We start from the raw sequence: 72,089 nt of genomic DNA, 5'->3' as shown, positions 1-72,089 counted from the left end.
CCCGACCGACAGACTGACTGACCGACCGACCGACCGACCGCAAGCCTGATCATTCGCTTCCTGAATGCATTCCAATTCCTTCACAGGCGTATAAGCAATTTTTACAGTAGTTAAGCAGAGGTGGAACTGCTTCACATAATCTCGCTTAGACCGTCTCCACTGTCGGCCCAGTGACAAATCATGTTAAATCCCGGGCTGAGCTCAAGCACAAAGTGGAATAAGCTTTTTTTTTTTTTTTTTTTTTTTTGTGGCAACAAACATCCGAGTACAGACAGACAGCGCAAACACTCCAGCGATCGGTGTTATCCATCCTTTCAGCGCAGTAGAACATCGTCTACCCAGCAAAGTCACAGCTTGTGGTACTCGATGTTTAATTTTGTGTGTTTTCCCTGGACTCACTGTGCCTTTTTTCAAGTGTAACCAGACTATAATTCAGAGCTGAAACAACATGTCCTGACAGCATTTTACAGTCACGCTGCACCGGACTTGATCAGTGATGTTGGCCTGTGATCTGAAGCTATCAGGGGTCGTGTCTGGTGGGAGGCCTCAGGGTGTCAGCAGGTCAGTTAACCATTGACCAAGTTGGGCTCCTTTCTCTCCTGTGTTACTAACTTAACCATTGGTCTCCATGACTAACTTGACACTAACTTGACTCTAAGGAGCAGCTTTAATTGTTTAACCTTAAGCTGACCATGACAAAGTAGCTCTTTCAAACTCGTCAACAGGCTTATATCCACCACAAATAACAATGTTGCAGAGAGATAAAGCATCCAGGTCCAAAACACACTCCCACACACACACACCACATGAAACACTGAGACAGGACACTGTAAAGATTAACACATGTGCCTCTACACCTGGTGCTGAGTGAAGTACTTTCAAAATAAAGTTAAAAATGTGTAAACATGTGCCTGCTTTTTGGATTTGTATTGAATTTATTGTTCATGTAATGCATCTCAGAGGATCATCCATCCATTCTTGCAGATTTGGTTAAAATAAGCTACATTTCACTGCAACTTGCAATATATATATTTTTTTTTCCCTATTTGTCACTCTTTTAGATAATCACTTCAACATTTCTTTCTTGGAAATTGAAATGAATAACATTTCCATCATCATTATCCAATGGGGTGTCCCAAAATAACAGTCCAACTCCCAAAAATATCCAGTTTATAATGATATAAAAAGTTGAACATTCTTACTTTATAGCCAATTTGACTGATTATTATTTGACCAATTATCAAAAACATTTTTCCATTCCCCAGTTGGTGAAACCATTCTGTAACTCGATTAAGACTAATGAGATTGATTCTATTTCTAACTTTTAACCTGGTGTGTTTGTGTTATTAATGTCATGTCCGCCCACAAACTTTGTTTTGGTCACTGCTGTGACTGACTTTTGACGTTGCTCTGTCTTGAGGCCCTCAGTGGACCGTTGCACGCATCCCATCCCCAGCCTCGGGCCGCCTCCCCCCCACCTCCCACCTCCCACCTCCCCTCCCTTGAACCCCATCCTGTTTGAGCTTCATCAAAGCAAAAGTAGCTCAAGGATTGCTAATGCTTCAGATGGTAGCACTAGTCCTAACAACCCCGAGGTTGAGGAATTCTTTGCAGCAGGCTAAGGTCATTTTTTTTCCTCCTTCATTCTCTCCCCCCTTCTCTCCCTCACTTTCTCTCTCCATCTAACCCCCTCTCTCCCCCAAAATGCTTTTCTCTATTAATCAGAGCTCACAGCTCAAACTGGTCTTCAACTTCCTCCCCAATCCTCACTAAGCCTGTCATTTCTGGCTATTATTTACTTTAATGGGCTTTGGCTGATCCCTGGCGAAGCCTTGGATCTGAGAATAATGCGGCTGAGGGTAGCAGGCCCAGACGCAAGCGCGGGGCTGCCTGTAGATTAGCTATGGCAGATGGGCTTTACAGGGGCTTCCTGTGAGCAGGAGTGTTGATTGAGAGGGCATAATGAGAGAGGTGGTGTCCTCACAATGGACCCAGCCACCTCGCTGCACCTCTTGCGTCCAAACAACCCCCCATTCTCCGAGCCCCTCGGCGCGCTCTCCCTCTCCCTCTCCCTCTCCCTCTCCCTCTCTCTCTTGCGTTCTCTCTCTCTCCCTCCCTCCCTCATCCTCCCGCCCTCTCTCTCTCTCTCTCTCTCTCTCTCTCTCTCTCTCTGCCTCTCCTCTGTGTGGAAGTCGGGAGTGCAGAAACAAGCACAAAAGCAACTGTAAATAACCATGAATGTTAATCCAGCATTAATTGGTTCCCTCTTAAACTGGGTGTGCACTTTCACAGGCTGGGCTCCTCTGCGGGTCATTAAAGGCATAGACCCCTTCTCATTGTTTACTTAATGAGCTTCTTCTATATTTCAAGAGACAGACTAATAAAATTGACCATGGCTACAGTATCAAGATGACCTCACTTCATCCTGTTTTATCAGAGAGACAAAGTGAAAAACCTGTGCTATGATAATATGTCTGCTTTCTCAAAGCAACCAAACATTTCTGCAAAAAAAAAAAAAACACCAAACAAAAAACCAAAGCTCCTTAACCCCCCTATGTTTCTACTTTTGACACTTTCTCTGAACTTCCAAAAATGTGGATAAAACCGTCATTGTTGTCATGACTCGCTCTCCGGCGTTGCCCCCCAAACCTGCTCCTCTATAAACCGTGCTGTTGACACTGGGCCCTGGGCCACACTGGGGCAAACACTCTGCAAATGAAGTGTGGAAAACCCCGCAGTAGTCCCAGGGTCAAGTTTGTGTACAAGAGTTAAAATTTTTGTGCGTCCGACTCTCTCTGTCTCCAGCTCTGGAAGTTTCCACACAAGGGCCACTACACAATCCACAGACTCCAATTATCCCCTTCCTCTGAGCGCCTTAAGCAAGTTTTTCTAAACTCCTTTCACTACGCTCTTGTCAAGCAATGAAAGAAAAACTAACCACCATGTCAAGAGAACTCAGCTGCCTAGCAACAGGGCCACAGTTTAATTCTGATTTGCTTCAGGTTTTGAGTAATGGGAATTGACAATGTTAAGCCAGTCACAAGTGTTGTTTGTCACCTCTGAAATGCAAACAAAAATGCATTGTTTTTCCAAAGTATTGAGCATGATTGATGTTTAGAGACCACAATGGTATCATTCATTTCTCCCCTGTGTTTTTGCCAGGATTGATGTCATATCTTTTCATGGCAAGTTAAAGGTTTTGAAGGAGCATGAAAATGCACAGCTTTTCATCTCGCAGCAGACAGCAGCGCGGCGCATGCATTCCTATAACTGGTGAAGTTTAATGATTCTATTCAGCCTCTGTTCATCTCACCCAGAAATAATTTAATAAGAAACTTTGGCCTTTAGAAGTCTCTGTGTCCCGTCACAATAGTCAGAGGACGGACAAAAGACAATCTGAATACAACAAAGAGAAAGTCCTGAATATGAAAGCCTTTGATACCCTTCATTTATTTGTTCTGTGACTTTTTTTTCTTTTCTTTTCTTTTTCTTTTTTGCTGGATTTGTTTTTCATGACAGACTTTCATGATAAAATATTTTGATTAACACTTGATTATGTGAGTGTCGCTGATTTTTACATGTTTAGTTTGGATTAGAGTAAAAAAAAAAAAAAGTTTAGGATTTTAAATCTTTCTGAAGTATCTTTTAATTTGTATTTTTTCCTACACAGTAGAATGTACATTTTGCATGTGCATTTGTTATTTTGTCATATATAACTGTTGAGCACCTATGTGACTTTAGACAGTTTCTTAGAGATGACTACATGTAACATATCGTGAATCGTAAAATGTTGCAATGCATCAAAACGAAAACATGATACATATTCATTATAATAACATTATTATAACAAAACATTTATATATCATCACATTTTAAATCATGTCTCTTTAACACTTATTTAAATTTATTGGTTATTTCAAAGCCGTAAATGCAGTTTTAAACAACAACACATCAGCATCATCTCTTCCATAATTTACACCAGTCTGTATAGTCGTCTATGTCCTACATTGAAGCTTTTCTTCTTCTTTTTTTTCAGAACTGTGCTTGATTGTATGATTTGGAAGCTGGTAATTTCTTCTGCTCCAAGGAGCATTTTTCAAAGGCGCAAATGACACAATAAGAAAGCCATCCATCACAAAGGAAAATTAGTGTAGAAATAAATGGCAGTCTTTGCCTCACTCCTCTGTGTCCCATGTGAAGCTCGGATGAATATTGAGGCAGACAGCAGAGAATAGTCAACAATAACCTCAGTGACATCAAAGGCCCAGACAGTGGTACTGGGGAAGCCCACAGAGGGCCAAAGACAAAATAAACAGTGGCTATGTCAAAGCCCACATTTCTCCACCTAGAACTCCCCCTTCAGACGTGTTACTGTTGCAGGTCTTCACACTGAGACCTGCGTCCATGCTGTTGTGTTTATACTGCTGTCTGCAACGGATTGTAAAGCTTAATCTTTGCTGCAAATAATTTCCTCCCACCCGGGGTTAACACTGGCCTCATTGATAATGAAATATCTTATCCTTTACCACACAAATAGAAAAGACGTAATTTTCTTAATTGTGAAAAACCCCACTGTTCACTTTGTGTGTGTGCCTCGTGTTGCCTTTTTCAAAGCACGTTTTTCAATATATGGAAAGTGTAATCTCTGGCGTTTAGGTCCTCCTTTATATATGCAGCTCATTTCATGTGGTACCAAGCAACAATGAAACGTGTGTAATATCAGCGCAGAAGCCATGCATATGTCGCATGTAATTTCCCAAGCTTACATCACAACCGCCTATACATTCCTATTCAAGTTGGATGTTATCTTTCCATATTTAACACGAAGCTGCTTTGCTCAGACGTACAGAATTTTGTTAAAAGGCCTTGTAATGATCAGTGATATCATTTAACACAAGAGTTAAAAGAAAACGTAGCGAGATGATGAAATATTTCACGTCCATCGAGATGTACATGTAGATCCATACGCCAGAGTCGTAACACATTAAGAGAAATCTCTGCTGCATCTTGTTGTGGTGTAGCTCATTTATAATCATCAACATGCTGAAATAATCAAGAACTACACCACCACAACAAATAGTGCTTGGTGTGAAAAACATATCTGATGTCTCTCAGGTTCTGACATTGTCTGAAATGTCTTCCTGCATTCATAACAAATGGCTTTTAGCACTCATGCCATCTGTCCTTAATGAGTCCATTTTCTCTCCAAGCCATTTCCATACTGTATTGTGCATTGCCTTACATGCATTTGCATAATTGTTCAAAGATTTTGCGCCAAAATAGATATCCATGCTGGGAGTGAGTGTGAGAGGATGAAGCCGGGGGAAGAAAAGAAAGGGAGAGAAAGAAGGCAGAGTGAAGATGTTTGTGAAATAATGTGCAGAGAAAATCCATTTTTTTCCCCTCTAAAGCCCCACAGTAACCTAATCAGGAGTTGCTTTATCTGCTAATCCACATTTAAACTTTAACCTGTAGGGGGGCTCTTTGTGTTAGTTAATGTAAGCATAAAAGCAGAGGCCGGCCTGAATGACTAATCAGATCCATCATACATTGTACGACTAAATAGCTTTTCCAAAAGGAAATCAGAATTAGCGTGACTTCCATCTAAGGAGAAGCAGGGTAAACTTTAAATGAAACAATGGCCATATAACAAAATGGTGGAGTGGAATAAATTAGTGTTCAAAAGGCAACTTCTTAATCAGCTCAGCTGTCTAAGCCAGACAGAAACGGGGATGTAGGGTCATTTGGTAAATGAAGGCATGGAAGGGCAAACCTCAAGATGCAGATAGGCAGCTGCTAATGGAGCCAAGTTGGAAGCGAAATGGAAGGACAGGCATATAAACAGGAACAAATGCTGGCAATTTAATAAAAAGTAATTTGAAGGGAATCTTTCACAGGCGCACGGGACACGCCGCGGCTAAGATGATAAATGACAGCCATGACAGATGACATATTAGGCTTTTAATATTTCAGTGTACAAAGAGAATTAGAAGTTTGAGCTCAAAGCAGGACGTAAATGAGATCATCCAACAACAATGGTTAATTCATGGCAGTATTTTACACGTATCAGCTGCTCAGGCTGACTTCCCTGTGGAACAGACACGCCAGCTGAACTGAAAGGAGATGTTCAGAGATGTGTTTTTGTGGAAAGAAAATGTAAAAAAAAAAATCTCTTTTCTATCAGAATGAGCTTGTAACTGGTAAGAAAAACAAACACGGACACATATATATACATATATGTAAAAGCATTTGTTTAATGTCTCTCAATCAACATAAACTATGAATATTCATTAAGGATGTGAAACAATGCATTATTTACCATGACATAAATACTCCTCATTGGCTTTCTGAAGTCAATTACCTGTCCCAACTGCTACATGCTAAATGGTGCAATACACGTGAGAGATCTAGAGAAATGGTGATTTTTTTTTTCATTTTCTATTCACAGCATTACACATTTGTTGTCTGAGTTCATGTTTACTCCCGTGGGACTAGCACTTAAATTTGTTTTCCTTCAGTCTTACATTAGATCATGTCAAGACACTGACGCCTCATCTGTAGTGCAGTGACATATGGAGCCCCAGACATAATGTACATAATATTCAAATAGATCTACTGCTGCTAAAAGACTATTGTACCTAAATCAATACAACTTAGGCAGTTTTTTTTTAATTGTGTTATTCTTTTGGAACAGATTGTATTGTACTGTTTATATCTGTGTTAAAACTGCGCTGGTAATGCTCTCCAATTACAATAATTTTTGTGCTCTTATCCACCATTAACACTAAAATGCCACTTTTGGATTCAAAGCAGAGAGAAAGGGAATTTAAAAAAAAAAGAAGAAGAAAGAATAGCATGTCACTTTCCTCTTATCAATGTATCAAACTATATAATTTTCTCTCCATTAGAGACTGGGACATGCTTCTGTATCAGCATTATCATATCACAGTAAGGCATGCCGTCAGCCGATTTCATGATGCATTTGATTTCCACCCGCCCCACCCCCCACCCCCTCATCCTTTGCTCTATCTGTCCCTCCTAAAAAAAACACACACACAAAAAAAACTATCACCTGAATCATGTCAATGATGAAGCTCGAGATTCACCTCACGTAAAACCCTGTAAAATTTCAACAATGTTGCCTCTTACAAGCTCTCACACAGTGAAGGTTTTACACACTTGTCAATTTAACAAACTTAGTAGACTTTACATGGGGAAGGAGCTTCAGTGTTACTGTATTGCAGCAGTGGGACATTGTAAAAAGGGAGTAATTTGGATTTTAAAAAAATAAAAAGTTGTAAAGGTAAATTTTAAAAAATGTACTATAAGGAAACACAAAATCCTATCCTTGTCACACAGAGCCTACAATATGTATATATTTTGGACAATGCAAACACGAGCGTAGGCAATTAGCTCACTGTATGAGAGAGGCTGAAAGCTGGGGGTTGTGCTCGTGGTGATTATCATTTTCATTTTAATAAGAGGTAGCTGCTCCCATGGTACAGTATGTACTGTATGTGTATAGTCTATTTATGAAGCACCAGTGCCCCAAGGATGCTAAGTAAGACCAGGCCACTGGAAGATTGTGCTGTGGTCTCTGTTCAGGAAACTATGCATTCAAGGTCTGAGCACATGAAGGAGCTACGTGTCCTCTGCTTCACTTGTGCTGTTATTGTCTTGTTTCTGCCATGGTCCCAAAGCTCTTCTGAAGGATCTAACTCCATCTAGTGGCCCTGTGGGCTCTCTTCAGCACACCAGCCACTCTGAACCACACTCAGCCTACAGTATATAGCACATGCTACCTCACCTTGTAAACAAATTCAAAAATACATATAACCTCACAGAGCTGGAGCATCCTTCCAGTCTAGAGCCCTTTGCATCTTTGTGACATCTTTACTTTATATTTTCACCTTTTTTTTGTCCCCATAGATACAGTATAAGTAGGGCCACTGTGGTTGTTCTTCTCCAGGACCAGTCTGCCAGGGGCTGGGGGGTAATAAAACAATTTTTCGGAGCCAACACTCAGAGCCTAATAATAAAAGAAGCCATCTCAAGGGACATGTAATCTTTGCACATCCACTAAAGCTCATTATAACCATAATACCACAATAAAGTTGTCTCTGTCATATTAATGTTACCCACTTTTTTTTTTTTTTTCAGAATTCTAATGAAGTTGTCCAGTCCATTTTCATTTAGCAGATTACGATATGTAAAGAAACAATAAGCGAGGCCAAGGCTTTGCGACTGTAATCACACAATTTACTACCGCTCTCAGGTCTTATATGACAGGCCAATTTCCACACTTATTAAGCCTCTGACACACTTGAAATAATCGTATTAGCGTTTTTTTGTGAAATTAGCCCAATTTCTGGGAGACATTCTTGAATCGACGTAATAGACTCTTATACATAACTTGTGATGTCTCTATTGCTGCTCAGCACCAGGCAGGGGGTGGAAAGGCCGGTCCTTAGTCAGAGCTATCAGTCAAACCTCACTCTCAGCTTGGCCGGCTCTGTACCGCCAAGTTCCTTTTTTTAAATTTCTAATCAAGGATGTGGTGCTAAATGATTTAATTTAGCCAGGAAAGAGAGATATGGAATATTTTAACACCTCTAGCAACTCCCCGTGGTGAAGGTCAGAGGCATGTCTGAGACCTTCACTCACTGCTACGCCGGAGAACAACTTTCCCACTTGTTTTTCACCCGCAATGTTTAACATGTCTGGCATATAGCCTTGGTGTCATTGGTAAACATTGCAAAAGTAGCGAGCACGAAAGTTGCGGTGTCATAATTCACCACCGCAAAATGAGGCCGCTCACTGGGAGCGGTGGAAAGAAGAAACACACGAGGCACTCTGCTCATCGCCCCCCTCCAGTGAGGAATGCACACACTGCAAACCGGTTTCTAGTTGGGGTACGCCACATCCTGGTACTTTTATCTTTAACCCCTGACCCCTGGCACATCTGGAAACGTAGTTGGACGCAAACATGAGGAAGTTATCTTTTCTCTTTGCTCGGAGTGGTTATGGAAGAGAGAAGCTTTCAAGTTTTTCTGCAACACTGTTGACATAGCTTTTTCCTCAAAGCGACAATGTTTAATGGCTGCTCTAGCTATGAACTCTGGGATATTGACCGTTTTTAGCGGTATAATAAGGCGAGCATGGGACTCCGAGGTGGTGAGAAAACACTATTGTTCTTTTTGGCTGTGTGGCTTCAAGACTTGGAAGCAGATAAACATCTCAGCTGGAGCTAGACGTCTTTGATATTTGAGGATGATGAGCTGGACACCGGGCTGGAGCCAACGCAAACATGCCCAAGCAGGATATTCTGAAGTAACACATAGAGACACCTTCTCTTTGGATCAACTGTTTCCAATCAGCTTCTTTAGTCTTTTATTACGGCGCCTCAACTGTGTTTTGCTACAAGGTAGAACATCCTGGTCTTTCTTGCTGGGCATCCAAGTGTCTGGTGTTTTTACACACAGGCTTGTTTGTGCACCTTCTATATACAGCAGTACGTATTGTCATTCCTGTGGAAGATCATCTCCTTGTTGTGTTTGAACTTATTGGGCCTCTTTGACAGCGTGTGTCAGCCTGAGGGCGTCTCAGGATATGAAAACTAATCTTTCCCTCTGCTAACCTTCTTGGAGCATCACAACAGCAATCAAGAGGAGTACAATTAGAAAATTGAAAGCAGGTATTTATTAAGCATTAAGCTACTGTACCGAGAGGACGCGTTGGAAACGTCCACCTCCTCATCCTGCCTCCGTATGAGAAATTATTTGTGCATGGGCGCCTCGTTTGGGACTTGTCGGTGGTGAGGTTATGATTTGATGATGGAGGTGTTTGAGCAGAGATGGGTAACCTCTGCAGGTTTTACGACCTCTTTTATGTCAGTGTTGGAGGGGGGTGGGAGGGCTTCAGGGCCGTAATCCTGGCCGTTTAGTAGCACTGACATTTACTTTAGCACCGGTTATACGCCAGCGCCTTCTGCTCCTGGTCCAGCCGTTTTCTCCACAGCTGCTTTTTTTTGTTTTATTATTTTTTTATTCCATTTAAACGACTATTTCAGAGATAACCCAGGTGATACAGTCGGAGAGACTGGGGAGAAGTAAGAGGATGAGTGCCGACAGAAGCGGCGGATGGGGAATCTCTTCCCCCTCCCCTCCACTTTGTCGGTCCAGTGTCTGTCTCAGAGGAAATCTGTGAATGTTGAAACCCCCACAGAATTATTTCACTCTGATCCTTCACTTCCTCAAGGGAGCGTCGGTTTAGATCTTCTTGTCTGCTCTGCTTTCACGGGCATGAACATTCACATATTGTTAACATTACTTTTTCATGCTTTTTTTCCCTTTTTTTTTAAATTATCTAATTGTCCACAACTTTGAACATGACACTGAGGAACATGTGTGACATTTAAATTATCAGTGTCTGTGGCAAAAAAAAAAAAAACTTTGAAAACAAAAACACAATTTCATGCAGAAATAAATAAATGTATTTAATGAGATATGAAATGCTTATAAATGTCTTCTCAATCCACGGTTAATTGCAGCTTGTCACCCTAAAGCATTCTGTGATATATGACACACACACAGCAAAGAGTTTTTTGTTTTCAGTGTGCGACTTTTATATCACGTCTCTCGCTTTGCACTGTGTTTTCAAATGTGTACACAGTGTCACTATTGCCTGTTCAGTAATTGAAATATGCATAATCACATTAATCATCAGAGGTTTAATAGGTAGGCTTACATCATTCAGCGTGACAGACACAAAATCGTGCCCAGTGTTGTAGTTTTGCAGAAAATCAAAGTGAGCAACAACATAAAAGCTTTTCATCCTTGAGAAAAAGTCTGCGAGCTCCAAGTAAGGCAATCGCCGCCACCATTTACATCAAAATCCCCCAATAAAGTCAGTGTGCTGTAAAAACAGGCCATATTTTTACATCTGTGGCCCTTGCTGAGCGAGGCTGCACAGGGAAGACCATTTCACACATCTTACTACCCTGTGGTTTCCTGGCTTACAGTCTCAGAGTCCGTGTTCTCCACATTTTCCTGCGTGCTCTGCCTCGTTAACTCTTACTCAGACCCCGATAGTGGGGGAAGACATCTCGCTCCGATGTTCTCGATTGTTATCCATCCAACTTTGTTTCTCAATTTGCTTTTTCAGAAAGAAAGAGAAGTTACAGAGGCCAAAGTTGTTTTTATCAGCTTGTATCTCTTTTGTGATATCAAGGCAATGACATTGAAGTATAAAAGAACATTTTTTGTGTGTGTTTTTTTTTTTTTTTTTTGACATAATTTTATTTGGGCAAGGGGGTTAATCAGGACAGAAATGCAAAAAAGCAAAACAACACGTTGTGATAATATGAAAAATTACTTGAAACTGGCGTCTTATTTATACGTCAATTGGTGCAATCAGGCTGGAGATCTTGCACACAAAGGGGAAAAAAAAGAAATGACTTCTGTCTCAGAGCTAATTTGAAAAGCATTTGATTACTAAAGTGTCTTATAAAAGACTGCACCGAATGCCAAAGTCTGACCTCCGTCTTTCTGTAGATGAGAGACAATCCCGGAAAGAGCGAGGCGACTGATGGACGGAAAACGATATTGAATGTGGCGGAAATATTAAAAAACAAAAAGATGAGAGAAGTGCTGACTTCACAGCGACACTTTCCCTTTCACATTAGACTTGTGTGTTCTATCAGTGGGAACACATCAGTAGTCATCAGAGGCCAGTTTACGAGGCCAGACAAGAAATCCAGAGGCAACAGATTAGAGGAGGTCACATCATGCTAATGAGAGTCATTACTATCACATGATAGCCAAATAAACAAATTGCCAGCTTATTTACGAGACAGTGTGTCCTAAATCAAAAGGTTAATTACATCTGAGACAGAGTCCTTCACTTGAAATTGACCTTTAGATTTTCTGTTTTCTTACTCTTTTTCTTTCTGCTTCGTCCTTTTGGTACAAGAGACAAAAGGCTACATCCAGATAGAGTTGCCTGCTTGTTTCTTGATAAGCTTCAGGCGCAAACCCTCGCCTATTACTTTTTGTGTTTTCCCAGGAAGTGCCTAGCTGTATAATTAGCAAACATCATCAGACAAGACTTGGTGCCACCAAGGACTTTATTTTTCCTCAAGTTTCTGCGCCCCAAAGCTTTCCCCAAGCCACCAAAGAATGTTTGTTCTTCTTGAAATTAGATGGGTTTAATTGCTGTGGAACAACAGCAAAACACCCACCCACCCACACACACACACACACACACACACATGCACACCCCTCCTCCAAACGCACACACACAAAAAGTCTAAGATCAGGCAGGCTAATTATGCTAATAGCCAATTGTTCAACCATGGTGATATGTTTACTGAGGGAGTTGATGTGTTTCCTTTTGCTTCGTCATAAGCAGCCTGTCTACGGGTCCTCTGTGAGAACGCTGCACCTGAAGGCAAGAGGACTATGCCCTCATCCATCCTGCCTAACCCATTACCCTTGGACAGGGAAGAAGATAAATATTGTTGCAGATGCCGAACTCTCTGCAAATGAGATTTTTCAAGCCAGATTTATCAAGCCTTGGCGGGGTGTTTAAGGCTCCAAAACTTGGCCCTCGGCATGATAAAATGGCAGCACATGTTTCTGAATCACCCACCACAGTGTTGTTGCCAAAGGGTTATGATGATATAGTCAACTGCTTTTTCCCTGTTGTGCATCACAGCCTTTGAGGTTCTCATATTCTCTCTCCAAGCCCGAGATCTTAAACATGTTGGATAGAGCAAAATATTAATCTTTTCTTTCTTTTTTTTTGCAAAAGTGTCTTTTTTTCTCCACTTCCATGACACAATATCTCTTGTTTATTGCATGCACTGAGCAATAGTCTTCATACAGTGTAGTGAAAATATTTTTTTCTACCTTTCTGTCTACTGTCAAATATATCCATCCGTTACAAGACATAGTGTTTTACTCTAACACGGGATATTGTTTATTGCTGAGTGCAGAAATGAGGTTTGGGTTTTCCAGGTTGAATCAAAGGTGTTTCTCACGTTCCCTAATGTGTTTTTTCTAATGAATTACACTCTTGAAACAGATTTCAGACAAAGAAATGTAGACAGGCTGACAAGAGTGAATATTCTCCCCCCGTGTTCAAGATCATCTCCCATCATCAACAGAAATCTTGATTGTTTTTTATTTCGTTTTGTATTGTTTTTTTAGAGGACACACAGTATGCAGCCTCTGCTCACACCCAAACATGCCAGGAAGGCACTGATGGGAAAAATGCATAGGGCTTGCAGTAAAAGTTGTGTGTCCAAACCTGTTGCTGCTGAGCTCAGTTTTAACGGCCCTCCGTGGAGCATCCTACGGTGAAGTGCCATATTTATGTTGGCAATATATGCGAAAGAATTGGGATCATAAAACTCGACGGCCACACAAAAGCTCTCAAGGACCGCTGTTTTGTAGGGCCGGCTTTATTTATGCAACTGCAGGCTGAAGTCAAGTTGTCCGCTTTTTCTTTCGTTCAAAACAATATTTCCTTTCTTGCGCTGCTTTGTAGCTGTAATGACGGGATAAGATTTATGACTTGGACATATTTCTTTGCTGTTGTCATCATCAGAGAAATGCCCGTGTTTTGTTTTACTCTTTTTTTTCTCTACAAAGTATTGTTTATTTTTTTGGCCCACTGGTAGGAATCCAGCCACATGACCCTGCACAGCGAGTGTGTGCAACGTGGCATGTCTCCTGCAGGCCACCATCACCTGGGAAACACAATGAGCTGAGAAATATGCCTAAAACATTTGCCTGGACTATTTCTAAAATACTGTAGGACTCTATATCTGTTCTCACACAAAGAAAAGCAGCTTTTTGTGCCATCATCGGTAAAAAAGAAATCCTTCTTGGTCAATGTAGAAGTGAAGGTTAACCTCTACTGTATGTGAGCAGTGGAAAAAAAAAACCCGACCGCTGCACTGAATAATGATCTCCACACTCAGGTTGCACCAGTTACCCTCAGTCAGTCCCCTGGGTGTTGAAAATGACAAAGTTCACGGCCGACTAATCCATATCATATTCACCTCTTCTAGGGAGGGAGGCTTTTGGAAATTCAAACAAGTTATAGTAGATTTCTATTTCTGTTTGAGCACAGATTCCTGTGTTTGAAATGTCACCAACTTTGGGAAATGTAGCATCACAAACTGAGGTTAAAGAAACATTATAAGACGTTTTTTTTTTTTTTTTAATTGTTTCATTTCCTCCAAGATGGTCTGGGTGTCATAAGAGCATCACCTCTTCATAATTCTGACTGTGCAGGACGGAGGAATTACAAAGCTAAGAACAGGGTCAAGAGTACTGAAACTTTAAACTGGAAAACATTCCTCGCCCGTCCCTCCCCACCCACCCCATCGTCTCCACCTCAAGGGGGAGCTCTAACTAGTAGCAGCAGCAGCGGGGGTCGCTCGTAAAATAAACACAAAATTCAGGCTGAAGACTTTACCTGCCCTTTGAGCCAGGGGAGGAAATGCACATGGCTGCTTTTTACCTCTTTTCCCATCTTCACTGTGGGGTAGGGGAAACAATAACATAAAAAGAATATTATAATGTCAAAACCTGAAATGAAATCATGGTATAAAACTTTTACACACTGCAGATTGTCTAGAACGGACCCCTGCAAAAGAACGGCAGGCACGGTGTCGCCGTAAAGGTGACCTTTGGCACCGCATTTCCACCACAAATCAACACTCTCCTCACACACGCTCCGCTCAAGCCAACAGGGAGCCCGGAGTTTCTGCAAATGAACGATCTGTCAGGAGGCTGTTTATATCCCCTCTCCCGCTCCCTTATTTAACACTCTCGCATTAAAAGGGAAGAGCTTTTTAATTAGCTATGGACTCTCCTATTTTAATCAACTCACAAGCGGAGTCCAGCTGTGACAGCCTTGACAGGCGAAGACTGGTGACGTTCCGACTGCCGACCCCCCTCCTACCCCCCCACCACCCCAAAAAAAACAGGATGGAGACCATTGAATTTGTACTCTTGAGCGGAAAACACAGTTTAGTGAGATAGATGGGTTTTGAATTAAAGTGTAACAAGCTGTCTCTATCCAGCTAGAAGACTGTAGTAATTTTTAATTGCTTTTTTTCCCCGATTAAATATACACAACTTGTCATAGTGTTTTGGACTCCTGCCGTCTGTGCGTGAGTGTAAAGCTGTGTCGTGACAACACTTCTATGAACCGAATTTGACACTGTAATAAGTTTAACATGTCCCACTATTGACGGATGTCAGTCATGTCACAAATAAATGCGTGGAAACAACTGATCAAAGAGGACATTGTGCCAAAATGTGCAGATTGTAGCGCACTAGCCACATTAATCAAGTCGCTTCATCAAAATCCTCCCTCGCTCCGGCCTCGGACGTCCACCCCAACCCAACTCTCTTTTGTCCCTGCGGTGACTTTAAGCTCTTAACCAAAACACAACAACAGTGAAAGTATAACAGAGGTTCTTGTTTCAACCCATTTGATGTAGCTGCCAGGCAGCCAGTGGGATGCTTTGAATATAATTTCCTCTATTGAAGATGCAGCTTTTATTTACATGACAAGAGTGAACAGATTGCATCGACCTTGGAAAAGATAAATGAAAGGAGGAGGGGGAAAAAACAACAAACTCGGACAAATTAAAGCAGATATTTGCCAAACAATGTAATGCAATTAAAAAGGAGCGAGCCGTCGACTATGAGCTGTTAGTCCACTCACTTCAACCATCAGTGACTTTTTGATCTTTTATTACACATAGGAGAGTAGCCTACTGTTAGACTATGATGTGCAATCTGCTCACTTCTCATATTGTCATGCAAATACATTAGCTTCGGAGATGCGTCCCTCCACAGTACTCTCAGTGGACAACACTCATTAAACTAATTACACATTCAACCTAAACTGAGTGGAGCGTAATGAGGTATGTGATATTCGCAAGGAACTTGTGCCACTGGGAGGCTGCCAGTGGAAATTTGTGATGCCACCATTCCACACCTGCCTGAAACTCACACGTTCAGAGCAAACATTAAGCTCTTTCTGAACTATTTGAGTAATTGGTAATTTGTGCAGTCTGCTCTGACTGGCCTGCTGGAGGGCAGAGCGGGCTGAAGCCAAAAGCTTATTGATTGTCTGGGTATAAGTTGAAAACAAACCGAGAATCATGAGCGAGTGCAAACTCTTTGACCTCAACGCCCCTATAGCTCCAGCACTTATCTGAACTTTTCATGAGCAGGAAGCACATTAAAAAATGTAATTTGATTTTGCTTTAATCTTAATTGAATTAAAGTTTAATCTGTTTGTATAGATCTGCACTTCCTGTATCTCAAGAGAACTGTCCAAGCCTTCAGTCGAGCTGTTTGTGTCCCAGTCAGAGGTCAGAGGAAGCATCACAGTTTAATTTGCAATTTAATAGATGCCTTCCCATAACACACACACACACACACGGTCTCAATCATGAAGTATTTACATACAATCATCTCTGATAGCCATGGTGTGTTTTTAACTTGTAGGAAAGGTGACCTCATTTTCCTCCACACAGTGTGCTGCTTACAGGTGACTGCAGTGGCACAAGGCTGCTGCAGGCATCAGTGCAAACTTACAAATACACTCTTAAGTTGTGTTTGTATTGAATATATTAAAGCCTGCAAACTAATTGTATGCAGATTTTTAGTAATGATGTTCCCATAGAAACAACTCGTCGGTACATGTTCTCTAAATACGGCAGACAATGAAACGCATTGTGCTTTCTGCCGTTTCATGTTTAAATGCTGTGACAAATGATGCAGACTTTAACAGTCTGTGATAGGGCTGCATCAGAGCAACGCAAACTGCACACACACACACACACACACACACGCTCACATGGAAGGAAGTTTGAAATATGGGAAGTTACAGTAGTCAGAAAGTCGACAAGTGCTAAACAAGTCACCTGGAAACAAAGAATGTGAACATTTCTCTCAAAGTCAGTAAAGGGGGCGGTGGGTTCATATCAAAGCTGTATGGTGTGGTGTTTTCTTAGGTAGAAGTAAAAAAAAAATAAAAAAAAAGCAAATATCTTCGCACATCTATTTCTTTGGCAGGTGCGTTGGAGGGTGACAATTAAGTCCAAATTAGAAAAGAAGAGTCCCCGCACACATGGCCAACTTGCAGAATTTATTGCATTGCAACGTTTCGGTGCGAGACCTTTTTCAAGCAAATGTTTGTGCCAACACAGGGAGCCATCTTAAATAGGAGTGGCTGTGTGACACAAACCAATCACTTTCCCACACGTCTGGGTGTGAGGAATTCAAATATTAAATATCAACATACAAACAATAGAAACAGCATCAATATACAAAGGTAAGAGCAATGTATACATACAATAAATACTAAGCTGTCGTGACTGGATACATTAGGTCCTAATGGAAGGTAATAGCTGATAATCACAGTCGGAAACAATAAATACGACAGATACAATAGAAAAATAGAAAACAGAGGGACTTGCAATAAAAAGTATGCAAGGATACAATAGAAATCTGAAACAGTCTGAAAAAGGTAGCAGTGAAAAGAAAAGAAAAGTGAAACATGGTGAAGCGCCTTTATCTACGGACTCCTTTGTATCAGTGAATAGGAGACCAGCAACGTAGTGTAACCGGATGGTGTGTGAGCATGCAACAATGTTTCCACTGCTGATGAAACTTTGCAAAGGTCATGGCAGTGTGCCCTGTTGCAGAAGATCCATACAGTAGTGTGGGGTTTTAACTTTTATCCACTGTCTTCCATTATCTGTATGAGAATGACCAAGTTTCAAGACCTATAGCCTACTGGCAGTAGTTATTCAGTGGGCTTAATAACATGTACTCTAGTTGATGTACTTGGTTCTGCATCAATGGCTAAAGCAGCATCGTTGTTCAGGGATATGTCACAATGTGAGGAATATTATTTCAAAATATTAAACTATTTCCTTCTTCTTCTCCAGCTCTCCAACCAGCAGGCATTAATAGCACAAAAAAGCAACCCTAACAACAAAACAAGTGGCTGCACTGTCACCAAGATGTGGACTTTTACACAGAAGAACTGCTGTGTGGTGTTACCAGTGACTGATTTATGGTTTGAAGCACACACAATGCATTTACTGTTACCTAAAAGTGAAGGACCTTTTCTACACCATTTTATTTCTTATTTTGCGTGTTTCACCTCCTGACACCTCCACCACTTCTGTGCACGTGTGCGAGCATCGAGTTCGAGAGAGGAAAGCACTTAATTCTCTATGCACTCCATGCAACCTTCTCAGAAGCATGAAGAATTAATTCATTGCTACTTTTATACATTGCTATTAAATTTGTACTGCTATTTTTATTACATCTCACACTGAGAAGAGGGGATCACATTTCATTTGGCAGAACTGTTTGTTAAAATGTTTTATTTCACTACAAACTCTCTAATTCTCTGGTTTTAGTTTCTAAGCCACCCTGCCTGCTTTCATTCTTTTTCTTCTTCTTTTTTTCTCCCTTCCTCACTTCACTAAATGTATCCAGATTGGCTGTGATGGTGTGTGCTGGAAGTTTTCCATGCATCATAATTGTTTCGCTAATTTACTATGCTAATTGAGTAATTAATTCGGGAACAGGAGATTAGAAGGGGGCAAAAAATACAGAAATAAATAAACAAGTAAAGCGTTGAGTGTTACCGCCGGGGCTACCGTTTTGTTCTGACATTAGGGATGCAAACTGACTCAAATACTCCAGCACGTTTGCTTCCTTTGCCCAAGGCTAGCTAGTTGATGTGCTTGGTGTGCTGGCGCAGAGTTAGCATCCCCAACTTCTCACCATGGGACTTGCAAACGTTCAGCCGCTAACTGCATGCTACAACGCATCAATTGAACTCCAGTGGTGTGGTCAAACTTAATGGTTATCACTGTGTACACTTCCAGTGATTTAGCTGTTCTTTTATTGCCCAGCACCTTCAGCTGAACACATAAAGGAGGTCGTCATGTGTGTGTGTGTGTGTGTGTGTCGCCGTCATTTCTAGAGTCTCAGTTGCAGAGGAATTTCATGAAGCAGAAAGCGACTTAATATGTGTGTGTGAGTGTTGGAGAACTCAGTACAACAATAAATGTGAATAACATGTGGGAGGGAATTAGTTTTATGGTTGAAAAAGGCCTGTGTTTCAATACAAACTACATGTATGAGGATTCTTAAACAGATAAAACAGATATTTGAGGCTATAAATTGAGAAATGTGATAAATTCAGTGTCTGATCTACCTGTAATCAAAACCTCCATGTGACTCATCTTTTAAAAAGTATCAGATAAAGGTGCCCTGGTGGTTCAGATGATGACTGCATACCTGCAAAACACTGAGTTCACATCTGGTTTACAGGATCTTGTATGTCTCCGGTCTTCTTCGTATTTAAAACCATATATCAAATAAAAGTAAAAATGGTTTATTCAAAGTACACCTAAAGGTAAATCAGTTACATTTGTTTAGTACGCCACTGTAGTTTCAGTTTCTCCAGTTCATAAAATGTCCTTTCAACAAATGGGTCTTTTGTGTAATAGAGATTGCAGACCACCAGATGGCACCCGTCCAATTCACATCTAACATCCAGCCACTGCCTTGCTCCATATTGAAGAACAATCTGCTGTGATGTCTTCACTTTGTTTTAGGATCTTTTTCCCCTTGAGAGAAATTGTGTTGTTTTTTTCTCATATATTTTCTCAGTAGGTAAGAAAATAAATCTTAAAGGTTTACTTGTGCCAAATGTTTGTGACTAGAGTTATTGATCCCAAATCCCAGTATCTTTTTTGAGTAACCTTAACCTTGATTTCTTCTTAATACTGTAGTGAATATTTTAATGAAAAGTATCAATAGTAATGCCACGTTAAAACTAAAAGTACCTCTGAGGAAAAATAGTTTTAAAACAGTAGAGGCTCTTTTTATGTCTCTTTTTCAAATGGAAACAAGACTCTTAGGAATGGAGGGTTTCTTCTTCTAACTCTATTGAGCTTGACTTCAGAGATTCAGACGAGTCTAAGCTTTTTAGTGATTCATTCATGCATCCACCAAGGGGCAGAGTTGAGACATTGGAAAAGATTTCACAAGAGCGTAAAAGAGTAGAACTGGTTCATTTTACATCGTCTTTAAATGTCACCGGGCTGGACAAAATGAATTCACTTAAACAGAAAAATCATATTTACAGTATAAAGTGAAATGACTTTTTCTCAAACTTTATGTTTCAAAGGCTCCAGACATGAAAAAGACAGGCAGCCCGTAAAACATGTATCATTCAGACATAAAGATACAAGTCTGACATTGCACGAGGCGCGTTTTTGACCGTGTGGAAAATTACAAGTCTTATCAGAGGAAACAAGCACAACAGCTGTGACTGGAAGTTATCTAGTGGCCTACTGCCACCTATAAAACAGCACAGAGCCTGCTTTCTCTAGGAACTGTGTCCATGAGCCATCGTACAGTATACATCCTCTGCAGTGACATCAGCGCAGCCTGGTTACGCACAGTTAACAACCTGGTGACGCCTTTGTTTCTCTGTGTGTCAGTGGGGCTGCACATGAGTGGGCTTAATGGATGTAAAGCTTCAAAAAGGAGACAAAACAGTATGTCCCTTTCATGTGCCAGACTTTAGAGGCCTTTAGGTGACGTCAGCTGAGTCCTTTTTATTTTTGTGTGCATGGTCTTAGAAGCAGATGGCCTTCGTACTATGGTATACATACAGTATATATGTCATGGCAAAAGGTAATGTCCCACTACAGTGTTTGACATTGACATTTAAATATTTAGCCTGGCTATGACAGAGTATCCCAAAAATAGAAAAATAATGTATGTTATCAAAACTAATTCAGTGTAATGAAACGGGCCCTAACAAGAATGACACCCTTTCTAGACAATATAACGTTCACATAAGGGAACAGCCTTCAAATCGTAGTGACTAACATTGTTTTTTCCTTCTATAATTCCTCCTTTCCTTAATTCCTTTCCTAATCATATGATTATTTATTTCCTTAATTCCTTGATTATTTCCCTGTTTTAAATCCTTTCTCTCTCAATCTCTAATCCCTGCCTTCCCCAATTAATCCTCCCTTCCTCAATTCCTCTATCCTTTCCCGTTTCTTTCTCCATCCATATCTTTCTAAATCTTTTTGCTCTTTTTTTCTTAAGGTCCTTCTTCTACATTCCTGTTTTCTTTCTTCCTTCACCATTTTGTCCTGTCCCAATTCTCTCTATACCTTCCTTAGTTCCTTCATTCCTTCCTTAGATCCATCCTTGACCTATCGCTTCTTGAACACATTACTCCCTTAACATCCTCCTTCCTTTCATACTGTACTTGTTTTCAAATAGCCTATTCCTTAAGCATGTTTGTTATAATCAAGACAATCCCTGTTGATCTAGGCACACCATACTACAAATTACTGTGTGGAAAAGAAAACATGTCAAGAAGGCCTGGGTTTTGTAAATCATCATTTATAAAATCTAATCTGTTTTTGGCTTTAGGTAACGAGAAGATTATCAAGAACTTGTCAAATAAAAAGAGGCCCTCCTAACAGGAGATTGCGTAAGTATAATAATTGATACTTATCAAATCATCCCATGTTTAAACTTGGTTACTTGAGCTTCATCTGCAGTCCTCAGTTTTTCATACGTCCCGTTGGAAACACAAAAAGTATAGCCTATCTCCAAACCCACCCCTGTGAAAAACATATTGCACAATCTACATGAGAAACAGGCATGGGAAAGTGCCTCCTTCAAAGACGATCAACACTGCAAACCAATGGCCATGGACCTCAGCATTACTGTGGATGGAAACAGTATCTTCTGAATGGTTAACATATGTCCTTGAGTAAATGCAGAGGTTATGATAACATAATAGAAAAGGGTTAGTTGCTGAGGGGGATATTGGGAAGATGTCCCTCAAATGTCACATGAGCACGATTATTGAGGGTTCCCTCAAAGTGATTTGCTCTGGGGAGTGTAACCTATGCTATACATAATATGAAACAGATGTACAGTAAAGGAAATGAGCCATCAGAGGGAGAATAACAGTATTTATTTGAAGTTTGTTTGAATATAATGTGTTATGTGAATGTGATGCTAACTGAGTTTGATACATACCTCCCGTTTGACTTAAAAAGTCAGTTTTTGCTCAGGTTTTACACCAACATCTCTTAAATTGATCAACTCTTGTTTCAGTCCAAAAGGCTTGATGATGACAGTGAGTGACTGGACATTAAACAAGGATTTATGTAATGGTGTAAAAATGTCTGGAGGCAAAATTTCTAGAATCCTTGAGTGAAATGTCTTGGATGAAGATGTTGTTATGAAACCAGCCTTTTGGGAGGTACACAAAAAATGACTGTGTAAATGTATGCCAAGCAAATAAATAGTTGGCTTTCTAACATCAGCAGGGAAGAGAAGGGAAGTACCTGGAGCGGGGACGACAGAATTTAATCACATGTCATAATGTAAATGTACAACTATAAATAATTGTACACTCTTATCACGCATTCAGGTTCAGTAAGTAAAAACTGTTGAGACTTGGACTTGGAAGATCTACAATATCCAGACAAACACTTTTTTAGTGTTTTAGCAATTATCATTGGCCGTACTTTCCACTGTCTTTCTCGTTACAGCTTTTATCGTGTGTGCGTCATTGCAAATGATTATTCGCGTTGTTGTCCTTCTCTGCTGTAATTAAGCAGGTGATAGAGACAAAAGGCTAATGAGCAACGTCTGTCTGAGATGGAGGTCAGCGAAAACCTCAACCCAGATATTGGAGGAAAATGAGAATGTGTGTGAGGGAGAGCTAGAGGGGAGAAGTGTGCGTGAGTGAGTGTGACAATCTGAACAGTAGGGCAGATGCACTTGGGGACTGATGTACCACAGTGTCACATGTCCAAATCTATATAGCCCTTTTAATCCAATGAAAAATGAGAAGTGTGCGGTAACTTTGTTAGAAGTGGGTAATGCAGCCAGGGGAAATGGAACAGGGGCCAGATTTACAGGCCTCGTCCACATTCAGTGTAAGAGCTAACCTGATTTTCACTGTGCTAGGTCTGAGCCCAATATCTCCCCACATCACCAAAAAGCCCATCAGGAGTGATTAAATAAACATGATGGACAGTTTTCTGAAAAACCTATTAACTGTGACGTCTGTTTAGCATGCACTAGTATAAACAAGTGTATCCTATTACCACCACATCTAAGGGTTTACACTGAAGGTGTGACCCTCGCTCACACCTTATCAAGAGTTAGGCTACTGACTTGAATATGACATATAGAAGCTGCTCACAGGGCATATCAACTATTTGATTCTATATAGGCCGTTGACGAGAGTGGAAAATATGAAAATAGGATGAGCTGAATGCCCATATTGTGTCCATCTGTGGTTTGGCTCCAAGTTCCTGACATGAGGCGCATGTGGAAACTCACCTTCATCAATCAGTATTACTGCCATCGGTAAGTATTGCTTCTCAAATAACCAGGATGAGTGAAGGAGTTTAGGCTACGCAAAAGTCTGGAAGAAAGGAAGATTCAACAGTTTCCTCAGCACGAGAGGTGAATCTCGCCTGTCAAAGACGGATTATGTGTACAAGTTTGTGTATTTATATACCGTTTACTGACGTGTCTAAAAACATATCCGTAACTAAGCTGGTATATTATTGCAATTACGAGAGAAATGAGACTTCTTTAGCAATAAGTACTTTGTTTCACTGTGCCGCTTTGTAATACTTATCTCAGTGCTGCCAAGGATTAATCTTTATTAAAAGAAAATATCATCATAGAGGGTTAGTATTTCCCCTATGTGAGGCTATCAGCGGCTTGTTATGGTGATAATTGTTGCTACTGAGACAATTAAATATCATAAATGCCTTTTTGGTGAAGAAACTAAAGCAAGACTTTAGTTTCTCAACAGTGTGTCTTAAATACTCACTACAGGATAAGATATAATGTGACAGGGTGTGAAATGGACTCAGTGGGGTCTAGAAATATGAGTTTAGTGAGACTTTTCATTTATACTAAGGCAGCTATACTTTCGAAACCTATGGTTATATTACAGTAAGTCAATGTTACAAAACAGAGGACCGTGTAACAGAAAGTTTGAATTTACAAGATTTGATTTAATCTTTAGGTATCAAATTCAGCAGATTAACCAATGGCAGTTCAATGTGCAGAAAACCCTAACCCTAAAATCATAAAACTTATCATAGTATAACTTTTCTTATGCAGTGGTAGATTTCATCCAACACTACCACACATTTCTGAAAATACTTGTGTTACATGCCCTTAAAACTTTAAAAGTGTTAAAACCAATGTACCTGTATTTTAAAGTCACCATATTGATCCGTTTTAAATTAAATCAAGGAGGATGTTATCCAATTAAATCTGCTAAGCATGTTACTTTGATGTGTGTTTAAGGCTTCTGGTATAGATTGCATGATTTTGTGTTCATTAAACCTTTGATAAAAAATGTGGAATGAAACGTTGCAACTGATGATTACCTTTGATTATGAATTCAGATATCCACCAAAATTGTTATTCATCAGTTCTGTGAAACATGAAAAGATTGAAGTTATGTCTTTGCTTGTCCTATGCAAGCAAAAATTCAAAAGTTTATTATGAGGCATCGAAAAGCAGCAGGTCCTCATGAGCTGAAATTAATTGAAAAATGAACAGAAGATTACCGCCACTAATGAATTTTGCGATCATTTCATGTCAAGGTGGCAATGTCTACATCATGTTTGTATTGTACATGCCTGCTGAATACAAGACAGCTATTTTTACCTGTCTGTGTAGGACAGGGGCTCAGACAGGGTGTTGATGTGGACAGTTTCCAACAACAGCCATGTGTCCACTTATCCAATCCCTCCCGTCTCGGCCTCTCTCCACTCCTCTGTGATTAATTAGCAGAGTGAGTGGTATTAGTCTATCAACAGGCCGAGGGAGAGGATGAAAATATTTACAGAGCTCCCAGGAAGGGATTTCATTAGGAGTTGCCTCTCGGTGAGCCGCCTCCTCTACTCTTCATGCCGACACAGAGTGGGAGTACTCTGAAACCGGACCACGAATGTCAAGTCACGTGGTAACGGTGTTGAATGCCCCAACGACAGGGACAATATAGACATCAGGCAGAAAACAAGATGCTCATTTACTTATGTACCTTGTCAAATATGAGTCAAACAAAGCACATACAGTGATGGGAATTAAACTGCCTCGGAACGAGAAAGGCTAAAGTCGAGAGTAGTTTATAAAACATCCAGGGAACCAAAGCAAAACCCCACTGAGACTCAAGGGTAATAACATCAACCCACACAGTCTTGGGAAAAATCGGTAAGCATCAGTCTTTTGGCTAATGTTTCTCACTTTGCTGTACGCTGATTGGCATGAGATACCCCGCTGCTGTGTTATTTCCTCTAGCTCCATTCCTCCTCCCATCCACTCTGGCTCGCTCAGCGGGGGGTAGCTGACCTCAGAAGCACACAGAACGAGCACCCATGGGGGAGCTGAATGCCCCTCTTATTTTTCCCCTGATAATCACAAAGTACATGCGTCTTATGACCAATTTAGGAGCCTTGGATTCCAATATTACGGTACGATGTATGAGAGCAAATATTTCACATTATGAGCTATTGCGCTATAGCATGTACGGTTATCCCTCTGAATCCAATGAGGTACACAATATGATGACCTAATATTCAGTATAGCCTAACAATGAGCTGCTCAAGGTCCATAATGAATTGAAACGCTGCAAATGCAAGGATGTAGAACAATACTCATCAAGCAATGTATTCAAGTTTCAAAATATTTTCCTTGTTTCCCTGCATTTATAGTCCTGTTTGTTCTGTGAAGCCTGTTGCCATGATGTATTTGTCATTTGGGAGAAAATGTGGTTCTCGCCATAGAAAACACAACTTGACTGTTTTGGCTCTGGTTGGGGAATTCTTTGGCTTGGTTTCCAAAACTTTGGGCTGGTTATTGAAAAGACAGGACATGATCCAACATTCTCAACAAGTCCTTTTTTCTTTTCTTTTTTTTATCCCTCTGTGTTGTGATTGATGGTGCACACTGCTGCACACTTGTCATTATAATTCAATGACAAGATTCATTTATCAAGATTCATATGATTTGTGTGAAATTATAAATCATAGTGGCGCTGCAAACCAGAATAGATTGACCAGTCATGATACGGCTACAAAATTACCAATCATGAATCAGGTATAGCTATAAAATTCTGCCATATTCAAAGTAATTCAGTGTTACAATAACTTACAGTGCATATTTTGTTGCAACAAAAAGAGCTCACAAAAGATTGAGAACCACCAAGTTACAATGTGTTTGTGAACATGATCTAATTATTTAATTTTTTTTTTTAGACAAATGAAAGCAATAAGTACAAGCACATACAAGGAACAGCAATAAAGAGCTGCATGGGAGAGATCATTGTGTCATCAAGATCTGAATCATTTTGGTTAGCAAACCATGGTCTCTATGGAACGCCCACGGCCACCAAATAAGTTTCTCATCCCCTCTAAGATTATTCCCATGGCTATAGCCTATATTTCACTTAACTTCAAAATGTCACATTTACAGTAACTAAAGATGTTCCGTATAATTTATCTGTGTTAAAGTATTCAAATAAAAACAGTGCAGAAAGTTAAATTAGAAAACCAAAATGAGCTCCTCCTTTCCAGGCACTACAGTATGTGCTGATGACACAACCTTGGTGCCATCCACTAACTGGCACTCCTTCAAAACACAGCCAAAACAAACTGCCTCAAGCAAGGCCACCTCAGCAGAAAATCCTGGGAATAGGAAGGAAGACAGAATGTTAAACTTTCAGAGTGACTGTTTTCAGTAGCAGAGTCGGCAGTGACAGCGGGGAACGTTGCACGTTTGCATCTCCCAATGAATTATGACTTCCACAGAAACTGGACTAAACATGACTAAACAAAAGTACTATACTGTAACTTACACAAATTCTGGATACACGACTAAACAAATAATGTGCTTCCCGACGTGCTGGTTATGTGCAGATTGGTGCATGTGCAGATCAGTGGATCTGGATGGATGAAGACCGTTAGTTGACTGGAACAGAGTTCTTGACCTGTTGTTCAGTTTAGGTCAAGTGAACTCAACATCCCAGAATAAGGAATAAACTTGCAGGAACCTGATGACGAACAGGGAAGTGACTTAAAGATGCAAGTTAAGGCCATTTAAAGTCAGTTTTTTTTGTGCATAACTTGAGTAGTTTTTTTGTCCATAGTGTCGGCAGTAGTGCATGGTTAAAAGTTATGTTGGAAAAGTATGTTCTTGTAAAACATGAATGTCTATTTACTGAGTCATGACTCTTGTAGTTCACTGGGGAGAAGAATCTGAAGAGGAATTACAGGAAATATAGTTCATCGCCATATGAAGGCAAAAAAATAAAACAAATACAACATAATCAAAATGATATGTTTTCCTTATAAGGCAAAAACCTTACGATCATAAGATCCGTAAGATCATGCCCATCACTGGGTATTAATAGCAGACATTAAGCTGTCACTCACTCTCATGAGACTCATTTAAACTCAGACATAGCTGAGATAGATGTCTTTAGATTTCTTCTTTGATAGACATCCAAGACGCCCAAAAACATATCCAGAGTTGTAACCTGACTAAATGATCATCATAGACCTGAAATGTATAATTTCTAGTGAATAAATCATAATGCTTAAAGGACGTTTAATCTTATTTTTTTCTGTGTATTGACAATAGCAGTGGACTTAATCTGTACAGGATTTCCAGGAAGAAACCAATTCATGCTCTGCAATAACAATATAAAAATTGGGATAAAAGCTGTGTATTTTTCAATATCTTTGGATAATATATGACTATTTGGAATAATTTAAAAACACTTTTTTGGAGAAATATTTTAAACCTGTAGGAGTTGAGTTTTTTTTTTTTTTTTTTTTACTTAAATTTCAAAAGGACTGTATCGTCTTCTATAGCACCACAACCTGTTCTGTCCAGTGGAGGCTATGAAGTTTACTAAGAATTGTTCCCAGTGCATTATATACTGATCCAATTAAAAATCATATTATAACAAAGGAAGCCTGTTTATTTGTTATATGAGCGGGTTGACGAAGACTAAAACATTTTCTCCAAACACATCTGTCAAAGACTGATCTGTTTGTTACTACAGAGATGAGGACATGACAAAACATTGCCAGCATGGCGCGAGTCACCCTCTTCCCGGAGGACGGGGGTGTTTATACGGTCTGGAGGGCCCCAGGGTTATTGACTCAACTGAGCCCATAGCCTACTCCCCAGCAGCTCCAGAGAGAAGCAGTATGGCCAGAGGTGGTTTTAAAGGACAGTGGGAACAAGATGTGACACTGGACAGGCGGTGTGGGATATATTCATACACAGATGTATCTTAAGTTGAATTCACTCCACAACTTCTTTAATTAGTTATTGTCCCACCACCCCCACCACCCCCTGGTTATGGATCTTTTACAACAGAGGGAGGGTCATGGGTGAGAAAGAACACTCGACGTTGTTCACATGCTGTTTACATAAGGAAAGCCTGGCTGGGGATAAGAACAGGTTCCAGACCCTTAGTTCGCCAACATGTGAGTGAAACTTCTCCGTCTTACGCAAACATGTTCTCATGCAGGCACGCGTACACACGCACAACAAATTTTACTGCAGGACCACATACTGCCATTAAATGTATGCACACCATAAATGCCCCTCTTGCCATTTACTTTAAAGAGCACTTGGCTGAAAATGAACTAGGGAACTATTATGAATGAGAGAAAATGGAAGCAAATTTATTTGTTTACACTCTTCCAACCTGTCTCTATGATGTCTGTACATAATGACAAATCGCTTTAATAAAAAGAATCAAACCTTTGAAGCACCATACTCACTTCCTTGCTTGAAGGCAACATTGCCTCTTCCTCCATTATCATACTCTATAATGGTATTTGGCTCGACAGATCGTACTTTAAGGAAGCAAAATACGTCTGTCTGCATGACAGCTCACTGTTTTACTCGATTCAAATGACATCCGACTGATAAACCTTAAAGGACTGGAAGGAAGTACATATAACTTTTTTTTTTTGTCCTCCGCAAATCTAATAAAAAGCTTAAAATATTCATGGGAGAGGTTACACTGAAAGGATAAATAGCAAGCCTCCCTCATCAGCCCCCATCGCAGTTTTTTCCCATCCCTCCCTGTGCGTGGATGTTAAAAGGCAACCTTGGAGAGCCCAGACCTAAACAATGTGACTCTTAGAGGCCCGTCAGAGGCCTTCCCACCACTTTCTCCTGCAATCTCTCGGACACTTCCTGTTTGTGCAAAAGATTTTTTTTGTCTTTGACATATCTGTACTTCTGCTCCGATCAAGAAGGACTGTGGAAGCCACATCGTTTTACATCTCCAGGGTCAAACCTGGGTCAGTGATTTCCGTGACGTTAAGCAGGAATTAAGACTCAGGGGCAAAATGTCAGTCCAAAAGCAGCGTGCTTACAGGTTTTTACACATATTTCGGACTCTTAACTGTAACTAAACAAACAAACAAACACTAAAACAAAAACACAGAGCTAATGTGACAAAACACAGTCTGTTCTGTTATGGTTTGTCCACGTCCATGTCGTCCTCCCACACAAGTGCAGTACAGTACAGTTTTTGAGTCAGGCTCATGCAGGCAACAGCACTAACAAGGCAGGTTCACTCAGTGTGTGTGATGCAGTAAATATTTTCTGAGCCTTGACTGCACCAGAGGGATGGTGCTAGAGCTGTCCTTGACACCTACGCAGCACACTGAGAAAATAAAAGGCTTGTTAAAGTCACATTGGACAGGTCCCTCATGGGCTATCCCAAGGTAATTTATGTAGCGCTGGATATTTAGGGCTGTCAAGAGCCCAGAAATTAGTCGTGTAGATGTCTGCGGTGTCTAAACAAAGCATGAGAATGTATAGAGTCTTTTAAAGGCAACATACATGTTACAAAAAGGTGGTGTGGTAGCCAGGCCTCCATTATCTATGCTACAGTACAAGCAAAAGCCACCACAACACATCCACATAGTATTTGCCAATGTCAACTGAACAACCTGACTCCCCCAATGAACATCAATCATTAACAGGGGAAATACTATAGCTACTGTGAGAGTGTAGTCACTGTGGTAATTTTAAATATAAACAGTTAATTACATAGGAGGCAAATTAATCTGAAAGATTAGGCTACATGTTTAACATGAATTTCTATGTTAGGATGTTCTTCACAAAACAAAGGAGTGCTCTTGTTTTCAAGGTATCATTAAGTTTATTCCCTATATGCAATTGGAGTTGTTTGATGTGATTTTTTGTTTGGTCTTATAAAAAACAAACATGTCCTTTTTAACTCATTGAGTGCCAGACCTTTTATAAAATGGTCAGTGCCATGTGCCAGCGTTTCGGGGCATTTTGAGTAATATTTTAAGACCAAGAGAATATTTTGTATTATGATTCTGAAAACACCAAACAGCTCAAAGGAAAGAGGAGACTCTCTATTTAACTAGGGAAAAAAACATTTGTTTGTACCTTGTTCCATTCTTAATTTATCTTAAGTAGAATAGAGCCTGGTTGCACCAAAAATACCACTTTTTTTCTAGAAAGCTGAGAAAAATGCATTTTTGTGAAAGAGAGTCTCTCAAGACAAACAGTGATTTATCCGTTTCAATTTTGGCTTCAAAAACATGTAAGACGTCTGAAAATTTCATTTCACATGTTTTTTCATTGTACAAAAAAAAAAAAAAACTAAAATACAACCAGTAGGAGTCCTACTCTGCAGAGTGATGCCTGCTCTCCTACTCCTCCTGCAGTTGCTGCCCCCTCACCCTCTCCTAACCCCCTCCTCCCCCCTCCCCTCACCCCCTCTCTGCCCCTCCCCTCTCCTACTTCTCCTCCTGCTGCTTCCCCTCGTCTCTGAAGGAGGGAGTGAGACGTCGTGGCGTCTTCAGCCTCTCTGCTGGACGCGGCCGCGGCAGCGACGCACCGCGCTGATCTCTCGGTTCGTCGTCACGACGTCGGTTTACAGCAACTGGTGAAACTGACTCTGCGATCCGCTTCCGCTTCGGCATTTCGGTGCTGATCATCTAGATGAGTTTACCTTTCCTGCCTCCTCTGATCACTTCATGCTGGAGCTATGCTAATAGCACCGTGGCTAAGCTTCCTCCAGCTCCACGTTACACTTGTTCCAGGCTCTGCCCGTCGTTTTCCTCTAGAAATAGAAACTTTTCCCAACTTTTTTATCTCTGTACCGATCGCACTCGTCTTCTCCTTCCTCTTCACTTCTTGCTCTGATCTACAGTCTTCTTCGTTCTACACATCCCAGAAGCCCCAAAATTACTCACAGTGTGCGCAACAGCGTCCCCATTTACCAGCCGCAGAAAACTGCATTTGACGTATATATACGTCAATGGCACTCAAGCGTTGGATTTTGATTGACGTATATATACGTCAATGGCACTCAATGAGTTAAGATTTGAGAATAGGATTTGTTGGCCATTTGTTGCAACAACACAAAATTTATGGCGCTCACCATGTATGACAATGTTGTTGTGACACATTTTGCCTTCATAAAAAAAAAAAAAGTTGCAGCTCCCGTGATTTGGTTTTTTGCACTTGCTATATTACAATTTCCATTACACTCACTACCATTATGAGTGCAGCCATAGTCCACAGACAGACAAATAGCGCTATAATAACATATTGTCCTGCATACCATGTATCATAGTTTTGGGACTTTAAGATGGCAGGCAGGAGTAGTTCTGAAGCCAACTAACATGACATGGATTTATGTGAACACGGAGTCGATACTTGGCATCAAGACTCTGACCTCATCACTCCCTACAAAGTGTCACCAAGTTCAACACAGCAGGGAATGGAGAGCAATGATAATAAACGTTCCTTCATCACAGGGGAATTTTCACTCTTGTCTAAATGTGGTTCGCTGCAGTGGAACTGGAGCTTAATACAACATGTAGCCTAGTGGACTTTGGAGCAGACGTTTTAGAGCAGAATTTATGAAGCAGCATAATAGCAGAATGAAACAAAAGGCAGAGCAGAGGTGAATCTAATGAAATGTTATTCCAATAACCAGTGTATAGGGCATGGGTATAATATCGAGTGGAGTCCAATGCAGAAGGTTTGGTTGAAATCGGGACAGTGGTTTTGGAGAAAATTACCAAAAGGCCCACAGGCAATTTCCAAAACTTCTAACCCGAAAAATGGCATTTTGATCCAAAATTCTAATTCCTCCAAACTCAAATATATCATCTGGGAGGGCCGAGTAGAGTCCAACGCAGAAGATTTGGTTGACATGGCCAGTGGTTTTGGAGAAAATGACCAAAAACCCCACAGGTGATTTTCAAAACTTCTAACCCCCCCGGGGGTATCAAAAAATAGCATTTTGGCCCAAAATTCAAATTTCTCCAAACTCGAATATCATCTTGGGCCGAGTGGAGTCCAACACAGAAGGTTTGGTTGAAATCAGGCCAGTGGATTTTAGAGAAAATGACCAAAAACCCCACAGGCGATTTTCAAAACTTCTAACTCCCGTGAGTGATGGACAGTAGCAATTTTCCCACTGAAACAACAGTTACCCAAAGTAGCCTAGCCTACAATAGGCCCAATACATTAGTATTTCCTGTCGACCCAAGATTGCGGCGAGACACAGCAAGACACCATCACAAAAACAACAGCAAAATCCTTTCAGGAAATATGACGTAATAGCGCAAACATAGTATTCATAGTTCACCATTACACAAAGCAACAGTGCGGAATCAAATAAGCAAACAACAACCAGCCAAGAAAAATAAGCCCAAATGAACCCACAAATAATACAAGGAGCACAGCAGCTACAAAGGCCAAGACACGGGCCACACACAGATCTGTCAGAGAGCAATTAAATTCCACCAGAGCAGTCAGACAAGCATTCAAAAACTTAACAGAACTGAACAGAGGCAAGGAAACATGTCACAACAGAGATTGCAAAGCAGCATAGTACTGACCTTCATGAAGAGAAGCAGTGATCTTTGAGGAGAGGAGCAGCAGGACCAGACCTCCACAGCAGGTTCAAGGAAGTCCTTCGTTTCATCTCAGGTGTGAAGTCCAGTGACTGCAGGTAAGCTAGCTTGTGCAATGCTACATTAGCAACAACAACAAGCAAAAGATAGCATTTTATGGAGTTGTTAGCATCATGGCTAAATATCGAACAACACTTTGATAGGCTATGTTCAGGATATATTGCATATCAAGCATATGAAGTAGGCTAGTAGTTTGTAGCTGTGACTTGTGCAGCATTGCTTATTGTTTTAACTTAAACCACATAGGCTTATTATTATTTCTTAGCCAGCTAGCATCTGCTTAATATAATGTCCTCACATTTGATTCACAGAGCTAGCATGTGTTTTTCTGAGTGATAAATCCATGAGTATCATTCAAAAACCTCACCAACACCATAAAAGGTCAAGACAAACACACCCGATCCATTGCATACATTAGCTATGACCTGTCAAACGCAGGTGTATCCAATAACCTTAATAATTGCTTCATACCATTACAGTGAAAGCTGGAGTGGAGCCAGCCTTCATGTTATTAGTTCCACCTGTGCTTTTCCGGCTGTGAGGAGTCAAATTATCTGCTGTGAAAAAGGTTTATGTGGACAGTTCATTTTGGAACGATGAGGACACAAGTTTCACAGCAAGATATCCAGAGAGCAAAACATTTCAGGTTCAAAGTGGACAGACCTTTGAAGAAAAGCAGGAGGTATCAGTCAAATCCAAGATGCAGAGCCAGGTGTAGCCTACTCTTAGGTTCACTGTCAGTATGGTGAAAGAACTTTGTGTCTTTTCTGTGCAGAAACACTGTCAGTTTGGGGAAACTTGAACTTGCATTGAACTTTCACAGCAGAAAGTAATGAGCAAGAAAAATCCATCTCATGTTCTGGATCACTTTTGTTTTTAATCAAATTTAATTTGGCTCTCGATCTGTAACTAGTTAAAATGCATTAAATTCAAACGTGGGGTTTTTGATGAAAACCATAGCACTAGGCCTACAGTATATGACGTGCAGAAGATATTTTTAGACATATAGGCTATTGTAAGATGACCTTATTACGTACCAGTCACCTGTTTACGATCTCACACAATATTGTCTTTCAATATGCAGGTGGCTGTGTGCTGGTTTGGCATTTTAGTGCCTGTGTTGTTCTGGTAAAAGGTCTGTCCTTCCCTGCAGTGCTGTGTGCTACCAGTAATTACCTCAGTCATCAATTCATTCTACTACAGCTTGAGTGCTAACACAGCTAATCTTGTTAGAGGGATTTGATTAGCAAGAACATCACCCACTATCACACCTCCAGGGTGTGAGCATTTTAGATGAAGCCTTGTCCTCTTTCTGGCCTTATACTCACTCAAAAATTATATATTACCCATGCAGCAGATGATAAATGACCATATTCCTTGGATTTTACTGTTACATCAGATTCAAAACTGTTATGCAACATGAATTTGGAAACTAGTCGTGTTTTTTAAGAGTGAATCTTGGAGTTCATTTTCAGGACATTAAGTTTTGCTTTTTAAAAACCACAACCTGGAATAAACACCACTCATCAATTCTAAAAAAGGTACACCCCCATAGGAAATTCATTTTCCACCTAATCTTCCCATCCCAGATCTCCATTTTTAAATCATCAGCATCTGGTTCTGCTTGTACTCATGTGAAAGTAAATCAATGTTGTGGAGCAGGGTGTTGTAACAACATCCTGTCCCCACTGAGAATCATATGTTTTGAGGAAAACAGTTAGAGATTCAAAGGCTGATGCATAACTCTCTCCTCGCTTCCTGAGTTGTCTCGTGGGTCAGACATAGATTGTTGATAATTCTTGTGTTAGTGAGGCAGAGGCCGCGTGGACAATTTGAAACCAGACAGATTCTCATTGCTGTGACAGGACACCAATAAGAAAACATTTGCCTAATGGATGATTCTTATCATTCACAGTAACTGAAGACATAATGGAGCCTGATCATAATCCCCTGGAGGTGTAAATGGCTCTGTTGCTGTGTAAAGTGAGTTACTCTCCTCCTCAACATGAATCCCCTGAAAAATGACAGAAATAAAGACTGAAGAGCACTCTGCTGCATGTCATGTTTTCCAGGTATTTGTACCTGTTGCCTTTTGACCCCGCATGACCCATAGGAGGCTGTGAGCCATTAAAAGCTCAGTAAATGCGATCATTCTGAAATGACTGGGTCACACCTGAGTGAGCAAAAGCCACCAAACAGGACCTCCACTTAGCTCAACGTGTTTGTTTTTCCTTTCTTTCCTCATTTGTCTTTATCCTCTAGGTGAAGGCTTTCTTCACCGTCAATACCGCGGACACTGAAACTGAGGGGATTTAGGGGATGACAGCCTCGTCGACTCATCCATCACTATCCATCTCCGTGACAGTTGCAATAGACTGCGGCAGAGAGGTGAGGATGTGACCCACTTCTCAACACCTGTCAGGACTTAGAGAAAGAACAGAATAGTGAGAGACAAATAACTTTAGCACCAAGCTGCGTGTGATGGATGTTTGCAATTTCTAAAAATAGAGATCCCAGTTTCTTACAGCTGGTTTACACAGGCATAAAGTGTGCAGGCTTCAAATACCTCCCTTTAGTGCCAGTTACATACTTTAATCACACATGAAATTAGTCATTTGCCAGTAGTTTTACCACTCATTCATCTACAAGTGCCTCGATCTCACTTAAATAGCCTAAACAAAGCCGGCTTGACCATGGGAAGTTGTTGGGTTGGTCACCTTGACACACATACACACACACACACACTTTCACACATTCCTAACAATACTTCCAGTTCTTTAAAACAAAGTTTGACAATGACTGACAACTGAATCCCATGCTGGAAAACAGGAAATTTTCTGAGGAAACTTAGCAGGGAGTGAAGGAAAAGTGGCAGCCCGGCTCTCTGGCTCCACCCCGCTAATTTTACCCCCCTCTTCAAGCCCCGATACAGCCTGATCCAAGCCAAAGGGTGAGCTCGTGGCAGCTATTAATACAGTGTGTCGACAGGTCCAATCACAGTCAGAGTCCGGCAATTCCTTTCATGCTGTGTAGAGGACAAGGGACAGGGGGCTGTCATGAGATCAGAGATGATACTAATGGAAGAAGAGCGGTGGTCAAGATATTAAAGTACGATTAATCAAAGTGCTCTGTCTGTGTGTGTGCGTGTGCGTGTCTGGTTAATTAAACTATAATGCTGAATTAAATGCCCTCAAAAGATTGTGCAACAGGCCGAGATTTGGCACTTCAATCAGTTTCACCTGTCAAAAGTGGTAATAAATTTCATATGAAGGAGAAAGTGAGTGATTAAAAGCAGACGTTAAGAGAGCGGGGGGATAGATGGTGCTTTGGGGGTGAGAGGAGAGAGGGAAGAGGAGGAGGAGGAGGAGGAGAGGTGCTATTGTGTAAGAGCTTACTCATGTTTGTTTGTGTGTGCAAGGCAGATTGTCGGCCAGAGAGAGATGCTACAATACGTGGCTGACTGGCTCCAACATAATTCATTCATTATTGTAGTGTGTGTGTGTGTGTGTTAGAGAGAGAGAGAGAGAGGGAGCGAGAGAGAGAGAGCGAGTAGTGGGGGGGTGTATGTGTGTGTGCAAGTGTGTTTGTGCGTCGGACGGTATTCCTGTTCGTCTCGCTCCACCAGTTAAGTTAAATCAGAGGCAGTCACTGGCACACTGCGGTGGTCTCTCTCCCTCTCTCTGACCGTCCTGCCCTGAAAGCATCAACAGCCTCCTGGTTCAGCTGCACAGGTAAGAGCACACATTACCTCCATCTCAGGAATATTATTTTACCAAAATAACATTATCAAATCTTTTGGCAGTTTTTTTTTTTTTTAAGAAACTTCTAATGTTCAGCGCTGAAACAAAAAAAAGCCTCAGTTTCTGTAAATATTTATCTACTTGGACTTTTGTTGAATTTTGCTGATATTACTTTGGGGTACCACGTGTAGGGAATGAATGAAAAGAACAAAACCAAATAGATCTGACGGGTGCCACCTGTTGTTGCTGTTTGTTCAAGTTGTTCATGTGAAAGTCCTGTGTGTGCAGAGCTTAAAAAAAAGCGACTGTAGCTGTGCAGTGGGGATGAGAAGAATCTAGAGCTGCATTATGAAACTATATACGAGGAGACATATGGAGTCTAGCTCAAGTTCAGTCTGACATACTAGTGTTTGTATCCCTATTGTCAAGTCAGTTTTTATTTACAAAGCACCAAATCATATTACACTGTTCATGTGCTGCAGGTCTAGACTGTGCTCCTTAAAATATCATTTACAGAGACCCAACAATTCCTGCCATGAGCAATTTAGAAAATTGGATCCTCTTCCTGATAAACAGTAGCTCTGTGCTGTTTGAAAATCCTCACTTATGAAAAATGTAATAAACAAGAGACACTGGAAAAGGGGGAATGTAAAGATGGCCGGGTGGTCGTGGAATAACGGAGAAGGGTAAGTGAAGAAAAGAACAGGAGAAAAAAGTTTAATTTTCTACCTTGTCAGTGAGAGACAGAGCTGTAACTGTTGGATGAAGAAGTGGTAGTGGGGGTTGAACATGTTAAGGAAGAGAAGAGAGAAATCTTTAAAGGGAGTTATGTGTGGATGTCACCAAGATAGGTGCTTATTCCCCCCTTATACTTGCTATTCACTGGAAATAAATTGGACAGAAAATAATCAGTATTATCTTTCATCAAGGTGCCGCAGGCATATTTTTCTAAAATACAGTACAGGAAATGAAGGAAATATTTCACAGGCAGAAGTTTGTCCTGTTTAATTGTGCAAGTGACATGAAAGCTCAGATTTGTAAACAGAAAGATGCAGTCATGGTTTTGGAAGCCAATATTTCCATTAGCTCCTCTTGCGGGCACAAGTCTTGGTTTAGGTCATGACCTCGTTCTCTCTCTCTCATTCCCTCTCAGTCTGTCACACACGTACACACAAACACACTTCTTCAAAATCTGTCCTTTTCCTTTTCTGGAGACCACATTTCAAATTTTACATTCTTGACGAACAGTTTTGAACTTAATTGTGTAGCACCAGTGCACTTAACAAAAGTTTCTTTGGAAGTCAATGAGATTTCTGTCAGTTAAGTTTCCTACTTCAAAAACTCTTCAGCTCAAGTGACTTTGTGTAAGTTGAGATAGGAGGAAGTTGTTGGAGGCTACAAACGCGGTACACTACACTTTAACGGCCACATTACAACTCTGCACGGAGTAACAGTGACTAATTGAGCTGCTTTGCGGTTTTAAGACTGGCATTAGATGGGTGTTAAACTTGAATCAACATTTTAGAAGATGCAGGAAACTAAAGGTTTCGGAAGCGCCGGTGGTTTGCCGAACACTCTGTTGACCCAAAAAGCATCTAAGTGTGGATGATCATGAGGTGGTGTGTTCCCAGTAAGATGAACCTCACTTCATAATGGGCTGATATAAATCATTAACTCCATCAACCAGACATTTTAGTGGCTCTCTCTACGAGCAGCCAGATGGTGGTGCTCATGTCAGAGCAGCCGGGTGCTCAGGCCGAGGGCAGCCACAGATAGCTCTGTTGATGGGAACCACGTTTCTGTCCAAGCTCAGCCCAATTTGTGATGTTAACTTTTCTAGCTGCAGCTTTTTTTTTAAGGAATGCTCCTATGATCCCAGATCGAGGCTGTGTTTAAATACCCTCGAGTGGGATTATAACTGGAAGGTCACAGTGTCATTCAGGAGTCAGTCGCTGCACTTGGGAGCAGCAAAAAAAAATCCCCACACTTCCTCCTAGACATAATTTAATTCTTTGTTAACAGCTCTGTGATTGCTAACAATGCAGGGGCTGGACAGACCATTGTCTTGATTGGGAGGATGCAGCTTGCTCGTGGACCTTGCGAAGTAGGTGTTTACCTTCCTGTTTGTGGTCACCCAGGGTTTATGGCTGTCATTCAGTAATGTGCCATCTCACTGCGAAGCTATAGCTCACTGGACACGGCCTCGCTTAATCACCTGCTTCCGTGTCACCTTCTGCCTCCGCCACTACACCTTTATTATGGGGCTCACTTACATATAGCAATTACTTTCAGCCCCTCATGGAAAAATACTGGTGGTTAAAATGCCAAGCCTTCCAATAATGGTAAAGGGCATATGGTGTTGATTTTCTGCTGTATTTCCATTTGCGGTTAACAGAAATCTTCTAAGCATCAAGAGATTTTCTTAAACTTTTTTAAATCCTCAAATAGTGAAACAGATATGTGTGTTGCTGCCCTCCTCCGTGTAGTTTGAAATTACAGTCACCTACTGTTAAGATCATTAAAGAACGAAAACACATGTACAGCAAATCTAAGTAATGACATCTGTGTTGGTACTTTATCCGACCTACTACGTTTGGGCCTGTGCAGGAAACTCTCATAGATATTTCATTATTCTGTTGCCCTTGGCACCTACACATCTTCCACACTCGACAATCCCCACATCTGCAACCGATACGGTTGTTGCTTCAGTGCGCTGAAGTTTTTTTTTTTTCAAGGAATTCATCCACTGCAACCCTGTGGAAAATGAGGATACATGAAGATAAAATAGTTTTACAGGAGGAGCTCAGACTGTCTTAATGCCAGCCAGAGGGCAGCAGGAATGCAGATAGGGGAGATTGTGGAAAGTGGATTTTAAAAGAAGCTAAAACCAAAAGACAACTTTCAATATTTTCTACATAAATACATCTGCACTTCCTTACAAGTCTTCCATCATGATGTTACTGTAGCTGTGAGATGTAAAGGAGTAGCTAGGATGCCACCTTGTGGAAAGACAGCTGCTTAGTTTTGTAAAACTGGTGATCAACGGCTTTCCATTCTGATTTAAAGAAAATTAACGCAAAATATCCAAACTCCTATTCTAAAACAGCACATAAAATGCTTCACTGTAATCTGTATGTTATTTAGCTCCAAATTCAAAGCACGTCTTCCTCCTAGTATCTGTTTTGTTCCTATGTAACCACAAACGCACTGTCCTTTTAATGTAATTAGTAGCTAGTAACTATCTGTGAAGCTATAGTAATGGTATACACGAGGTTTATGCTAATATTATTGCATTAGCTCCACTAAAGACCCTCACTAAGCTCTTCAACTGAACATAAAGACTCTCAACAAAAGGAAGAATTTCTTTTTTTCTCCCCCATTTCACATTCAGCTCATACAAATGAAGCAAAAACTAGCCCTGAGGCAAATTTTCCGCAGCACGCAGGTTTGATTTTCTCACAGAGCAAAGTTTCCACAGAGCCGAATCCCTGCTGTCCTGTTTGTTTAGGTGTGTGCTGATTAGAAGTTCTCATGCTGGGTACAATGTATCTCCGCACACCAAGGGTTTGAAACGTGACATGTCTTTTACAGTGACTGGAGCCTCTCTCTCTCCCTCTCTCCTCCCTCCCCGCTCCCTCACTACCTCAGTGTTTAATGGTGTTGTTATCCACAATCACGCTTTTCCACGCAAGTCTTCATTAACACAGGTCATAACACAAGGCATAAATGTTCTCCTTCCGGGTGCTGACAGTCCACCCAGATGGACGGACCATTTGATAAACACTGTACAGTTTTACGGTTGCCATTCATTAGCCGAGAGACGATTTAAAGGGGATGGCAAAGAGCAGATTGTCTGAATAATGATGTTTCAAGTGCATTTTTGGAATATTGAATAACATACAACATCTGTTTTTCATGGGTTCTTATTTTACAGAAATAACATAAACCGTCAGGATGGCTCTAATGTGCAGGTCTTTAATGAGCTGGTGTGGGGTGAGCACTTTCATGGGTGCTCGTGTGGATTAGCGTTTATGGCCCGTGCCAGCGGTAATGATCGCTCTTCCCCTAGACTGCCTGTGACATTTTTGTTGTGTTTCTTTTATAGGACTCGCTGAGGCCCTCGCCCAAGGCCTGTATCAGTCACCACAGACGCTCCCTGCTGACAGGGCCCCCTGTTTAAAAGTCCCAAGATCTGGCACCAAAAAGGGAAAATGCAGAATATAACGGCAGGAGCGACAGAAGGGATTTCTCTGACATGCGGCATGTCTGGAAACCACGAATTCATCTTCACCCTGGTGCCCATCGTCTACGGCCTGAACTTTGTCATCGGCATGGTTGGAAACAGTATGGTGGTGGCCGTCATCTACTGCTACATGAAGCTCAAGACGGTGGCCAACATTTTCGTCCTTAATCTTGCCATTTCTGACCTCACCTTCCTCATCACTCTGCCCATGTGGGCGACCGTCACCGCCACGGGCTACCACTGGCCCTTTGGCGGATTCCTGTGCAAAACCAGCGCAGGGCTGGTGATTTTCAACCTCTACACCAGCGTCTTCTTCCTCACGGCGCTCAGCATCGACCGCTACCTGGCCATCGTGCACCCGGTGCGATCACGCAGGCTGCGCACGGTGGTGTACGCGCGCATCACCTGTGTGCTGATCTGGCTTTTTGCCTTTGTGCTCAGCGTGCCCACGGCGATGACCAGGGATGTTCACCACATCCAAGACTCTAACACCACAGTGTGCGCCATTCTGCACTCGCAGTTTGAAAGCGCCAGGTTGAGTGACCTCCTTCTAGCCATCAGCCTGATGAAAAGCTTGCTGGGCTTCCTGGTGCCCTTCATCGTCATCATCACCTGTTACTGCCTCATCGGCCGGGCGCTGCTGGGGGCGAGGCACATCCAGAAGAGCTCCCGTTCCCGGGATGACGAAGTGCTGCGTATGCTCGCAGCAGCTGTCCTGGCCTTCTTCCTGTGCTGGGTGCCCCATCAGGTGTTTCACTTCATGCAGGTGCTCACCCAGCTGACAATGGCAGACAACTGTGCCATCCTGGAAATCATTGACACCGCCATGCCCTTCACCATCTGCATCGCCTACTTCAGCAGCTGCGTTAACCCCATTGTGTACGGCTTCGTGGGGAACAACTTCCGCAAAAACTTACTGCGGCTGTTGCGCTGCTCTCCGGGCGGACCTTCAAGGCCGCACCTCAGCATCAGCTCCAAGATGAGCGCCCTGTCCTTCCGTGCCTCAGAGGCACTGAGTCTTACATCCAAAAGTAAAGATTCTTCAGATGTTAAGTGAGAAAAAAATAGAAAAAAAGGCTGTGGGGGGAGGGGAGTGTGTGGGGGGAGGGGGTACAAGTTCGCCCACCACACTCTGTCTGTGGTTAAGAGTCCGGGGATAAAGACATTCCATGCTTTTAACATCCCCAGCTGTATTAGCAAGCACTGACTCATGGAGAGCGGCTGTAAAGTTACATTTATGTCTCTCTGTAAGTAAGTCAAAGAGATATTTACTACCTTATACAGTCTGCAGAATAATCATCTGTAAACCATCACGCGACACTCCTTCTTTTCACATCCATGTTGGCAAAAACAGATATATGAATATATGAATGGAGCAATCCCCTTCAAGAGATATTACGTGTTGATTTTACCTCTATTTATACAAGATATGCATGTATGCAGGCTTTTGTCGCCATCATACAGTGGTACAGTGCAGTAATATAGCATCCAGTGATAACCTTTCTGTGTGCTCAGCAGGTCTTTCACCAGTTGGAACAGTTATCAAATGCTCAGCAAAAATGCCAAAGCTAAAAAACTGTCGAATTAAGTCACTCATGCATGCTCTGCCCGCGGCTTTATACAGTACATGCACCAACCAGAAGTGTGTAGCAAAAATATCAAGTTAATTTGTATCAGCTATTAACGTATTTGAACATGACAATTTCTGCCTATATGCTATATAGTATTGTCAAATGATGTGCTATGTGTTGAAATGTAAAAGTGTTTTCATTAATATGACAATAATGCTGAGATGTTTCCAAGTCTGGGAGTAACACACTGTATAAATAAGAGTACTACACAAACACTCCTGGTTGGGTGATCGTTGTCAATATCTATGGTGGTTGTAGGCCTATTTGTGGTATTTAAACATGTTGATAGATTTTTTTTTCTACTCTTTAAGTGTACAGTTTGTGAATACATGGAAATATGAATAAAATGAAAAATATACTGTCCAAAGTTCTCCCCCTCACCTTGTGTATTAGGCATCATCAGGAAAATGAATCATTAGTTACCAAAACATCCAGAAATAACAGCTGATCTGAGATTCAGTTAAGAGTCAAAATCAAGTGACCTTGGCTCAGAGTTACCCCACGCAACTCTAGCTTATATTAATCATTGACTATGCATCACATAGGTTTGGTTTCTCCACGTAGCACCTAAAAGTAGGGAGGATGTATGACACGGTGCTGCATCACAGACAGGGATTGGTGGACGCGCCACTGGTCAGGGGTTATAAGTGCTGTCCAGGAGCGAGATGAACCTCACTGCCAACATGAAGGTCCTCCTGCTTTTTGGATTGGTGGCTGTTGCCCTGGCCGACACTCGCTTCGAGGGGTAAATTCAGAATCTTTGCAAAAGAAAAAGGAAAACATGTTTCTCTCGCTTTTGCAAAAAACTCTTTAAAGATTAAATTGACAGTGCTAGTTATGAATTTTACCACTCAGGACTGATGCAAACACAGTGACATTATGTGACTCATTACCTACTGGCTATGTGTCATAGTCCTGTATTATATCAATGTCATTTTACCAAATTACTCCTGTGTAGACCAGCACTCAGGTTAAATGTAGTTGCCTGCCATCAATTGAAACTACATAAATTGTTGCTTTGTGATTTGTTCACATCAGAAATCTACACAAGCTTAACAAGATGTTTATGCAGCAGATTTCTTCAACATTGGTCTTTGGATCAAATTCAGTAGTGCTTCTGCAGTGCTGTACATTATTCTGGGATTAACCAAATTGAAAGAATCGACAATCTTTTGTTGTTGTTGTTGAAACAATCAACAATCTCATGACTATAATTTTACACTTGTGCAATTCAGTTTATGAGTAATTATTATAATATTCAGTTGTTGTTTTTTTTTTTAACTATATCCACTGGAGACAAAAATGATCCAGAAAGGAGCTTGATGTTTAAAACACAACCGAGCTAATGTGAAAAGCTTGCACTTTTGCATATTATACATAGTTCTTGATGTTAGAGTATTCTTTTTCTGCCATGTAATGTGAGCTACAGATTTGTATCTTACTCCTGTTGTTCTGAATGTATGATATCTCTGTTTTCCCCCAGTGAGAAAGTCTTCCGTCTGAAGCCTGTGCTTGATGAGCATGTGACCATCATTAAGGACCTGGCTAAGAGCATCGAGGTACCTATCTCCTTTTCACATACACCCCCACCTTAACAGCGCTATCTTCACTCACTACAGGGGTTTCACTGGTTAGCAAATGGTGGAAGAGGCTAAAACTGGGTCTACATTTTTTGAGTGATCCTGCTAATTTACTCAGTGTATGTTCAGAAGTGTAAATTATTTCTAACTGCACCTTTTCCTCTCATGAATTTGTCTGGTATTTTGACATCTCATATTAATTTCACAATAAGACTTTCTCTCAGCTTGTCAAATAAGAGGCTGACATGCTGTATTTGGATTTCATGTCTGAACGTTCCAATAAGCCCAAGTGTTTGACTTTGCCGCCACCTGCAGGTCGACTTCTGGAGACCCGAGAGCTCTGAGCTGGTGACCATCGACATCGATGTGGACATCCGTGTGGCTGCCAAGTACCTCGATATCGTGGACACCATCCTGCAGCAGAATGACATTGATCATGAGTAGGTCGCAAGACAAAATCATCAACCATAACTAAGACATAGTGAACCCTACGATTTTCTACTCGACTCACACACTGTTAATATGAATTCCTCTTCAGGGTCCTTATTGATGATCTCCAGGCTGCTGTTGAGGCTCAGGCTGACGAGGGACCCTCTCCCAGGGCCCACAGCTACACCAAGTACAACAGCTGGGACAAAGTACGAAGCCGAAACACATGATGAGTCACATCTCAACCCTGAACCATCTGTCATCATCCATTCTTATTTGTCTTTCCTTTGATTTCAGGTCCAGTCCTGGATCAACTCTATTGCCTCCACCAACCCCAGTCTGATCAGTAAGCAGATCATTGGAAACACCTACGAGGGACGTCCCATGACTCTCCTCAAGGTATTTCAGGGCATTGCAATGCTTACACAATGATATGTTTGTCAGTCTTAAAACAATTATGTCTAACACGTGTTTTTTTTCTTTTTTCATGAAACAATTATTAACAATCACAGCTCGGTAAGAAGTCCAGCTCCACTAAGCCCGCCATCTTCCTGGACTGTGGTATCCACGCTAGAGAGTGGATCTCTCCTGCTTTCTGCCAGTGGTTTGTTAAGGAGGTAAGCATGGATAAGTACTGCAAGCATTAACACAGAGACTTCCACAGATTGCAGCCAAATTTGTTTTGTTTTTTACATTTTTTAAAATCTTTTTTTCCATCTTCTGTATAGGCTCTGTCCACCTATGGCAGCGATTCTCAGATGACCAGCCTGCTCAACCAGATGGATGTTTTCGTTCTGCCTGTGTTTAACATTGACGGCTATGACTACACCCACAAGAGCGTAAGTTTATACTTCAGTCTAATAGAGACCATTCTGTGCTGTTATCTTTAAGAATTTGTTGATTTGTCAAATGTATGCCTGACATGTGTATTTTATCCACTTGGGAACTTCAGAACAGGATGTGGAGGAAAACTCGCTCCAGGAGATCTGGTTCCAGCTGCACTGGAGCCGATCCCAACAGGAACTTCAACGCTGGCTGGTGCAGTAAGTCGAACATTTACAAAGTTATATCTTAAGGGAGGACTCTGGAGAATTTCTATTGCACTTTGTGAGAGATACTGTAGGTTTTAAAAAATTGCCAATATCTGTTACTTACATATACCAATGTGAATCCTAAATTTCCCAGAATGTAAGTTGGTTGCATCTCTCATTAAATCCTTCCAGCCTGGTAAACACATGAATCTTTGAAACTCCAGCCCTTCTATTTATAACACATGCTTTCTGTTATAAATTGATGGTCTCAATCAGAAACAGAAAGTTACTTTCTTAGATTTTCCAAAACAACCTCCAGAGCCACAGAAGAAACTATTCTGCCCTACAAAGCAAAAAGGCAGTAACTGCATTTTTGGTCGAAAATGAGTTATTATCATTTTCATGACATTCAAGGCATCCTTTGTTATGTGACAAAATATCTTATCTCAAATGTGTGTCGTTTTGGAGAAAAATGGTAGTCGTTTTTACAGTAACTGCAAAAAGCCCTAGTGAAACAAAGCAAGAAGGCAGTAACTACCGTTACTCTGTCAGTTACTGTACTTTTGCTTTGTTTTACTTACCTAAAAACAACCGTGTTGCCGCAGAGTGAAGTTACTGTTTCCATGTTTCCCATACCCCGGTTTCCTCTTCTGAATATAAAAATATATTTATGATTTCCAATATTTCCTCATTATCATTACTCAATCAAAATTATTTAGTTCTGCCCTGTTGAATTGGAGTTAGCCTAACTTGCCTATATTGCTTCAAAGTGAAGTTGACAGTGCTTTAAAGTTCATGTGATTTGTTGTAGATATAGGCGATACATTAGATAAACACACCCAGATACACATTAATCTAATATTCACACATAAGAATGTGGTACTATTCAAAATAAATTGTCCTAATTTGGGCCTTGATACAGCTTAGGAATGTGAGACACTTTAAGCAGCAATTTCAGCACCAGAATTTCGAGGTGGAAAATATTGGCCTAAAATGGTCAGATTACTTTGGGTTTGGTATATCCATGTTCAGGGAAACAAATGGTTCCAATTAGTCCAAATACAGTGTATCTAACACACCTAGAGCACAAGTTGTGACAGAATAGTTTTTGAAGAATTTGCAGTTACTGCCTTTTTGCTTGGTATGGTGCCACATTTTTGGCAAGTAATACAAAGCAAGAATACAGTAACTGCAAAATAGGGGTAAAACATCAAATCAAATGTGAGAATTAATATATACAAAGAATAAGCTAATACAAAGTAACAAAACTGCCTCATGTCCAATAATCTACCTACAACTACTTAGGCTGGACAACAGGATAACTTTAAAGTCATTTTTCTCAGTTCGGAACTCTGCGTAGTTACTGCCTTTTTGCTTTGTAGGGCAGTATTGTATACAAGTTCAGATGTGAAATCTTGAGGTGCAACCTTAAGCATGAATTTGAGGACATAAAGAAAAATGTATCACAATGTCATTTTAATGTTAATTTCAGCACTTGGAGCCTCCAGCAACCCCTGCAGCGACACCTTCTGTGGGTACAGCCCTGAGTCTGAGATTGAGGTCAAGAACGTTGCCGACTTCATCCGCAGGAACAAGTCCATCATCAAGGCCTACCTCACCATCCACTCCTACTCCCAGCTGCTGCTCTTCCCCTACTCCTACACCTATGAGCTGGCTGCAACCCACAGCGAGCTGGTGAGTCCCCATCATCTGTCCTAAATGACACAATGTGCATAAAGCTGAAAAAAGATAGTGATTGTGTTAACTAATGCGATAGTCACAGTGATTATAAAATTATTCATCACATCAGTGTCACATGCAACCGTCTTATTGGAAATTTAATTATGAATGTAACATCAGAAATGTCAGAGAAACCTCATTATGAGAATTTAAACTTCACTCTGTAAAATGTGAATTCATAAATTAACAGCAAATCAGAAGAAGGGGCCTTATAATCTATAATCTGAGTATAAATGTGTATATGTGTATAAGTGCGTTTTCAAAAGCCAAAGCAAGAATTCAACCAGATCTCATTATCTCTCTTATCTAAAGAATACACTCTAGCTGCTGCAAATCATTTACTCCCTGATCATATGCCTCACTCTCATGGCTCTTTTACCTCTCACTGGGGTGTCCAAGGGCTGCGTAGTTAACACCCACACCCCTCACTCACACTAACCGAGGCAGATCACATGTCTCTGCCTCTCTATTATTCACTTGTAATTTAAGCGCTCTTCTGACACTTGACAGAACAAAAGAACTCAGGGGATCCGTCATAACTCATCTGTCCACCCAGAAATATCATTTCCTGCTCGTGCATTTCTCAGGAGGTTTCATTTCCTGCCGGAACTCACTGAGGCTTTTTCACTGTGTGATGTAATATCAGTAAAAATGTTTTGTTTGAACAAGAAGAATGGATGGTGGATGCTGCTGGAGGAAAAAAAACAACAACATAGTATATTTAACACTTTTGCTACCAGGCTGTAGATGTTTGGTTCTGTATGGTATTGTTATTTTTTTCAATTCAAAGCCATGACTATTTGATTTTTTTTGAAGATTTCATAAGATAATCGTCCACTCATCCATAAAAAGTTGAATTCGTAAACAAGCCACTCCATTCTTGCTAATAAAACTACACTTGGCCTGATATGACCAACTAGTGTGTAATGGTCACTAACTTCAGAGCAGGCTCAGATTTATCAGTGTTGTAATTTATGTATAGATCTGTGTTTTACACCATCAACAAGCTACTGATGGGTTTTTAACACATCCGTTTTTTTGTTTCCTCTCTGTATTGTAGATGAAGGTTGCTCAGGGAGCTTCTGCTGCTCTGCGTAGTCTGTACGGCACCCGTTACACCAGTGGACCTGGTGCTACAACCATCTGTAAGTACAGCACATAGTGCATTGCTCTCCATGGGGAAATAGGGCATTGAGAGGGTGCTTGATAGTCTATTTGCGCCTCTGCTATTATGCATTCTGGTGTGCTTTCAACACATCAAACCTTTGTTGCCTCTTGAGGCAACAAAAACAAATGACTTATCGGAGCCAAAGCTATTCCTAGCAAACAAAGGATTTTTTTTTTGGTCCCTAAAAGCAGTATTTGTATGGAAACACAGCCAGACTGTCCCAGATAAACAGCATATCCCACTCTGAATAATCCCCCTCTACTTATTTGCCCTCAGACCCCGCTGCTGGAGGCTCCGACGACTGGGCCTACGACCTGGGAGTGAAATATTCCTACACCTTCGAGTTGCGTGACACTGGTCGTTACGGCTTCCTGCTGCCCGAGTCTCAGATCAAGCCCACATGTGAGGAGACCATGCTGGCCGTCAAGTACATCGCCGCCTATGTGCAGAAGAACCTCTATTAACGAGTGGAACTGCCAGGACCCCTGCCAACTCAGCTCCTCTGTACCAGCCCCCAGCCCCTCCAACCTCTCAGCCATCTCCAGCCTGTATCCATGGATACGGACACCACCCGCCATGTTTCCTCGCTGTGCTTGACAGAATGTCAAGATGAGTGCAAACAATAAAATCAATGATCCATCCCCACATGCTGAATCAATTTTTTATGTGTATATGATAATATACACATAAATAATAGAGTCTGGTGGACAGAGCCTTTGTCACTCAGTTTACATCCCATCACTACTGGGCCAGAAAACACAGCTACTGCATTTGTTGTACATTATGAGAATAATATACTTTAAAAAATGTACCAAGAAACACAATGACACACTGAAAAATCATCAAGCAGTGTTTTGCCCATAGACAGTTCAGTGTCTATGCACTTAAACGAGACAATGCCTCAAGGAACAATAGGATTCACCAATTTACTGTATCAGCTCTTTTGAACTCCGGTGATCCCCCTCGTGGAGCTGGCACCGTTCCAGTGGTGGAGCGTGTGCGGGTGGGGGTATCAGCCTTTAAGGATTTCAGTCCAGCAGCACAGTACGTGACAACCACAGAGTATACTCCTTGGCAGTGTGTCCTCTCTCCACTGAACATCTGAGTGGAGAAAATAAAGGAGCCAAAGAGCAGCAGGGAATCTTAACTGCACTGGGCACACATTTGTGAGGCAGAGGGTAGAAAGGTAAACTTCTTCTCTGAGATTTGAAATTTTTCAGCACTCATGCCAACCAGTGTTTATATTTTCTTTAAAAAAAATCAGCAGAATATAAATGTTTGTGAAGAATGTTATTATTATTACAAATACCAATTTCAAGACCCTGGAAACATGTAAATAAAATAAAGCATCTGAAGGCTGCACTTCATCACTGGTAGACACATCTACGTTATGCACGACCACTAAAAATAATGCACTGTTGTGTAACACAGTAAGACCAGTGACCTCCTTAGCTGCCTGTCTGTCCTGTCACTGTCCTGCTGGAGGGTCTCTGCTCCACAAGATGGCGACAAAATGCCAAACATACATTATGGAACATGCTGTTCTTGGTGTCAGCGCCTCATTACAGCATCACCGTCATCTCCACATTGTCATCGTGAGTACAGATGACACCGAGCAGGAGAACTACTAGACAGTTGTTTCAAAGGTCAAAGCTGCACTATATGTTGTCTTAGGAATGTAACATTAGGTCTGACTCGACATAAGGTTTAATTTATCTTTCTCCCCCTTGACACCAAATCTCAATAAAAATATTTGCAAAACAACCACAAATTGTATGTGAAGCAACGTGTGCTACTTTTAAATGTATATGTGTAATGTATAGGCTATGTGAATGTGTAGGTAGCTGTAACTCCCTGTCCTGCCTGGGGTGGGGGGTGTGGGTGGGGGCTCGTGTTGGGAGCAGGTGGGTGTGTGGACAGCGTCACGTGACGCCGTGTCTGGCTGCTGTCACGCTGGTATAAATCCACCTCTGTATATCCCGTCAGTCCTTTGCTCCACCTAAAGCTGCCGTTCCCTCAAGTCCCGGGCTACACAGTAGCTTCGACTTCTTCTTCAGTCATGGCTGGTAGGTGACATTTTCACTTCATTTTAACATGTCAGACCTCGGTGCTGCGCAGTCGGTGAGCTTTGCTTTTTTTTTTTTTTTTTTCGCCCCTGAGAAAACAGGCGCGTGCTCTAAAAGTTTTCAGTGTCTCGCGGACTTTGGCAGGAGTAAATGTCAGTGTTTAGCTACTAACATGAACATGGTCTGTCTGTCTGTGTGTGGTTCTAGCTGCTCACTGTGACTGTGACTGTCCTGTCTGTTGGGCAATAATGTTTATACAGACTCACTGGGAGAGCAGAGAGTTCTCCAAAGCATGCCATCAACAAGTAGGACACAGTGTCTCCACCTGTGTTTTGCTGTTTACCACAGTTTATAAGTCAACATAGATATGTCTGAAACATGATTGATTGACATGTAGAGGAAAAGCACTTTTTAAAAAGGAATCATGTTTAGTCTGTATGTTTTAAAATGTACCTAAACTTTATTGTCCTAATGAATTAACAAAAAAAATATATAAATATTGTTTAACTTAAAGTATCTTGTAGACCTTTAAGTTTAAGAACTACTGTGCTTCTGTGTGTCATCAACCTCCGTGACTCAATTCCCACTTGCAGTATAATCTTACTGAGAATTGTCCCCTCAGTCAAAATGGAAGGGGATGCAGCCTGTAGCTACTGTCACTGGGCCCAGGCTGTGGTTTAGTCGACTGCCAGCTTTTCTTTTCTTTTTAAATGCTACTTCTTTGTTTTTTGTAGGGTTACTTGCCTGAATATTATACAGCACTGGTTGTACCAATTGAAAAAGGGGGCGTGAGGGGAAAGAAGGTGTGGCGCTGTGTGAAACAGAACAAGTTTTCCTGGCCAGCTCTAATGGCTAACGCTGCATTCAGTACTTTTTGTTCTCCCCTTTTCCCAATTATTAGTTATACAGTACCAAGGTGTTGATAATACAATCCGTGCAGGGATTCATGTTGGCCCATATGCTGCAGTCACACACAGCCACCCCCAGCTGCCATGCTGATTTCATCATCTCGATTTTTATATGTTCTCGCACAGGCAAGTCATTGTTCAGATACATGACTTGGCAGGTAACTGACAGATTTTCCTCCCTGCCATGAGAAGTGTTGGTACAGAGTAGGCACCACACTGCAAATAAAATGCACTTTAATGAGCCAGTAAATCTGGTACACAACAATTAACTCTTGTTGTTCTTTATTAAGTGAGATATTTTGAAATGAAGCCATATTGCTTGTAACCATTAAAGTGACAATTGTCTTCAAGATAATGGCTTGATTGGCATGTGAAGTTGAGAATGTGAAGCCTAATATTTCAAGTTGTTCAAGACTTTAAAGGATCCATTATACTCCTACTGTTGCCTGAAGGAGTGAAAAAGGTTATTGCTGTTATAGTTCTTAATCCTGCAGGTAACTAAGCAAACATGAAAGCTGTGACACAATGACAATACATTCGGAGCACTGGTGGATTACAGTGAAATGGCAGAAAAATGGTCAATTCTTTTGAAATGTCAATGTCAAACTTAATATTTCTGTGCCAGTCAGTCAAATAACAATAGCTGCTTGTCTCTCTCCTGATGTATCCCCATTGTGCTTTATCTCAACTGGAGCTTGCAGCGTTGCACTTACTGTGCTGCTGGTGTTGTTGTTGAATGTGCATTTGCCACTTTTGCACCAAAACCTGTTTCTGGTGGTTGTTGAAGTATTTTGCGGGACGGTATGATTCATCAAGTGAAGTAGGAGATGAGGCAAATAAAAAGAGAAAACTTTGATGCACCATGTCAGTATGAAGTTGCATCACCTTTAAACAGGACGCACCTCTAAGATGATCAATGTCATCAATCAAATATCAATTTTGAGTGCATGAATACAGTCATCTACTGTAGTAAAGAGGTTTTATGTTACCTCATCACAAGGGTAGATTTGTCCTTAAAGTCACAAAACTTTAATCCTGTTTCTTTCCTTTACAGACCAGGCTTTTGTGACGTTGGCTACCAATGATAACTATGCTCGGGGAGCCATGGTTCTGGGCAAGTCCCTGCGCAATCACCACACATCCAAGAAGCTGGTGATACTCATTGGGCCACAGGTGTCGGAGCCTTGCCAGTAAGAAACCTTAGAGTCACTTTTGAGCATTTCTCAATCACAGTGGAAGCTGTCATGTCTTGTTTTCCAGCTGGATGGTTGATGGTGGTTCATTTCATAGTATTGTGACTCATTAGGTCTGTGCTGAAGAGGATCTATGATGAAGTGAGGGTGGTGGACGTGCTGGACAGCGGCGACACAGCACACCTGGCCATGATGAAGAGGCCCGATCTGGGCTGCACCTTCACCAAACTCCACTGTTGGACCCTCACACATTACTCCAAATGTGTTTTCATGGACGCAGACACACTGGTGAGACGGCCTGAGCGGGTTTTTTTTTTTAACATGAGAAAGATGCTAAAGATGCTTTACCTTTTCCACTGCTGCACAGATGTGTGGAAATGAATGTCTGCTTGTATTCGTCTGTCTGCCTCCCAGGTTCTTTCAAATATAGATGAGCTGTTTGACAGAGAAGAATTGTCAGCTGCTCCCGACCCTGGATGGCCTGACTGCTTCAACTCCGGTGTGTTTGTTTTTTGTCCTTCAATGGAGACTTATGACAAACTCCTTCAGTTTTGCACAGAACACGGCAGCTTTGACGGTAAGTTACAGTGTTTTTTGTGTGTGAGCATTTGTGCTTCTCTCTTCCGTTAGTACATCATTTTTAATGCTTGCGTTAATAATTGCTAGTTTGATAAAATATACTTAGACATTTTAGCTGATTTCATCATCATTTGCCAACAGTTGCGTAACTCAACTCAAGTCTTTATGCTAAGATGAAGCTAAGATAGATTCCTCTACTCCTTCTAAGTCAACATACTTATTATTAGTTATCCCTTGAACTTATTTATACATGTTGGGATAAGATAAAATTTATTGGTGTCTTTTACAAGTTCACCTCAAAATACACTTTGCACACATCATTGCTAAATGCATCACAAGACAGAATTGAATATGTCGAGCATGTCTGGTTTACCACTTAGTTGAGTTTTGAAGTAATTCGTCTTTTTCAGTCATATGCAAACATTCACGTTTTGACCTGTTTTGAGTAACATTAAATTCCTGGTAACGTGATGTTAAACTGAGCTTGTTTATCTTTTGCTCTAAGTAAGGCCTTTATCGAGCCCTGTGCACGGACACAAGGCCCTCCTGTCACAGAGAGTCTAACTCTGCTGAGTTATTCTCAGGGGCTCACTGGGGTGGGGTGAAGGTTAAATTTGAGAGGCCCTGTTTTGCACAGTGCACCGGTTGACATTCAGGAGCTCTTCTCCATGGGGCACACTGTACTGTAACTGAATTGTGGTTGTCTGTTTGGCTCCATATGGGGTTTACTGAGCACCTCTTCTCAAATCAGAGACTGAAAAGACCATTGGTCTACATTTGTGGGGGATGTGGTCTCGTATACTCCAGGTTTACCACCACCCCCCTCCCCCACAGAAAAAAAGTTACATCTGTTTAGACAGCATTACATAAAAAACCTAAAATCATAACACTTGAATCAGCCTGTGGCTTTTTTTTTTCTTTTTAAGAAAACACTCCAAGGTTATACAGTAAACATTTTACCATGACACAGCATGTATTCACACTAAGCTTTATTAATATCTTTTTGAAGGCTTGAACCTGCTCAAGTGTACGATTACATCACCTCAGTGATGCCTCACATAGTTTTTGAGATCACTAAGAAGACAGCCATGGTACAATGAGGTGTTAAGCCTGCATTCAGGTGCAGCTTTTGCCTATTAGACAATAAAACCTGAATGTTGGACTTGATAAGCCGCAGTAAATGTTAATGTATTATACATTTATTTATAGGTTATTTTTTGGTGGACCTTCAAGTTCTTTCGTACTTTGTAGAACTGCAGTGTGAAGAAGCTCTTTTAATTTTCAATAAGCAAAATTAGCTGATACCAGTATCAATATTTAAGCATAAGAACATTTATCGGTGGACTTGAACAGTTGATAGTGCTCTCTGGTGGACAAACTATGTAATGGAGATTCACTTCAAACATATCTTTGGTATTTCTGTACAATGACTATTTCTGTACAACACCATTGGGTATGTTTTTGACAAAATCATCATCGCTTCAAGTTCACTTGCTAGCTTTAAACCAGATCTCTTGATCTTCATCTACCAATGGATGCGTCTCTGTTGTTTCACCTGACCGAGGACCATGTATGATCCATCTGTTGCTACATGATGAAAGTTAGGTCACATGACGACACCTCTATGATAACTGAGAAACTCCACTCACTGATTAAGTTCCCTTAGATGTGGCTGAAAAATGCTGCTTTTTAAAGTAATTTAGTTTTTTGAAGATCCTGAATGACCTTCATCCATCTGTATCTTTTCAATTAGCTAAAATTAGCCTTGAATTAGCCTTAAATCCGATGAGTTGTTTGGGCTATAAAAAAAGACGGGAAGGTCTTGTGACAGATATTTCACAAAAAAGGAAACAGTTGAGGAACCAACAAAGCTGGATAAAACGCAAACGCCAGGGCAAGTCCTTGGTCCTTTAGTAGCTGTGAACCTATTTAACATTACATGGCAAGCTGTTTTCCCTTGTGATACTGTGAAAGAAATTCCTGCAGGGAGAGTTCACTGGAAAAACCAATTAGTTTGTTTAGTGGTGGCCAATGCTTTCAAGGGCCGACTCATTCTGTCTGCCGCAAGTGTTTGTTGGCAACGGTTTTTCCATCACAGTCACAACCCGAGACAAAAGACATAATTGTTCATAATTTTTCCAGGAAAGACTGCTCTTTGTCATTAAAATTCATGCCATTTTCACTATCAATTCATTAATGTCCTAATATCCAATATTCCAATGAGATGCCAGTGTCTGCATGCCTGATAGTATGCTAATGAGTAAAGCTGTCTTATTTATAGACGTGGATGGTCTTTTCATGTGCACTGGGGCATGAGTTGAAGCTGCTTTGACCTTTAGTATTTCAGTTCTGCTCTATAATAAGGGATACATGATGTACACGTGCACCTCTCTGTCCCTGGGCAGTTCATGCATGATACTGAAATATTGCTGAGGAGAGACGACAACAAAATATTTTCTATGTTTAAGCCCATAGGCCCTATCTCTCCATCTGTGCTTGCAGTGTTGTCTGCTGCCAAGACAAACTGGCAGAGTTGGATGCACATTCTTGCAGAGCTCTGCTCATCCCCTCAAAATGAAGATACTCAGCCCCATATTAAGTTTTGAAAATCCCCAGTGAAGGTTGTGGGTTTGGACAAACAGCTGCTATGTGTTATGTTTTTGCAGCGCTCTGAGGTTTTAGAGACTGTACAGCCCTGTGCTTTTTAGGAACTACATGTGAAAGTGCTGTTAACAGCCAACATATCATCTTGTGCCAGTGTCAGTCCAAACAGTCTATGAGGCAATTCATTATGAATAGTCAATGAGATTTTGCAATGTTTTTTTTTCCTGGCTTTAAAATTCACCTCTTAGTCAGGAGATGTGATGATGTAACTGAGGAAATATTACCTGGGGGGGGGGAAAGACATTACTGAACCTCTAGAGATTCAGTTAATATCTGGGTAATACACTTGAAGTATAGCTGACCTACTTGACATCAATATATTCCTGCACCCCAAACTGTCCTGAGTGCTGTGTTTACATAACGCACCGCCATGACAAGGCCTGTCCCAGTCATAGACTGTAAAAAAAGAGTCCCAGTACTAAATTAGCTGAATTGAGCAAGGCCGAGTGGCTGTCCAGTCCTCCAGTTGGGCGTCTAGGACTGGAGGCAACTCAACTGCAAACTTTGATGGAAGTTTTAATCCGCATGGCAATTTAATTCACATCACCAGAACAGAGAGCAAGACAAAACCTTTTTTAAATGCATGTGTCTAGCTGTATTATTTAAAGCTCACTAGTCATGCACAGGGCTGAGTTTCGATTGAATTGTCTATATTTTGTGCAGAAACGATACTTGATTTTCAGTACTGATTACAAAATAATGTGTGTCAGGTGGCCTTATTTAAAAAAAAACATTAATGTTTTTTAAGTATCTAAATGAAACTATTATTTAAGTAGCAAAACACATGTAACTAAAGTTTGTTAAAATAAACAAGACAGAAAGAAAAGAAATTAATGCTTTTTTAAATCGGAAACTTTTCTTGATACATGTTAGACCAGTAGCAAAACAGTGCGAGTACCTCAGATTTTCACCAAAATTATTAAATATGTGATGAAGCTAATCAAAACTGGAGAGTTTCTGTACAGTATTTGAATCTATCTATTCTATTTCTATACGTATGCATGACACAGTGCAGAGTAGCCATCTAGAACCGAAGCAGTCAATTGGAAACACAAGTCTAAGGGAATGTTAATGAATGTTTCTCCATTTAGCTGAACGTGTAAATACAAATGTTTGCCAAAGTATTAAGCAACATGAACTTTGTTTGGTGATGATATGATGTTGTTTTGTATAATGGTGTCTTTGATCTTCTTGGGTGGCTTCATCTTCTCACATTTTGATATTAATTATTAACCAGAACTTGTGGTTGCAATTCCTTTCCCACACTTCCCAATGCATCAGTACAAGACATCACGGTTAATGTAGTCTGTCATTTGATCGGTAACTCTACTATATCTATTACACCAAGATACCATGACTACATGTACTGTATATGTCATTATCGTTTAGATCCACTGAGTGACAGTGACATGAAGTGTGTAAGTGAACATTGCGGCCCCTGAAAGGCTTTTAGTGTTGCTGAGCAGATTCTGAAGTGGAACTAAACAGAGAAAAGATCTGAATAATTCCTCTTCACTGTGGTCTTACCCACGAGAAGCCTTCCATCCACAGTATACCCTTAGGCTTTTTCTACAACACATTCATCTTTGATATTTTGCAATCAGTGAAAAACAGTAGGGAGTCTTGTCTGGACTGGTCTGTTGATCAATACAGGCCAATGCAAGTTAAAAGACTCAATTAAACCGGCTGTCACAGGTGTGCATATCATTTGACTGCTCCCGCTCATCGTTTCCTCTCCCACTGAAACCATCCAATCGTCAGCTAAACCTGTCAAAAGCATTTCGTAAGATGTGTTGTGAAAGCCAAGTTGGCTGTTTACCGCAACGTAGCAGGTTCTCACATTATGTCCACATGACTAATGCAAATACATTTGCAGATGAACGCCCTTCTGTGCTCCATTTAAACATCATAGTGACACTTACCTGAAGATTTCCATTCCTGATGATGTTGAAATGCCTGTGAAAGATTTCATAGTAGATTACTGTGCGCTGAGATCTAACACAAGTTCAAGCTTCATGAGCTCATCTGCTGTCTTATATCTAATTTCATTGATGGGTGTTTATGAAACTAAAGCTGGTGTCCTATAGGAATAGGAATTATATATGGGTGTGAACTTGATCTCTTTTGTTCTGATCATGTGTGTTGCAGGAGGAGACCAAGGTGTTTTGAATGGCTTCTTCAACAACTGGGCAACAGCTGATATATCAAAACATCTTCCTTTCATCTACAACCTCAGCAGCATAGCCATCTACACTTATCTTCCAGCATTCAAACAGTAAGCGTCTGTCTGCCAAGGTTGTGTTCCAGAAAAACATTCACACTGTAGTTCGGGGTGTGATTTCCAGCATTTCATTTTGGTCTTCCACAAGACAGTCGTATTATATTATAGCTCAGAGCCTGTCGGTGTCACTGAAATCTTGCATATTGGACGCAGAGCCAAGGCGTAAGCAGATACCTGATCACATGAATGTGTAGTCACATCGTGACATGACATTAGGTTACGAGTGAGACGAGCAGAAAGATTCCAGCGGCTCGGCCTGGGAGTCTCGCAGCAAGCCTCTGGGTTGGATATCCACCCTGAGCTCCCAACAGCTGATACCAAATCTTAAAATAGAGTAGTTTATTTAAAGGCCTTTTATGTTTGCCTGAAGGACCAGTCATTGTGCACTGCACTCTTAAGCTCCCCCCTCCTTTCTGTCTTAAACCTTTCTGCTCATAGAAACAACTCCTATCAACAAGCTTTTAGGTTTGACATTTGCTGGCAAACAATCTGGATGACCTGGACGATAAACATGTATTTAGTTGTTGGTAGTTGTCAGCAATAGTGCTTAGAGGTCTGGCAAACACAACAAAACAAATCCCACACTGCCAGATTCAGCTTTATTTATGTACACATGCAGTTGGCCAATATGTGAGGGGGTTGTCCTAAGAGACAATATTTGGTATAATGCAGTCCCATCATGCCACAGTAACAACATAGAGTGTACGTTCTGCTATAAATATCACAAAATTATTACACTGAATGAATAACGTACTTCTTCATTCTACCTCTTCTTCTCAACAGCACATAGACACTAATGTCCTGATCGCTAATTGTTTTTAAAAATGTACAACAACCCGACAATAGAGTCCATAATAGAGGTTTCAGATGAATTAGTAGTGGATAAAGGATTATTGTTGTAACATTTTCTAAACAATGGCCTATTAAAAATGTATCTAAATTGCACAATGCAACATCTATAATTAAAATGCGTCTACATTCTAATCATCATTTATTATGTTATTCATTTCAGATATGGTGGCAATGCTAAGGTGGTCCACTTCCTGGGGAAGACCAAGCCATGGAGTTACACATTTGATCCTAAAAGCAAACAGATCGCAGGGAGTGTGCATGAGGCCACTACACATCCCACCTTCCTTCTGGACTGGTGGACACTGTACTCCAGCGCTGTGGTGCCCATGCTGCAGGAGCAGTACGGAGACAAGCCGTTTCACTCCGGATGTGTTGAGGTGAATGAACACGTGCTTTGTTGGACCTGTAGCCATGTAATTACATTGACGACAGATCATTCATTTAAACTGACGACAGGCAGAGTTGGAGATTATAAATGTTTAATACAGTCAAATATTGTGTTTTTGCTGGATGATGTTGCATTTACATTACAGCTTGGAAAAAATAATAGGATTACATCACTGAAGCTTGGACATGTCGTCAAGGTTTCCTGGATGTCCAGCTCAATAAAGTTGTTTTTAATTATGAGCACTGTGGTAGAAAATATGTTTGGAAATAATTTGTTCATTATTTACGTAAGAGCATGTATTTTGCTATCATGTGTTTTATTTTATTCACCTTCATTTATGTTACTTCTTTTACCCTTTTTTATTTCATTTTGCTCCCATTCTGGATGATATACCTATTTCCTGTCTTCCTGTTTATCAAAAAGTCCCAGCATATTGAAATGGTCACTTTTGAAAGTGAAAGTGAAAGTGAACAGCAGGTATGGAGAAAACGATCTGCTTTTTACAGCTTAGCAGCCAATAACAATTAGGTTTAATGCTATTGCTACTGTTCAAAAATCAAAAGCTTTTGCGTGTGTTTGCCTCAGGCCATTAATTTGGAAAAGCTACGTTTGGCGAGTTCAATGCACCAACAAGCAACAAGCCCAACAGATGTGTCGTCTGTCTGCAGTTTGTCATTTTCTGTTTTTCCTTCCTTGTTTCACTGTTGTGTTTAATTTCAGGTTTCTGAATGGTCTGGTGAGGCTCAAAGCTTCTCTTCGTATGAACACAACCCTGAACCCCAGCTGTCCTCAGAACAGCGAAAAGAGAAATGGGAGCAAGGTCAGGCAGACTACATGGGAATGGACTCATTTGATAATATCAAGAAAAAGCTTGACAGTTTTCTCAAATAAAGAAGGAATGAAGCTGGTAAACAACGGAGCACTTGCAGTTTAACAAACCCATCACAGGTCTTTGAAGAAAATACTAAAAAAAAAAAAAAAGCAGGTTGCATTTTTCCTTTCTACCTGTTTCTCAACTAGAAATGAGTTGAGTATGTCCCTCCACCAGCAATCCCCTCTCCACACTCCAAAGACAGAGCCATTTAAATGGGAAATGAAAAGTTAAATATTATCATTGGCTTTGATTGTCTATGCAAGACTCTTATTGTTCAGTTTCACCCTGTCATGGGTATGTGCTCTACTACACTGTGAGGAAAGTCAGGAAAAATGTATTACAAATTTACTTTACTTTGTTTGGAGTCACATGCATTAAAACTTTACATTTTTTCATGTTTGTGCTCTTTTTGAAAAAGCAGATGGCAACAAGAGTTGAACTGGGCCTTATGTATTGGAGTCACTTATATGTACATTCTTAATTTTTCCTCTTTTTTTACGATACAGTCATCTAGCAATCTTCTGAGCATTAATATTTCCTTTTGGCAAAAGTTTAATTCTCTTGCTCTTGAACTGAACAGCCACTGTGTAACTTAGATATAAAAAGATGTTTACAGCGCCTCTGAAGGCCATACAGACATGGCCATTTAGTTGCCATGCATATAGATACTCGGTGCCTTAGTGTCTTGCCCTCTCTACTGCCATCATCCTATCTGTTCTTGACTAGCAGCTTTTCAATAGGTGATTAGGTTTTTAACTTTCTTGCATTTTACTTGACCAGGATGTTGGCTGTACCACAAAATCTTTCATCTGGAAACATTAAAAATATGAAAAGTTGTGGATTTGCTGATGTTTTTTTCTTCTTTTACATCTGCAAGGTCTTGGTGGAACTGATAGCACTGTTCGTTTGTATTTGTGTGTAAAACAAGTTAGAGCCATATATTCAACACCTACCATTCATGCCCCTAACCAGGGCCGTTGCTAGGAATTCTGGGCCCCCTGAAAGTATAATAAAGTGGGCCCCTGCCCCCTGACTTTTCCACTTTTTTTCATAGACTACGTATGTATTATCATTTCTTATTTAGCCTACTTTGTTTTGATGCTAATGCAGCATTACTATGAGTATCAGTCAGGGTCTTATGCAGAATAATTCAGTTATACAAAGATTAGACTACTGGGGTTTTTGCTGGCCCTACTGGGCGCTGGGCCCCTAGAATTATCATCACCTTTCTCCCCTATACAACGGCCCTGCCCCTAACCCTCCTGACTTTATTGTCATATTTGTGTTTTTACAGTTATTACAGTTCTGAAATCAGTTCTGACTGGGATGGCTTCTCTCCATAATGAGAAACAATAGATTAACTGTACACTGCAACATAGGCTACTGTTGTTGAGTTTAGTCTGGATGGAAATTATACCTAAATTAAATTATAATTAAAATGTAATAGCATTACCATGATATTTAAATCTAGGCTATTTAAAAATTAAACTGCACCTGATTGTAGCTAAATAGTACGTACGGTAGGCCCACTCCTGCTTGACTCAGCTGCCTTGTTGTTCTCATACTCAGATAAGAAGTTACCAGATTTGATAAATCTGTTCAAAACCGCAGCGTATAGAGGGATTATCTGTTTACCAACAAATCAGGATGCGTGCGCAACTTGACTGCAGAAAGAACCGGTTGTCATGGTTACCTCTATGGATCTAGTGTAGTCAAAGCGGTGTTTGCTAGCGATGTTGTCAGCCTACTACAACAGTTTATCACCTACTGATGTAGTGTGTGTTTTATACATAGACTGTAGGTTTTATAGTTTTATAACGGCAGGAAAAAAAAAAAAAAACGTCAGGACGGAGGATCGAGTTGGTACCGCGGCAACGGCAACTCAGCCACGGGACAAGCCACGGACACTCACAGCACGGCGTCGGTCATCGGTAAAAACAACACTGTCACTGTGCATCCCTAACGTTACCTACAGCTATTTAACAGACAATCATGTTCAGGAAAATACTCACGATTACAAAACTCAGTGTCTGTGAGGACTGATGCTGCCTGGTCAGAGACGAGGGAAGAAGAGGACGGACATGTCTAAAGTCTGGAACAACTGCATAACGTAACTGTAACGTTACGTGCATGGCTGAGTATGTACCGGTAATCTAAAACAATGTAGCTTAACGTTAATTAATGTCAGCTTGCTTTCCATTAGTATGTGACCTTACCTCGTCTTCAGTCACTGTCGTAGTAAACATTTCACAACTCATTCGCTGCAGTTATAACGTTTTAGAACACGGCTCTCTTGAATACTCGATTCTGATTGGTCAATCACCAATATTCTGCGGTGTTTATTTCTCGATAGACCACCGCTGAGCGGACCGTTGCTAGGGACTCCATAGCAACGGCCGACTCTGCTCTGCATGTCCGGTCACGGCCGCTGTTTTGCTGAGCCTCCTCCCGTTCGTGCATTTGAAGCCTTTGATAATCAATCAGTGGATCGATGGATTACCATACACGTTACGATGTATTTTGTGTAGTCGTATCTGTCATAAACAAGAGATTATGGGGTGCGTTTGTGTCGCAGAGGAGAGGAGAGGAGCTGTGACACGGGTCAGAGGCTTTGATGCAAGTTTGCTTTTCAGCCACGATGTGGAAATAAGGAGCCTCCACTCTCCCTGTAACAGGTTACAAGTCGTTTATCTAACATCACTATTAGTCCGAAGCTGTTTAATGACGGTAAAAATGAAACATAAAGTAAATATCCTGCATACTTTCTCTTTTCTGTGCTGCGCTGGTCAGAGCGGCGTCCCTACGGCATAATTTTACACAAATAAAATATATTTTAATAATTATTTTGTGTTACATTATTGAATGATTTAGTTGTAGGCCGTGTTCTAAGCGGGATAATGTATAGTTGGTCGGTTGTTATGGAGAAATAAACCCCTTCATGTTGAATGAAACCCCTCCGCTTCGCGTCGGGGTTCCATACAACCTGTCGGGGTTTATTTCTCCATAACAACCTCCGAACTATACATTATCCCTTACACAGCTGTGCCTGTGAGCATTTAGCTTTATCACCATTCAAACCAACGTATCTAACACGTTATATTGCTCGAAATTAATCACCAATGTACTATTTTCTCTCTCGTTTGCCTTGAAAGGGGTGCGAGTTGACGCTATTCTGTTAAATTTGCGCGTTTTGTTATTTTTATCAAAACAATTAGAGCAACTTCCAGCACAAAAAGACCTGATCACGGCTCTTGCTGCTCTCTTTCTGCAGGCGACATGCGCAGTAGAACCTCTGTGACGTAGGCTGGTAATCCCTAACGTAGCCTGTTTTGCCGGTTTTGGAATGTTATGTTTACGTTTCCATGGTTTCAGTAGCCGCGGTAAATGCATGGATTTTTATTTTTTTTTCCCCCCAATGAAAATCTGTAAAACGCATGGATCATCGCAGCAGCTTTTAACAGTGGATATCACACAAATTGACATCTGTGTTAAAAGCCAGCGTTAATAGATCCATGCGTTTACCGCAACTATGACAACGCCTGAAAACCATGGAAACGTAAACGTAAAATTCCACCAAACCGGCAAACCGGAAGCCAGTTTTGACCATAGATGACGTTCGGAAACTTGTGGGAGGTTTCACTCCCGGTCACTTCCGGTTTCGCTTCGAGCCCACATTGCCAGACCGGAATCCATCAGGTGTGTGGCTGTTAAAAAATAGTAAGGTCTGTTACTGTATATTTAATCAATATCCATAAAGTCAAGTTCCTCTTTTGCATGTGTCTCTGAACACATTAAACGTGCTGACTGCTCACACGTTACATGTTAGTTACCGCTATCTTAAATTTGGCGTTGCTTAGAAACCGGAACTGTAGCCTCGGTTGTAGGAATGAACGGAGGAGCATTATCTTAATCTTAGCATCTTAACTTTTTACACAAACATTGCGTAACGATACAGCTGGCTGACAGAGGTTCTAATAACATATTAAAACGCAGAAGCTGACCGCGCATAAGTTTTATTTTTAATTAAAGTGTATTCACAAGTGAATTTACTTTCCATTCCGTTATTTTTTTGTGACTGTAATTCAGGGGGCGTGCCGTGACCGCGCTGCCTGTGTGGGTGATGTAGAGACTCCGCTCCGCCAGGAAAGTAAACACATTCCGTCAAGATGGCCCCGCTCTCCGCGGTCCGAGTGGCGCTACTCGTGTCATTTTCGGTGTTTCTGACAGTCGTGTTGGGTTTCGGACTGCCCGCTCTTCTGAACGCAGCGATGCGGTTGTTGGGATTACCGGAGACGAGTGTTACCGAGTGCATTGTTGTGCTGTATTTAGTTTTTGTGCTGTGTGTTGCGACGCCCCGACTTCCCAGAGGATTGGTGGAGGTAATGACAGAGCATGGAATAGTGTTTCCAGCACTACGGGGAATGTTGTGTTTCCATGTTATATTATAACACGTTAAGTAACGTTACATCACGGCATCATTATCATGAATATCCTCAAGGCGAGCGTGTTACTGATTAACTTACAAGGAATGCTATTGCAGGACTAATTGAGATACGACAGTTCTGTTACATTGAGTGGTAGGCTATTAATTGAGTATTAGAAATGTATCACTTAGCCTATTATTATATGTAGTTTATATTGTATAAAGACAATGCATTAGCCTACTTTATTTTCAGATATAATCTTCTGATATATGGAATCGCTGCATAATATTTAAGCTCTCCCATTCTTCTCTGTATTTCCTCGTTGCTGTTGAGGGCTAATGATTAAAGCATGACTGTTTTGTTGTGGCCCTGTCTGCAGGTGAAGGGGAAAGCTGTGCTCGTTACAGGTTGTGACTCTGGGTTTGGACATGCACTTGCCAAACATCTACACAAGCTGGGCTACATAGTATTTGCAGGTTGTCTTCTGAAGGTATGGATAAAACCCATTATCTGGATTCCAGTATGGCACACAAAACTATAGTGCAGTCAAAAACAACAGCACAGTAATTGAGAGGGTTATGATGGATTATGGTGGTTTGTCTTAGTCAGATATTTGAGGTTGTTGTTTGTGGTGCCATTCAATTAATACTTAGAGGTTTTTTAAATATGTAATATTTATTGATATAAATTGGTTGGCTACATTATTAAAAACCTCCTTTCAGTGCATTGCAAATAACTTAATCTTGCCCTAAACTCGATATTCCAAAGAGACCATAATGCTGGATCAATTGCCACTGAAACAACATCATTTTATGTGGAATTCATTGCAGGATTAATTAAGATAAGACAGTACTGTTACATTGAGTGGTAGGGACTGCATTAGTTTTAAGTTGGTGTAATGAACTAGCTGCTGGATGCACAGTATGCACTCATCTAGCAACAGATCAGTAGACTTGCAAAGTTGTTATTGGGGGCTGCTGTGCACTTTCAGATGCATTTATTTCAAACCTTCAAACTTTGACGATATCTAATGTTGACATGAGTTGGTGACATTGAGAAGACCTGTCATCCCTGCATCCCCTGCAGGATAAAGGTGGAGAGGGTGCAAAGGAGCTGGAGGAGTTTCATTCAGATCGCATGAAGGTGATCCAGCTGGATGTGTGCAGCGAAGAGCAGGTGAAACAGGCTGTGGAATACATCAAAGAAAACCTGGAGGACTCTGAAAGAGGTAACTCAGTCGTATCAGCACCTGTCATCAAACTTTGCCAAAAAATCTATGTGTGCTCATCCACAGACGTAATCCTGTGTGACTTCCTCTCAGGTCTGTGGGCTGTGGTGAACAATGCTGGCGTGTCAACGTTTGGAGAAGTGGAGTTCACCTCCATGGACACTTACAAACAGGTGTCAGAGGTCAACCTGTGGGGCACCATCAGGGTCACCAAAGCTGTTCTGCCATTAATCCGCAGGGCCAAAGGTAAAACACTCACATGATTAATTTGTAACCTATAAACATTACACAAGTTAAAAAGTGTCTGGAATGGAGGTGCCAAACTGCAAAACTCTTAAAGGGACAGACACTGGATTTTACTTTTTTTATGATTGATTATTGTTGGTCATTGTTAGAATTCCTATTTGATAGAAAACAGTGCACTGCAGCCGACCAGTAAGCTGTGTCCCATGATCTCTGAAGAATGTGAACTATGCAAACAAGCCTGAAATTTAAATACCAATTTAAAGCCTTTCCTATAATGTAACATGAAACTTTTGATATTTGTATCTTATTACAACGTACATTTCAATTTAATAATTTTTACAACATAAAGTAAAATAAAAAGATAATTCATTGATAACTGTTGGATATGAATTATGTAAGTCATTCAAAAGCCTTTTTAAATTAGCATTTTGAGCTGACATTTATTTTTTTTTAAATGGTGGTGATTTAGGTGCAATAACTAGAGAGCTGGCGTTTAAACGTGGTGCAGAAAGCAAATAAAACAGTTGAATTCTTTCACTTATCCAGAATATGCAAACGTGTAAGACGTTTAGTTGGGAAAAGCTTATCAGCTGCCTACAGACGGTGGTGCTGTGCTTTTAATAACCTGGCAAGAAGTCGCTCATCAAGGAACAGTGGTGTAGTTAAATGATTTGCTCAGCTGAGTGAAGCTCCAGGTCCTGTTCTCGTTCAGAATAACTCTTACGACTGTTGAAATATTGACCTGGAGGTTTACCAGGTTTAAAAATCTGCACTTCAGGCCTTTTATTCATTTTACTTATCACTGGTGCAATAATTGTGTATGAATCATTATATTCAATTTGCCAAATCTGTTTTAAAATGGGCACATTTCTGACGCCTTCTACCTCTGCCTGCAGGCCGTGTGGTGAACCTGGCCAGCATGTACGGCAGGATGGGAAACATCATGCGGTCCCCTTACTGTGTATCCAAATATGGCGTGGAAGCTTTCTCTGACTGCCTGCGTTACGAGATGAAGAGCTGGGGCGTCAAAGTGTCCGTCATCGAACCTGGGAACTTCATCGTGGCCACCGGCATCCTGACCCGCGACATCGTGGCCAACACGGCCAACAAGCTGTGGAGCGAGGCGCCCTCGGATGTGAAGGAGGATTATGGGAAATCCCACTTTGAGCAGCACATGTCCCTGATGCGCTCTTACTGCAACAGCGGACAGAAGGACGTGGCCCCGGTCCTCGACGACATCACCGACGCCATCATGTCCAAGCGTCCTTACTCGCGGTACAACCCCATGGAGCCTCACTGGTGGATCAGGGTGCAGCTGATGACCCACCTGCCCGGCGCCATATCCGACTTATTGTATTTCTAAAAAGAGAAGCTGCCCCTGTGTTTGCTCCCTCTGTCTCCTACTCAGATCACAGATAGCAGCGTGTCTTTTAACTGCATAGCTCTACACAGCTCTACAGACTTAACCCTTCACAGGGGTCTCTGCTACTATGTATTCCTCAGCACTTGAAATCATTCACTGATCAAGCCTTAAAACTTAATGGTTTTTTAAAACTGTAAGTAAATTATTGCACTTTTGCTTTTTTTTGTACATCTTACGAAAAACCGCAACTTTTATCTATACTCCGTGATAAGTAGTAACTACTTTGTGATGGACATCAGCAGGGCTGTGACATACTCCTACCTAGAAACACTGCATCTTTACTGCTTGCTGTGGTATTACCTTTTTGAAAAAACAGTGTATGTCTCTTATATCTTTTGTTTGTTTGTCCTGATACTTTTCATTTTTTTGCCTTATGGGAATCTTCTGGGGCCCCACTGGCATGAGGACCAAAGCTGGTAGAGCTCAAGAGAAGGCTCCTACTGTTCTGTTGTGGCCGCCGCCGGAACAAACCAAGGTCAGCTACTGTAAGGCCGTGGTGAGATTTGGCCCGACTCGCACCCAGAGTTACGTAACAACAACACAAGCCCACTTTGTCTCACATGCTCCACTAGATCCTGCGTGCTACTTCGACAGTGGGGTTGATTGATGTGATTAATGGGCATGCTCGAACAAAAAAGGTTGCCCCCCCCCTTCCCTTTCATAAATACTGGATAAGTATTTTGTATATGAAAGAAATAGAGTGTTTTATTTTGACATTATTATAATCACAGTATCTTTTTTTTTTTTCCCAAGAATGATTTTAAAGGTCCCATATTATACTCTTTTTACTCAGTTTCACTCAGCTGTCAGACGTCCAACTAAACTGTATTCGAAATGTATTGCCCCAAACTGATCCGTGGTCCTGAATGGCAGCTGTCTAAAAGTCGCTCAAATGAGCTCTCCTGAGAACAAGCTGTTTCTGTGCCTGTACCTTTAAATGTTAATGAGCTCCGTCTGTCACAGTCTTGCCTTGCCCCTCTCAGCCAATCAGAGGCCAAGTAAGGCGGGTCTTGGCGTGGCCATAGTAGGAAAGATTCTGCCTCAGGGACAGGATGTGGCTAACGGTAGCATGGGCTAATGTTTATGGGTGGATGTATCACTATAGCCAGAGCGATTGATATAACAGCGTGGCGACAGCTCTTGACGTCGCCGCCAGTGCGGTCTCGTGGTTCATGTAGCTCCCAATAGTCCCAAACCAGGCTTGAAACAACGTTCAAAACACACACAGCCAGTATCACAAGCAACTGAGCATAAAGTCCGCTTAGCTTAATGCTAACGTATAATGTGAAACCTCATAGACGGGCTAACAGAAATTAGCATCGGCTGTCGCCGTTTCGCGGCAAACCAACAGCCATAGAAGCTGCTAAAACCCTGTTTTAATTCTGGCTTTAGCACTGTTAACACGTCACAGTTTCATGCAAGAAAGTTTAATCCAGAGTCTGTGGTCAGTTTGCTCCGATGTCTGTCCTGGGAGTAGTGCAGACTAGAGTCTGTGTGAGCCCCGACCGGGCACCAGGGCAGCGGCTGTCTGCAGCAGCAGCAGCCGCTCTACTGAGCTGATCTGCCGGCACGGACATCTCCTCCTCCCGGAGGAGAAAACGAGCGAAGTAACGTATCCGCATGCTTTTAGAGGTTTACCGCTGGCTGGTTAAATTATTTTTAGGAGATTTAATGCTGGTCTCATTGATGAAATTTAACAACTGTGGCAGTGGCATTAGTTTGTTTGAATGAAAAGTGAGGAGGAGCTGGGCTATGTACTGAAATCACCACATTTACGTAAATAAAGGGGAGGGGGGGCGACAGCGGAAAAGCGACCAGACTTGCCTAGTTGTTCATTTTAATACATTTATTGATTGAAATGTGGTCATATCTGATGACTTTGGCGCTTGTGTGTGCAGCTAACAACAGAGCAACCACTATGTTAACAAGCAGGGGAAAAAAATGGCACGGTTTAGAAAATTTCTTCAGGCGTGGCAAACCTTCACCGGGGGCGGTGCCACCAACCTAGGGGGTGGCGTCGAGTCTGTCGGTGACGTCACCGACAGACTATCTTCAACATGGCCTGTTTAAGCACACATTTTCTAAAGACAGAGAAAGCGAAAAAGGGAGAGGATGAACTTTTTTCATACCAGGGGGGATTGTAGACAGGCCGAGGATGCATATTATTGATAGAAAACCGCTCTAAAGTGCATTTTGCATAATATGGGACCTTTAAATAAAGTGACAAACATGTGATTGTTTTCAGTCTCATTTAGTGTTGGTAAGTGTAATGATCCCAGTGACCACCAGGTGGCGCACAAGTATCAGCCAAACCACTACCACTGCTGTCTGCATCTCAGTGAATGCTAATATCCCAAATTTAGGCCACATTTTTATCACGTTAGCACAAAGCTGAAGTGAATTAATGACAAAATGTGAGCAAGTTTTCATATCATTAGGAGTTGAAGATATTTAAATACTCATCATGTATTTTATAATGAAGTAAAATTCAGCTTAAAAGAAATGAAAGTGGAAGTGATAACATTTAACAATCCTGAAAGCATTCGATCATTGCAACATAAAAAAAAAGAACAGACCTTATCATTTTGATGTTGTTTATTATGTCTTTTGAACACTCTAATAAACTCTTCTAAATTATTACACCTGAAGACAATCTCCCCTCCATAAGAACAGTATTAAGAGCATGACATTAAAATTTTTCACAGCACTGCCTTTATCATTCCGCAGCATGGATCTGTTTTCTTCACTCTCTCTCATACAGAACAAAGCTTCGTGAGACAAAGAACACCATAGAAATGGAAGCAGCACAAAAGCACCAAAAGTTCAAACACGGGCCATTTGTTCTGAATATTATCAAAAAATCTATCTCAAAAAGATCATCTCAGGCTTGTTTGGCAGTCGAGAAACCGAAGAGCTCCAGCTGCACTTGTAGTTCTTGATCGTGAAAAATAGTCGATTAAACAATCTCTTGATAATATCTGTCACAACTGACTTCAATGTCCTTTTTTTTTAAGCAGATTCAAAACCATTTTCTGTACAGCTACAAGGCTCTGCTCATGCGGCCTTCATTGTTGTAAAATGAAAAAAAAAAAAAAGATCCCAGTTTATAACAATATCTATGCAGGGAGATACTGTAGTTCTGTATTCGTATATCAAGTAACACATTTAAGTATCGAGGATGCCATTTTTTTTGTTTTTTGTTTTTTACATATTTAAGTGGCTAAACTGCAAAAGTGAATGTCTTACACTAGTCTTATATGAAATACATACAGACATAAGAAAGTATTTTCCTCTGAAACCGTGACAGTTTCTTCACAACCAACAATATGTGATACCGTTACTTGAGGTGCCCATACATGAGATTCAGGTCATGATTACATCACACCTGGGGGTTATGTTTCTGAATGAACATCAGCACATATTTATACTGTACATGAAGAAGTTATACTGGATGAGATCGGCTACGGTAAGGTCACTTGAGACTACACACAATATCAACTAATGGGCATTTTATGCAATGGCGTGAAAAACGTGTTAGACGATGACATTTTGCCGCCCACATCAACAGAGTGAGTGATAAACGAGGAAATACCCCTCCTCGTCCATGAGGATGTTTTCAGAAACCCCCAACATGTCGCTCACTAGTAAGATTCAAATGATGCACATGCAAAGCTGTAACCAAATAGCACACAGTGGTGACAAGTGGGAAGAACGGGGTAAAGAAGAAGACGAAAAGAAAAGAAAAAAAAAGAAAGAAAAAACAACAGGGACACTAAAACCTTTGGTTGACAGAAAGCTGTGAAGGCACATTAAAATCTCCTCCTAAATCCTTCAAACTGGGGCACGTTGCGTTGGCGTTTGTCACTTTAATGCTGCGTAACATTGCAGATTCTGTAGAAATAGAAGTCAGGGAGGAAATTTCACAAAAAAAAAAAAAAGGTTGCTGACGACAGTTGATTACTACTGCAGACAAACACTATCTCTAACCACAAAGTGTCAGCAACATGGCACTGATACGACAGCCAGGGCGGGGATTGCATGTAATGAATGACGTGTTAACAGGAACCCTGTAAAAACCCAAACACTTATCAGAAACTAACGGGGGAACACAGGTGCACATGTCCTGTACATGTTGAAATAATTGTTACATGTAAAGATTGAAAAGCTAAAAATGAACATTCATCACTTGAGTCATCTAATCAATCCTGTGATTTACACGTGTAGACAGAAATCAGTTGCTTTCATCTAGGAATGTTGATTTTTCTGAT

The 72,089-nt window shown here is 41.1% G+C and overlaps 4 protein-coding genes across 5 annotated transcripts; all 4 read left to right on the top strand.

Annotated features, from left to right (window-relative positions):
• The first annotated feature begins 36,580 nt into the window (after nucleotides 1–36,580).
• agtr1b (angiotensin II receptor, type 1b) lies at nucleotides 36,581–42,186 on the top strand. Its single transcript, XM_083995470.1, has 2 exons — nucleotides 36,581–36,864; nucleotides 40,979–42,186. Exon 2 carries the CDS (start codon nucleotides 41,085–41,087, stop codon nucleotides 42,171–42,173), a length of 1,089 nt encoding a protein of 362 aa, XP_083851596.1. The 5' UTR covers nucleotides 36,581–36,864; nucleotides 40,979–41,084; the 3' UTR covers nucleotides 42,174–42,186.
• A 1,244-nt stretch (nucleotides 42,187–43,430) lies between these two features.
• Nucleotides 43,431–49,195, top strand: cpb1 (carboxypeptidase B1 (tissue); the record flags this gene model as incomplete). The annotated part of the gene is made up of 11 exons (XM_083995411.1): nucleotides 43,431–43,492; nucleotides 44,231–44,306; nucleotides 44,643–44,767; nucleotides 44,866–44,965; nucleotides 45,054–45,155; nucleotides 45,269–45,373; nucleotides 45,485–45,595; nucleotides 45,709–45,799; nucleotides 47,280–47,482; nucleotides 48,588–48,672; nucleotides 48,972–49,195. 11 exons carry the CDS (start codon nucleotides 43,431–43,433, stop codon nucleotides 49,157–49,159), a joined length of 1,248 nt encoding a protein of 415 aa, XP_083851537.1. The 3' UTR covers nucleotides 49,160–49,195.
• A 1,432-nt stretch (nucleotides 49,196–50,627) lies between these two features.
• Nucleotides 50,628–61,341, top strand: gyg1b (glycogenin 1b). 2 transcript variants are annotated; one of them, XM_083995366.1, is made up of 8 exons: nucleotides 50,628–50,761; nucleotides 52,724–52,859; nucleotides 52,976–53,150; nucleotides 53,277–53,439; nucleotides 58,254–58,380; nucleotides 59,399–59,615; nucleotides 60,050–60,103; nucleotides 60,347–61,341. In XM_083995366.1, exons 1-8 carry the CDS (start codon nucleotides 50,755–50,757, stop codon nucleotides 60,515–60,517), a joined length of 1,050 nt encoding a protein of 349 aa, XP_083851492.1. In that variant the 5' UTR covers nucleotides 50,628–50,754; the 3' UTR covers nucleotides 60,518–61,341. The 2 variants fall into 2 exon arrangements, with proteins under 2 accessions (XP_083851492.1, XP_083851493.1); XM_083995367.1 differs by lacking the exon at nucleotides 60,050–60,103.
• A 3,161-nt stretch (nucleotides 61,342–64,502) lies between these two features.
• bdh1 (3-hydroxybutyrate dehydrogenase, type 1) lies at nucleotides 64,503–68,125 on the top strand. The gene is made up of 5 exons (XM_083995717.1): nucleotides 64,503–64,879; nucleotides 65,304–65,414; nucleotides 66,011–66,152; nucleotides 66,246–66,398; nucleotides 67,295–68,125. Exons 1-5 carry the CDS (start codon nucleotides 64,667–64,669, stop codon nucleotides 67,759–67,761), a joined length of 1,086 nt encoding a protein of 361 aa, XP_083851843.1. The 5' UTR covers nucleotides 64,503–64,666; the 3' UTR covers nucleotides 67,762–68,125.
• Nucleotides 68,126–72,089: the final 3,964 nt, after the last annotated feature.

The sequence above is a fragment of the Trachurus trachurus genome (assembly GCF_905171665.1).
Source record: "Trachurus trachurus genome assembly, chromosome: 20".
In the NCBI taxonomy this organism is placed as follows: domain Eukaryota; kingdom Metazoa; phylum Chordata; class Actinopteri; order Carangiformes; family Carangidae; genus Trachurus; species Trachurus trachurus.
Note: the sequence above shows the minus strand (reverse complement) of the source record. Positions and strands in the feature narration are given on the sequence as shown.

Coding starts and splice junctions, on each gene's coding strand:
- agtr1b (XM_083995470.1), top strand. CDS start 41,085: ATGCAGAATATAACGGCAGGAGCGACAGAAGGGATTTCTCTGACATGC.
- gyg1b (XM_083995366.1), top strand. Junction 52,860..52,975: donor CAGGTGTCGGAGCCTTGCCA/GTAAGAAACCTT, acceptor GTGACTCATTAG/GTCTGTGCTGAAGAGGATCT. Junction 53,151..53,276: donor TCATGGACGCAGACACACTG/GTGAGACGGCCT, acceptor TCTGCCTCCCAG/GTTCTTTCAAATATAGATGA.
- bdh1 (XM_083995717.1), top strand. CDS start 64,667: ATGGCCCCGCTCTCCGCGGTCCGAGTGGCGCTACTCGTGTCATTTTCG. Junction 64,880..65,303: donor TTCCCAGAGGATTGGTGGAG/GTAATGACAGAG, acceptor CCCTGTCTGCAG/GTGAAGGGGAAAGCTGTGCT. Junction 66,399..67,294: donor ATTAATCCGCAGGGCCAAAG/GTAAAACACTCA, acceptor CTCTGCCTGCAG/GCCGTGTGGTGAACCTGGCC.